The following is a 72089-nucleotide window of genomic DNA, read 5'->3' on the forward strand; positions in this document are numbered from 1 at the left end:
GGGGGGTTGGACCAGATGACCTTTAAAGATCCCTTCCAACCCAAACTATCCTATGATTCTATGTATTTCATTACTAAGATTCTCCAGCTTTTTAGAGTTGGTTCAACTGGAGGTGTATCTCCACAATATCCAGAACTGAAATAAACTTGTCCATAATAAGCAATGTAATGCATCTATACCATGCCTCAGTCTGATTAGACTTTATGGACCAGAAAGTTTCTGAAGCCTGATAATTCAGCTTTTCCCAAATTCCATAGTTAGGGGAAGCCCAGGATTGAGGTCCCTGCTTCGCAGATGATTGCTGGGTTTGGTCAGTGGTAACTGAATGTAAAACCACAAAAACAGTCCTGGAGGCAGGCACAAGAAGATACATTTTCCACTGCAGTAGGGAACTAGACTTCAGCACTTTGACCCTGACAGTCTCTGGCTGTACATTGGCACAGCTTCAACAGAAGGAGAGAGCATCGCTACCAGAAAGCAAGCTACCATTTATTGCTTTTATGAAGAAGTAGACAGAGTATGTTTTAATCTCTTTAGTTTGAGGGAGGAGTATGATGCCTGGTGTGCAAGAGGCCCTCCACTTTTTTGAAGATAGTCTGCGAGAGATGGCTTAGCTGCCAGCTTCACAGGAGGATTACTGTCTGAAATGGGTACCTAAGTCACCCCTCACCTGTACACACTCCACTCTGAAACATCCAGCTCTCACAGGGACAGGGATTGCATTCACTTTTGCTATCATACACCTAAACCTCTTCTAGATCCAGCTAATATACTTGAACGCTTTTGTCTGTGAGTTAACTTGAAGCAAATAGTCGCTGCAGTTAATTGCTGGGCTGTACTGGACACCTTGGGAAGTATCCTCACCAAGAATGTTCTTATGGAGTGTCACCTCCCTTACTTATTACAACTGATACTAACTGTAAGATCAATTTATACTTACTTTCAAAGCATAGATTGTACTCTATGGGCCTCTATTTAAATTTCTTCTTGTCCAAAGCATTAAGAGTAGGAGTCTGTATATCTGTAAGATATTATTTCATATCTGATTATCATTAGGAAAAAAAAAAAGACCCTGCAGTGTAGTGGAAGGAATTATGGTTTTCTAAATCCTCATTTTTTTAAATGAGGCATGTAATAAACCTGTCAATAACTTAAATCCTTCCGCTGAGCATAGCAGCATGTTCCTCACTACAGCAATATCTCAAGAAGAAAAAATGCAATGAAAAATCCATTAGACATAAGTGTAAAATATGAGTTAAATTCACCTTGCTGGTTTAAAAAGACGGGATTTTTCTTCATGGTAAGAACAGGCACGTTTCTGAAAACTTGTAGGAGACAATGCATTCTTGCTGCACTAGCTCAGGTTAATTTCTGGATTATCATAATCAATATCTGAAGTAGCATCATGAATTCTTTTTGGTTAGTGAATTAAGCTGACAACACAAAATCCGAAATATCATTTTACACATCATAATTTGTATAACACTGTTGCCAAATAAATCACTTCCAAAGCAAAAAACCATACAGTACATCTTTTTCATGACTGATATTTGCTTGAATTTACTGTTCCTAGGCCTGCAAAATTTACAAAATTGCAGTACTGTATTACTAAGGCTACAGGACTGGAATGGTACATATTTACTGTATATAAAATTTAATTATTAAACAATCATATTTTTAATGAAATGCTGCTCTATGATTATTACCTTTTGTGAATTTTGCTTGTACTAATGGATCCACTAGTCTGCCATTAGCAAGATCATGCTTGAAATAAAATGGTATAAATGTATTTTAATTCACTCTTGGGAAAAACAGCTGTAAGAAAGGTTACTCTTTGACTACTTATGTGAATCAGTTCCTTATGTCAAATCATTATGCAGAAATAAAAGCTGTGGTCAGCCCACTTAAAATTCCATCTGATTCCTTCTGGGAATGGAAAACCTTTGCATTATTTTTCATGCTCTGAACATTCTTCTGAACATTTACTAGAAAACTGAAAAGCAACAGTAATTTTGAAAGATGGGAGCAGTATTATCGGACTCAAGAAAATAAGTAAAACTATGGTTGTTTGGTGATCATGACTTCTATTGTTTCACAGCATTATTCTGACTGCAATTTAGGGGATTTTAAGAAAAAATGGATGATGGATTTACTAATGTTTATGGATGTTTCAGTGATAACTCTATTTCCAGGTAATGATTCTTGCAGAAAATAGCATTTATTTTCTGTATACAATATCTAGACTGTTATTTGTTGAGTTTAATTTCTCATAAAGAGGACCATGGGCAACAGAAAAGTCAAGGCCGGACAGGGAATTCAAAGGGACCTCACCATGGGAAGGTGAAGAAACTCACCAACTGGGGCTGCTCCTAATGGAAGGACCAGGAAAAGGGTTTAGAAATACAGAGGCCTCCTCCAGTGACTTAATCCCAAATCACATAATTAGAATCTCTGCAGGCACTAATGGCTAGCTTTCTTGAGTATAGCTTTCTTGTTACAGCATAAATGACCCTGTTTCTTTTGGTCACAATTAATGATGACATAACAATAAAAATGTACCTTAATGCACTGCTGTTGAACGTATGCAATACCTATGGCTACCTATGGCAGAATGTGGGCTGAAGAAACTCTTTTTGTTCCATTTTTTAATGTTGCCTGATAATTAATAGAATCAAAGCTCTACACCACAAGCACTTAAAACCACCCAGTTAGTCTTAGGGCTATTTAGTCTTATGATCTTAAGACTATTTAGTTAAGGTTGTGTAACTTATGCAACTTGCTATAAACGATTCTGGAGTTACAGCGTTTGTAGAGAGAAGTCTGGTGTTACACATGCCAGTGAAACTCTCTGAAGGAATCAGCAAGCATAGAGGTACAAATGATGCCAGTGATAAGTGGATTTGGGAAAGTTCTTCAACAAGGTCCCTCCTCATAGCCTCTTAATGAAACTAAACTGTCATAGGACAGGCAGGAAGGATTTCCTGAATCTGGTTAGGGTGTATAAAATATGTAGTAGGAATACATCTTCACAAAGCAGGGAGGTTCCTTAGGACCCCTTAAAGTCAGTGTTGGGATCAATGGTGCAAAGCTACTCCGCTGATCTGGAAGGCGCTACTGAATTTTTCAGAATGACCAAAAATGCAGATGATTGTGGGAGATCCCACAAGATTTCGTGATACAGTAATGAAATGTCACATGAAATTCAATGTTGGTAAATGCTAGGTGGGTACACAGAGGAAACAACCCTAACTGCCCTCATATGAGTGAGTATGGCATGTGAGTGCTATTTATTTATACTATCACCACTCAGAAAAGGAATTGTGGTGGAGCAGCGAAAATTCTCAGGAAATTAGCTCAGTGGCATTCAAAAAAGCAAATACCTTTGTGAACATTTAGGAGAGGAATGAAGAACATAAGCCTTGCCATCCCATTTCAAAAGGAACATGGAAAAGATGCAGAGCAGCAGGATGAGGATGTGCAGAGATACAAAATGGCACCCCTAAGAAGGAAAATCACATGAACCAAGCTCCATCAGTAAGCAAAGAGCTGGAAGAACTTTGCGAAATTATGAGAACTAACAGGGATTAAAAAATGGGGAACACCTCTCCATTTCTGAAAATAAAAACACTAGGGAGCACTAAGTGAAGTTAGTGGTAAAAGAAAGCATTTTTCATAAACACATAATGAAATTATGGCACTTAGTGCCACAGGATGTTGTGGCACGGACAGTATAAAAAGGGTTCAGAAAGAGCATGAGCGAAGTAATGGAGAATTGCCAGTTGATGGCTATTAAACAGGCTGGACTGGATGCAACACCTGGTTCTGGCAGTCCTTAAGCTGCCGATGGCCATAAACCCCGAACATAGAGGCAAAAAGTCATCCCGTATGCCTCCTATTGCTCTTCCTAAGCCTCTGCCCCAGCCGCTACCTGACCTTTGCTAGGACTGTTCTTATCACCTTAAGTAAACTGCTAGTTCTCCGAGTTACAAATCTTTCCGTTAAAGACTCAGCAAGAATGACTCAGTTAACGTCGCATTAGTAATTAACCCTTTGTCAGACACTGAGCTGCTGCTTTCTATACTCTTCCTATAGCTTTCCTATGCTGCTCCAAATTGCTGGTAAAAGAAATTCTACAAGAAAATGTTGTGACTGCAATGTAAATGCGGAGAAGTTAATGGCAGAAAACTCAACTATTCTAAAGTTGCGAGGCCGGTGCAGACCAGCCCCCCCACCACCGCAGCTCAGCGCTGCCCGGCCGCACCCTCGGGCAGGACAGCTTCTCTCCTCACAGGCTGCACCGCGGCTGGTACGAAGAGTCCGACTTCGCTGCTCCTGTTTCGCATTGCGTTTATTTATTTTAATTTTTGCACATCTCGCTCTCCGCGCTGCAGTTCGTTCACGTACAGATGCGCACGTCTCCCGGGACTTCTTCCACTGTCAGATACTCAACCATGGAACGAAAAAAAACCTCCCAAAACCCAGCTGGGATCGCTTAGCCCTCTCCCGCAATTAACGCTGTCAGCGGCGCCTCTGGCCGCCGCAGCTCCCCATTCGGCTGCGGGGACAGCCGCCGACCCGCCAAGGGCCCACCCAGCACTGGTTTAGGCGGTGGCCCCTGAGGGGACCGGGGTTTCGCGCCCCCGCGGACCGCCCGGGCCCTGCCTTTCGGCGGCGCGAACCGCCCGGCCGGCTGCCCGCCCCGGCGGGGAGCGGCTCGCCCTCCCGGGGACAGCGGCGGGAGCGCCCCCGCCCGCTTTCTCCGCCTCCTGCCGCCGCCGCTTCGGCGGGGTGGCCGGGCGCAGCTTCGGCACCGGTCGTCACTCGGTCTTTCGCCTCGCAGGTCTCCGGTGCGGGCGAGGCGGGCGCTGCTCGGAGCCGGGCGGGCCGGCGCCATGAAGCGCTCTCTGCTGCGGCTCTGCCAGTCGCGGGAGAAGGCAGCCGCCTCCAGCTCCTACCAGGGCGTCGTCTGCGAGGCGGATGCCGCCTCTGTCGCCTCGCAGGATGTCTTCAAGGTGCGTGCGAGGGGCGCGGAGGAGGTGGGGGTCCCGAGGGCTGGGTGGTGGGCGTGAGGGGACAGCCTCGGGCAGCCGAGCTGCCTGAGGCACCGAAGCTGGCGTGGGACAAGATGGTGCCAAGACTGGGACTCGTGTGAGGGTGTTGGGACAGGGAGGGGTGAAGGTGGAGGATATGGTGGGTGAGGATGAGGTGGGGGCTCTGGAGGCAGCTGTGCGGGCTTGGCCTTGGTTATGTCCCAGATGCCCTTTCCTCCAGGAGGCCCTTTCCCCAAGCTCATCAGTGGAGCCTTGAGGGAAGAGCTGTGAGGGGTGGGAGACAGGCTGGGAGCCGCCTTGTCCGTGTAGCGTGAAGACACAGGAGACTGTGGCATTGTGTGGCCAAGTCTGGACCGGGAGCAGCAGGAAGGTGGGGGGGGAGCAGGCGAAGGAGGATGCGGGTTGGCAGGGGCAGGTGGTGGGTGGCAGGCGGCTGCTGTGGGGCTCGCATTCCCCCTGGGCACGGCTCCCCAAAAAGAGTCCCCCTCTTAGAGGGAGGTCTAGAGGTCATGATGGGAATGAGTAGACCATCTAGCAAAAGTGGCCCAAAAGTTTAGAAGCACTGGAACCCTTACAAAGGGAAAGGGAACCAGCAGCACAACCTGCAAATGCAAAATTGCTGCCAGGAAGGATATAACCTCTTCCCTATTCTATAGAGAGTAGGACAAGAAGTGATGTGTTTATATTCTGCTAGGCAGACCTAGACCAAACGTTAGGGAAGCCTTTTTTAGCAGTAAGAATAATTCAACAGAGGAAGAGGTTGCTTATGGGACGAATGACTTGAGTAACTTTGGAGATTTTGAAGAGCAGGCTGAAGAAATTTGACAAAGTATGTGGCTGGGTTTAAAGACCTCTTGAGATCATTTCCGGACTTATTTTCTGTGTGCTAGCTGTAGTCCTGAGCAACACCTCTTCAGCATAACACGGTTTATCACTCTGGTGGGTGGTTTGCCACTACAGAGCTGTTCAGGCAAAGTGCAAAGGAGCTGCTGTTATTTGAAGTAGCTTGCTTTGCTGTTTTGAAGCAAGCAAAGTACTGAGAACACCTAACTGAATTCTTCCTTTCCTATGTTGTTAATGAAACGCTGCAGTATTGGCTGAAAAATTTTATTTTTGTTGATAGAAATTATCGTCATGCCACAGTTTGACCACATTTTGTCTTACATGGACAAAAAATTCCAATGTTAAGAGTGGCAAAATGTGGCCTAAATCAATAGAAATATTTAAAATTCATCACAATTAAAATTAAGGTAGAATATTAGAAGGAATAGAAGCTGGGCTCTATAATAAGGTTTTCTTAAACATCTTTTTGATGTGTATAAAATGTACAGATATTTGTAATTGACCTCTTATTTTTATGGAAGATGAATCACTTTAAATACCCTTTCCACAATTGTATCATCTGTTTTCTATTAGTTTTTTCTAATTGCATGTTTGAAGCAGATGCTACCCCTGTATTTGGCCCCAGTCTTCTAAATCTTTAAACGCATTTGTAACATCCACGAGTAACCTCACTGAGGCCAATGGGACTATTAAGCTGAAGGAAGTTAAACACTTGCTTAAGTGTATGAATGTGCGGCTCCGTAATGTGTATTTGCTTAATGACAGCAAAAGTTGTTGAGTCTTTGTGGCTCAGGGGATCCTGGAGAGCAAAATTTTCCTTTTCTTTTGCAGCTGAGGAGGGAACAGTGATTTTAGGGGATTTACTTTTTTTACCCTTTGCTTGCTTACATGCCTTTGGGAAGGTTTGCATTACTTTTGATATGCATTTTTCTCTTTTTTTACCTCCCAATTTTGTTGTTTTTCTTTTTTATTCCCTTTTAATTTTTTAATAACTTGTTTTTAAATTCCTGCCCATTCTACTGCAATCTTTTTTTCCTCCACTTTTCTTTATATGCAGGTGTGGGTTTTGCAACACTCTAACAAAAATATTTGGAGAACATCATAAAGTAAGAATCAGCAGGGTTTCTATAGTAGGCTTTGGTTGCAAAGCACAGCACTAGAGAGGTGTCAAGGTGTCAGAGGGCTGAGCTGTCAGAGGGGGTTTTATTGTATTATGCTGTGAAGATGCTGGGTTGTTTCAGGCTGAGATAATAGCCCATGGGATGCTCTTAGGATACTGCTGAAATTAAAGAATTTATTGGTTGCTCTGGCATAAAGTACGTCACGGAAACCCAATGGCTGAACTTGAAAACCCAGGATGTAATATCAGTCTCTGTAGAAAGATAGAGAAAAGGAATTTATCAAGATTATTAATTTTTCCTCTCTGTTGAATTCATTTGACATGGTCACAGCTGGAGAGAGTATGAAACAGTAAGTGATGAATTTGCTTGTTTGAGATTTTCCATGGTGGAGGGAGGATCTTGAGCTCACTACAGAAGACAAAATAATGTATTCAAGATAATTTCCATTTTTGGTAATTTTGCACTGTTTCTCATCTGGGTCTGATTTTGCAATCAGTCAAATCAATCTGAGTTTCACTGTTGACTCAATCTGATCAGTATTTGTGTACTTCTGTATGAAACTAAACAGTTCAGAGGGAATTCTTGAGTGGTAACATGCCCACAGTAACACATTATAGAATTGCTAACACCTTGCCTATTAGGAGAATGAGAAAATTTGTGTCCAAAATAGGTGATTTCAGATGGAAGTGCCTGTAGGCTAAGGAGCTTCATTAAGAAGAATCGTTCTGGGCTTACCAAGGTGGATGAATTAAATGCCACCCCACTGCATCATGCCGCAGAAGGAGGTCAAATAGAATTAATGCAGTTGATCATAGACGATTCTTCCTGTGAAGGTAACACACATTTTATGAACTATTTTATTTAACAGAATAAAAAAATTCAATAATCGAAGTGCTTGTTACCCAACTGAAGCAGAACTGGTATGTGTTATCTACATTTATAGATTTAAATATAGTTCAAACTGTCTGCCACAGTTTGCAATGTCTCGGGTGTGGTTTGGGTCACCCTTGTTATGTTAGGACTATTTTCTCTCTAATGCAGTGAATCGATACATCTTATTTTGTTTGGGACTCAGAATTACAGTCTTCAGGTATGAAAAAGAGAACTGCAGTGAAGTACAGTAGGCCTGACTTTTTGTCTTCCTTATTTATGTTATGTGTCTTTTAAATTTCCAGTATTATAAATGTAGCAAAAAAGAGTTAATTTGGTTTCCTATACTTGTCATTCAAGTTGTCGTTACAACTTGTTTACTTAATAGTGGGGAAGAATAAACATTTGATGAGATAGGCCATCTGAAGAAAGTTAGGGAAGAAGTGGTAAGTAGGAGAACATGGGGCCTTGAATGATGGAAAACCACTCTGTGTATAAGGTGTTGTTTAGTAGTTTTTTAATAAGCATTGTGAACTACATAGGACTCCACTGATAGACTGTGGGCTACTGGGAAAACATACTATGGCCCTGAAAAGCTGATTTTTTCACCTAATAATGGCCAATCTAATTTTAGATTATTCTGGCTGAAATAGATTCTTTTTCTTTGCAGTATATAATTTTTGTCTTAATTTTTTAGAGTATTTGTTGAAGTTTATTTGCAATTTTGAAGCTCAAAATATATGTGTAGAACAGACCGGTTTTATAACTGGTGTGAATTGATTTGCTTCTGTGTTATTAAGTGAAGCAGAATAGATGTGGTCTTTAATCTTCTTACAATTTGCAAGCACTTACTTATTTATTATCTCTTATTTTAGTTATTCACACTCACTTGTTCTCTGCAGCCTCTAAAGCAATAGCTGCAAAGTCAGATAGGATAGGAAAGAGAAGAGACAAGGAAAGAGGGGAAATTGAGTAACTCTTGGGGGGAGATAAAAGGTATATAATAATGGTCAAACCCCTCGCATCTCTCTAACCAATACCATGCATCCAGCACAATATTTAATCAATTTAACACAATGCACTGTGTGACATGCAATCTTTCCTTTTTTCTCTTCAAAGAAATGCTGTAGCACAGACCTAAACCTCTGTTGGAGACACTTTTTTTTTTTTTCAGTGTGATCAGAACATTTGATGGTTTTGCTTTGGTTTTGGTTTTGTTTTGTTTTCTCTCCTTTGACCTAGTATTAAATGTGATGGATTCTTCTGGAAATACCCCACTGCACTGGGCCACGAAGAAAAACCAAGTTGAAAGTGTTAGTTTGCTTCTCAGCAGAGGAGCCAATCCAAACATTCTCAACTCCAATATGATGGCACCTTTGCATATGGCCGTGCAGTCCCTGCATAATGAAATTGTTAAGGTAAGTCTAAAGTCCACATAAATATACAGACTTGATAAGTAGTTCAACAGCAGCTGCGTGCAGAACACCAAGACCTTTTTTATATATGCTGTGTCTCATCGTATGCTTTGTTTAGCGAGCAGGATGTGTAACATATGATGCGTATAGAAATGTTTGTGTCTTGTTAGCACAGCAAGTAAAAAGTAACTTCCTGATTTATATAAATACTGATATTTCTGCTATAATAGCAGTCATTATGTTTCATGGAGAATTCTTTTACATTTTCCAAACACAAGGAATATTCTTTAAAACAGCTCTTTTTAACACTAAAATTTCATGTAGGCATGTGTTATTTCAAATGTTTATGTTCTGACTTTTTTTTTTATAGTTATATAGGGAGTCATAGAAGTAGCAAAATTTTCTTGAAACTAGTGTTCTATTTTTTTATGAAAACCAGATTACAATTAGTCAGAAAGCACAGTTCTTAAAACCAACATTGTAATAATCATTTGTATAATAGCAGAACTAAAGCTGCAATTAAAAATTGCAAAAATATATTGTGAAGAAATTACTAAGGTGTCAACTTTGAACCTTGTAAAATAGCAACAGCATTGAGATTTTAAGCAGCATAATATTTTCATCATTTGTCCAAGTGCAATGAGAATGTTTTCACTCCATATGCGGCATTTGGATAGAATTTTAGAATTTGTAAAGTTCTTCAGTTTATTAGATGAATACAGTCTTAACACCGCATCACTTGCATTTCCCCTTACAGTTATCTCTTTTTCTAGTTCATCCAGATGAAAGGAAAACATATTCCTGTATCCAAGACTTAAAATCCTTTAGAGATTTTCAGTGCTAAAATATTTCACTGTCCTCACATCTTTTACAAAATCTGTATTTATTATGAATTGAGAAAAATAAAATATGAAATACAATGAAATTTTTAAAATGGGTTTTGTATCAAGTTCTGGGTTTGGGTTATTCTACAGCTCTGCTCTTGACTAAATGTGTGTTCTCATTTTTTCCCCACTCTGTTGTTTATTCAAGCTCATTCTCCTTTGTTTTCTAATGTCAAATTGCCTAAGAGTGATTAAAATGTACCACTTCCTCCAGTACAGAAAAATTCATTGGAATTACTAAAAAAAAAAAATAAATATGTAGATAGAGGAATAAATATGTGGTGCAGTGTGGTCATTATAATTTCCAGATCCTTTGCTTCTCAAAAAATGCTGGAAGCAGGCATAGAGGTACTTGGTGATACTGGTAGCTCAGTGCTAGCTGTTAACATAGGCGCTGAAGCAGGGATTCAGGACTGGAAGGGTCCCTGTTTTCATCAAGTCCCATCTCCCTTCATCTTACATAACTGTACAGTGATGCCTAATCGAGCAGCATCTACAACATTGCAGCTTTCCAGGGAATACAGAATATTACAAGACATTATAACAAACTTCAGTTGAAAATCCCCATCTGCAATTTGCTACAAAAAATATTTTCTCTCAGTATTGGGGGAATTGTTAAATAAAACTTTAAGATACACTGCAGCTATGTGCAATGTTTATCCTAGTTAGCCAGCTGCCTGCTGTAAAGAATTTTTCTTTTCTTTGTCCATTCTCACCTGCATTTTTCACCTGCGTATTTTTACATTCTCCCTCATTTTGTTTGTCCTCTGCCTATGCAGTGTGGGCTGTTGGCATGCAAAAAGAGTAAGTCACAAGAGTGCTATGGGTGATAAACAACAAAAGTGATGGAACAAGCCTTTATTGTTGTATTTGGCATATTGTTGACTGAATGTTTTCTTAAACATTTAGATTTTAGTCCAGCATAGCAGTACAGATGTTAATTTGGAAGGTGAAGCAGGGAACACACCTATAATTGTAGCATGTTACAAGGATAATCCTGAAGCGCTGACACTCCTGGTAGGTATAATTCTCTCTCATCTTTTGATGTGGTTCTGTTCACCTTGATGCAGTGTTATTCTGTTTCTGTCTTTGTTCAATGGAGGAAGGTTAATCATGGACCTATTATTCAAGTTACTTTGCATAGGTTACTAACAAACTTTAATCTTTTAAGAGCATAAATATGTCTGAGTGGCAAACGGAAAAAACTTAAACTAATTTTGAATGTCATCAGAACACAAAATGAAGCACATGTACGTATAGATGCTTGGCTATAATAACATGCAAAAGATGTTTGTATATAAACTTCACAATGCATATGCAACATAAAAAAAGGAGACAGCTGCCCAGGAGACTGTACCTGTAATAGTATGTTCGTTAGTCAGAATTTTCTGTATGTCATTAAGCTATATCCAGGCTTTATTTTTCAGATTGAAAATGGAGGGAAAATATGTAAACCAAACAAAACAGGATGTATGCCTATCCATGCAGCCGCATTTTCAGGTGCAAAAACATGTATGGAAATTCTTTTAAAAAAAGGTAAATGCGTTGTTCCCAAGCAGTCAGTAAGATTTATTATTTATAGTAGCGTTACCAATTTACTGCTTTAATTCTCAAAGAACTGTGCAAACAAGCACTTATAACTGTGATTGAATTTACAAGAAGTTAATACAATTATTCCTATGGGCAATTCATGCTAGTAACTTTTGTAGGATTGCAGCAGCAGCTTAACTGCTTTCCTAAGTATGTGCCCATCCATTGTTTAATTATAGATGTAAAAGGTTCATATTTTGAGGGGGGAGAATATTATTCCACAGTTAAGATACTTGTTTTGAAAGCCTTGATAGCTTCTGTTAATCTTTCTCGCTTAAAAAATTTCCATTTATTTTAATTTCTCAGGTGAAGAATTGGGTCACTCTGCTAAAACCCACATCAATTTTACCAATAATGGAAAGTGCAGTCCACTTCATTTGGCAGTTCAAAGTGGGGACCTTGAAATGATTAAAATGTGCATTGAATTTGGAGCCCAAATTGATCTAAAACAGGTAAAACTTCAAATGGAGCAAAATATAATTTTGATAAAACCTAGATATCTCTAAGTGGTATGAAAAAAAGATGAGCAGGTCATCATTGCTCATTGTCCTGTCCAATGCAAAACCTGGGGAGCAGCAAATGAAAACAAGTCTCTAGTTCAAATCAGGCAAAACGGCAGATTTCTTTACACAAGTTACATAGGATGTTGTGGCTATGAAAATTTTGCATGGATTCAAAATGCATTTGGGCAGATCCATAGAAGAAAAATCAGTCCTCAACTACTGAATATAATGACATCCCCTCTGGCTCAGAAAGTCCTTGAGTCATAAACAGATGGAGTCTGGGAGAGCACTCTGGAGAGTGGTATGGCCTTCTTCACAATCTCTGTACTATACATCTGCTATCATCCGTTCTCAGAAATGGGATTTTTGATCTGACCCTTTCTCATCATTCTTGTTTAACCTCAGCCTTGCGCTGGCCTTTACAGTATCTTCTTCGTAAGCAAGCACAAATTTGTGATACTACTGCTGCTACCATGATACAATTGGTGTAAGGGCCTGTGCTCAGCTTCATGATGAATAAACATTTCTGTAGATACCTGTCATTAATCAAATTGTTTGCAAGGCTCAAATCAACTCATGAGAGCAAAGATAAACATGGTTTAGCCTTATATTACTGGTTTAATTCTTTGAACACACGACTTTTCAATGAGATGATTTATGCTGCTGATTTTGTGATGGGTAAGACTGTTCTGAGAATGCTTATGGCGTTGTGGAAAAGTCCATTCCAATGCATTCACTGAAATGTTCGTGTTCTAAAAAGGAGAAAGTCAAAACCCTCAGGCATACATCAAAGCTGGTTTGTCCCATCTAGCTAAAAGAAATCACGTTTTGGCAAATCTTGTTATAATTATTTATTTATTCCTTAATAATTTTATGACTGTCTAACTTACAATTGTTTAATAACATATTAGACCAAGTTACTTTTAACCTGCAGAAAATTATATTTAAGAATGACATCTGAGGAAGATTCCATTTGAGGAAGTCAAAAACATTTAAAAATAATGAATTTTCTGTATTATATAGGCACACTTGTTTTGCTTATTCATTTGTACTGGTCTACCTATGGTTTTCCATAATTTTCCTTTGCTTCATCTCTTGTATTAAAGGGTGCCCTGTGTGTCTGTTTATTAATTCAACTACAAAAGATCATTAAGAATGCAATTATCTCATATCTTAGGGACTTGGCATAGAATATTAAGCAGCTTTCTAGTGATCCTTTAAAACTATCTTTTTAGTCCCTTCTGGTCTTTAAGATCTCTTTAGTGTTCCACTACTTTATTCATTACTTGCATAGAAATTTAGGCATTTAGGTATTATGAATCCTGGGCTAGATCACTAGTGTGTTTAATAGGTTGGAGGTTAGGTTGTTTGGGTTTAAATATTTAAATGTTGATTTATTTTCCCATTTACAGAATGAAAAATGCACAGCACTTCATTTTGCTGCCACTCAAGGAGCAACTGAGATTGTAAAGTTAATGATGTCATCCTATGCTGGTGAGGAATCCATTATTGATGCTGTAGATGGGAATAAGGAAACATTGCTTCACAGGTAGGAGGCTGCTCTGCCAGACTTAACTATAAATTGTGAGCCATGATATTCTTAGTTCTTCTCAGCATCCAATTATACTTTGGAATAGGGAACACCCTTCCACATGGGTTGGAACTTCTCCATGGGATGGAGAATGGTTTTAGTACAATATGAAAGAGTCAGTAATTCGGTGGCAATGTTAAAAGATTTTGGTGCTGATATCAAAATCGAAATGGTTCCAGTTCCCTTGGAACCATGTCAAGAAATGGTCACTAACAGTTTGTATTAAAAGTTTACTCCAGTAAAGTAGGAGGTGAACAAGTTTATGGAATTGTTAACAGCTTCTGAGGTTGTGGAACAAATGCCCTCATCTAATGGGGTTATGTTCTCCAGGAAATGAATGAAAAATAATATAAACAGTTTAAAAAAAAAATTTCTCTTTTTTCCCTAAAAAATTATCTTATACCTGAACAGCTACAAGTGGATGTTGGTACACTTCCCTATGACTACAAAGTTGCAGATGGCATTTGTGTATGTAATAATCCTCTAGACTTCTAGTCTTTCACAGTCCATTTGAAACCAGAGCACTAGACTGTGGAGAAGTTTCCTCAGTCTTCTGTAGCAGAAAGACGCTTAGTTAAATGTGCTGGCTACCAACTCTATGGAATATAGTATAATTCCCCATCTATACATTTTTGCAAGAAAGATACGTCTCACTGCATTTAAGTGTAATAATTTTACATTGTTATTCTTCAAGGAGTTTTACAATATGAAATAATTGGTAGAAGGTCAGAGACAGCAGAGATGATTGTTCTTTGGACACAGTATAAAGTGAAATGATTCAAAGATAATTGAAGAAATTAAAAGGGGAGTGTGTTGTAAAGTTAAGATAAGGCTTGGGTACACTTGAAATTCTACCACAGTAGAACTCTATTGAAGACAAAATGATGACAGAATGCCAAAGAAAATTGTGTGGACACAACATACTACTTAATAGATAACTGACTGTCATATCCATGAAAATTATTGTCTTTGGTAAAAGCTTGGATAAAGAATGACACACTCTTACTCCCTGTGTCTGTGAAACAGGAAAAAAATATTATCAAGAATCATCAGAAAGGTAGAAAATCACCCAAGTCTCTCAGGATATAAATAAACAGAATAAGGATGTTAACTTGTTGAGAAATGAAGTAACAGAGAAGCATAGGCAGGACTTGATCCATTTGCATTCCTACTGTCATGTTTCCATCTAAATGTTTTATAAAATGACTTCACTCTTCAGGCCGCTTGGAATTTATTTTGAGTGTGTGTAAAGCATCCAGTATTTATGTCTGGCTGGAGGGGTCTGCTATAGATAATGGAGGCACCTTTACCTATTTGGAACCATGATATGATATTTAAAATACGTGTTTTGAGTAATCGGTTCTAACTATAGTACACCCTGTGTTATTACCTCTTATAATGCTAAGGGAACTGTTATCTTTGAGATACAGACAACCTTGGAACTGTCCTTCTGTGTTGCTCATTGAGTCAAAATATTTAATAGGGGTCTGACTTCTGAAAACATTTAGAGTGTGTATTAACTGTGCTATACTTCCTGCTTAGACCATTTTTTTCCCATAATATATAATTCAATGTCTTATTGTACAATAAAACCTGAGCATTTTTCATGTGTATAGACAGCTTTAAAATATTTTTAGTAAATTATATCAGTATATTAGATTTTTTCAAGTAGACTTGCCTGCCACAGTCAGAATACATGTTTAGCTAAGTCATTGCCATTTTAACCCCACTCTAACATTATTACACAAAATATATAGCAAGTTATTTTTGATCATTAGCTCAATGAAATGGATTTGAGGGTCTAGGTCTGCCTGGAACAAACTGAGTCTGAAGTTTATGGAATTCTATATTGACCTTTGTGGTACACTGAAAGATTTAACATATGAAAAGACTGGTTCTGTTAAAAATGAGTGGTAAAATGCCTGTTGACCTATCAATGAGGTCTCTGTTTCCCGCAGTGAGTTTTCAATGTATTAATTGAACTGAACTTAGTTTAAAAACAAAACTCCATGACAAAAATGGAAACAATTTATTAAAATTAATTAGGTAATAAGGGTATCTCTTTGTCTCTTTATTTTAAAATGTATTTATTTGAAAATATTGGAAAATGCAGCAAATGGAGAAAAATGCTACCCTTTGGCTTGAAACTTCATTGTCCTTTCTAATGTTACTGTATTTTTGCATTTTTTCCCCACAGGACAGCATTGTTTGATCATTATGAACTGGCAGAGTATTTGATTTCAATGGTAAATATTTCATCAAGCAACATGTTTATAGAGATTATTGCTATCTATTACTACAGGGCTGCATAGAGAAATTCATAAAGGAGGATGTGTTCTCAGGTATAGGTTATTAAGAGAGGTAGGTATACTTCATCATGCATAATTGACAGTTACAGCACAGCAGTAGTTACGGCTCCATAATAGCATCCCATAGTTACAGAGGATGAAAACTTGCATTTTTATTTCCATTTTAGTTACTCCAAAAGGTATCATAAACATCTTTTACCAGATATGACAAACTGGTTCAGTCATCCTCACTTTTAGGATATGAAATAAATGCTAAACATGCATTGAATTTAATCTGATTTTTCCAGAAAGAAATCCTTTCTTTGAAGTATGTCCATATGATTGTTCTGGGATCCCATAGCCATATATTGAATTTCGTGCATGATCAAGAAGTATTTTTTACTTTGTGTAGTTTGGTTATATTTCTTTACTGAATAATTATGAGGGAGAAAGGGAAGAAACATAACCAGGGATGCTACTGGCTATGCTCCAACTGTCCATTTATACCAATTAAACTAAGGCTCATATAACCATTCTATGCCCCACTCTGATGAGGAAATTTTCAGAAATCAGCAGACTCCTATTTTATGTATGTTTAGGTTTTTTACTTAATTTCATGGCAATTACATTAAGAAAAATTCTCTTCTACATTCAGTTTTGCTTTTCTCAGAAACTCTGTTATAGGGATTTGATTTAGGCTGAACTAGATGTTGTGCTTATTTTTAATTCAAATGTGAAATGGTGAGGTTTGGCTGCTTAAACTTGTCTGACAACAAACCGATCTATAGAAGTTATTACCTGATAAATACAGGCACAAGTTTTTGCATGTGGAGGCTTATGTGCAGAAAGTATTAGAGGGAATATCTTTAACACTGCATTTGCTAAGAACAAACTTTTATTCCTTCAGTGTCATTTTGGCTATTTTGGCCTCTTTCATAGAATCTATTTGCCCTGTGTGGGAACGGATCAAAATATGCCAGCTGGGGTTAGTGGGATATGGCACGTACAACCTGTGCTGCCTGCTCTCTTAGACTCCTGGCAAGATCACTAGGTATAGTGTATGCTGTGGTATACACAAGGGTGAAAAAGAAAAGGTGGAGCAATGTTACTGCTCAAAAGAAATAGCAAATTCCAGTTCAGAATAACTTTCTGGTTTTAATAAAAAAAAAATATTTATTTTTTACATGAAATATCCACATTTCATGCACATTAACTTACAATGTTTACTTCCTTTATCTTATTTTTGGTACTTTTTGTGTCTGAAAATAAAAGCCATTGTCAGTGTTGCAACTAGCTTTTCTAGGTAGAAAATGTAAGAATAGCTACACTAAACAGAATTGTCCAGGCACACAATGTATGCTATTTACATTTAAATTACAGCAACTTTTTTGTAAGTAAGTTGTAGGTCAATATGCTACACAAAAATCAGAGGATCAAACTCTACAGATATTTCTTGCAGAGCTTTTCATTATTTTGCATTTGGCCTCAACATAACATGCAATGAGTACATGTTCTTGTTTTGGTGAGATGTACAGCTACAGTTTGCTATAACTGAAGGCTAACTGAAGCCTTAAAAAAAAGGCAAAAGACAGAAACCTAGATCATTATTCCTAACTTCTAAACATTACAAAACTTTGTAGCTTTAAAGAAGTGCTACTTACAAATTGGTTTGCAAATTAAGACTTTTAAGCACAGTGACTTTAACAATAATGTCAAAGTGGCCATTGTCACATTTGACAATTAGGTGCACAGTATCTGGTTTGTGCGTGCAAATGGCTTGATTGCATTTACAACTTATGTACACAACGATAAAGAAGAATAAAGATATGAAATTCAGAAAGTTTGCGTGATTTAGCTAGTATCTTAGCAATTTCCCTGCATCTTTTAGTGTTTTTCTTGTGTACTGGACAATTTAGCATTGAGGTGTCTGGTGCTTCCTGAGTTTACTTCATTAATTTTATTGAAATATGCTTATTCAAAGTAAATAAGCAGTAATTTTACTCATTTTCTTGCTTCTTTTTTTGAACTTCCTTTTTCCCCTTTTGCTTCTTTTGTCTTCACTAAAAGAAAAATGAAAGATTAAATTGGTATAAATACTAATTGCTATATTAAAAATTTGCATAATATTTGTTTTTATATTAATGTGTATTTAATTCATATGTATTAATGTATAAATACAAAAGTAAAAGGAGTTCAGAAACTAAATTTACAAACTCTTAATTCAGCTGTGTTGTAAATGTGGTAAATATATGTGGCAATATGTAAGTTACTCCTTATTGTGATAGATAAAGATGAATGCTGCTGAATTCATTTTGCTGAAGGCTGAACAATGATGTTAGCTGAAGGGAAGGTGATTAAAGATTGCATTATTAACTGGAAATTGCTGCCCTCTATTCACTGAAATGAATGAGCCACTTGGATAAAAAAGGTCTGTTTCTTTGATGAATAAGAACATTTATAAGAAGTTCTCTGACCTTGTAGAAAGGTAACTGAGGAAAGGGTTCTGCATGTGTTACTCTCAAACATTTCATCAACATGCATTGGAAGCTTTCTGTTCTCTGTGGTACAGTAATCATTGTACATTTAATAAATGTTTCTTATTACTACATTACAGGTTTTACCATCCTAGAAAGTAAATATTGCTCATGATTATGATTAATTCTCTCGAATTAGGACTGGACCAAAAGATGATTCAAGTTAATGGAAAAACTCCCATTGATTTTTTTTTTTTTTAATGGTCTTTGGGTATTATCTGAAATAAAATAGATTTTTTTTGTGTACTTTGTTCAACTAGTGCAATTTGACTTGCAACTCAATATCTAGAAAAATGATATCTAAAAGATCATAAAATATACATACATCTCATTGGTTCATTTACTTGTATCTTCATACTCCCTTGTTGGCGGGATTTTTTAGATAGATATGTTTATGCTCATAGTATTTTGCTGATATGATCATGGTGATACTGTGACCATAGTGACCATACTGTCCTGGCAATATGCATCTTGTGCAAAAATAGACAAAACAGCAAAACCAGGCTTTTGCCAGAATATCTCATTCCAGTCTTTGTGCATCCCCTAAGGAGAAAGGTCGTATAAAAAAACCTTGAGTTTGGAGAATAAAAATGTGTCCCCTGTTCATACAGCTACTTTGGAGTCAAAATTAACTTGGCTCATATAGCTTATGACGAAGAATAGAAAAGGAAGATAGATCGGGCTATACAGATAGAACTATACTAATCTCTGGATGCATTCCTTCTTGAACAGTATTCGTATAGCATAGAGGTTCAGAAGGGTCTTGTTCTGGTAGTTGTTTAATAGGTAAGACCACATCATTCAAAAGGGCTGCAATTTTTTTTTTTTTTCCCAGAGCTTCAATCCCAGTTTTTTCAAGTTAGAATTATATATTTTGAGTATGTAAATGCATGGAAACGTACCCTAACAAAAGATCATGAGCTGCGAGTTCAGTATACCTAGAAGCAGGCCACTATTATTTAGGCATCTAAATTTATATATATAGATGACTGGGCTGTGGCTGATAGTTTGAAAACATAGTTGTTTTATATAGAGATGTAGTGTGTTTATTGAATTTACTTATCTGGAGCATCTGGAGTTACTAAGAATGCCTGTAATTCTGCTATGTTTAAAAAGGGCAACGCCATTTTAAAATTTCATTTATTCATTATTTATGATAAACTTGAAATTCTTTATTGCAGGGGGCTGATATTGATAGTGTTGACATAGAAGGTCGATCCCCACTTCTGTTGGCCACTTCCTGTGCATCATGGAAAATTGTGAATTTACTGCTCTCAAAAGGTAAAAAGGAATATGCACATGTGATGTACTTCCTTTGAGCAGGGTTCATACAAAACTGCGTCCAACTTTTCCTCTCAATTTCAGTTCAATACTTCAGGATACAGTCCAGGAGCAGCTGTGCTAAGCAGCTGCACAGTGCTGGTATCCCCTGAGATAAAGGAAGAACTAGTGTGATGATTTCCCCCTTTTTAATACAGAGCAAACACGCTGTAGAAAAATGTGTATGCCATGTGTCATGCATCTCATGGTAGAGGTGGCATTGGCACTCCATCCCTACATTCCTTAGCAGTTCACAAAGTAAGCAGAATTGTGGAATAAATGCACCACTTGCAGAGTCATGTTTCATACCAACAATCGATCTTTAAATGTTACAGCCCATATTTCAAGCGTTACCTGTGATTTTATATAATTACAGTCACCTTGAAAATGTTTGAGCTATATCTTTCAATTGCTACACTTTTGGTGCAAGCTAATTATTGTTTCTATATTTCCTCTTGTTAATAGTGATATAACTGATTTTGTTAGTAAGTTCTGAAGCTGTAACAAGAGTACAAGTTTAAAAGATTAGAAGAGATGATCATCTGCATCTTTAAATTACTTCTTGATTTGTGGGTGCTCAGTATCTCTGAATATAAGGGCCCTACATAAATCTCAGTGCTGCAGTGAAATACAAAATGCATACATACATGAGATAATGACAAAATCTGAGTGTCAGTAGAGGGGGTTTTGTAAGCAAAATTATATATTATAATGTTGACTTGAAATAATGTTTGTTATTTTATAGATTTACAAATACATTTGTTCCTTTGTCTTAAACATCATCAATTAGTGCCAGGGGCCAGCAGTTTTGAAGTTGCTGGTATTTATTTCCATATTTATCTAGGAGCAAATGTATCATTAAAAGATCATCTCGGTCGGAATTTCTTGCATTTGACGGTATTGCAGCCTGGAGGATTACAGCATCTGAATGAGAAATTTCTGCAGGTACAGTAAGCATCAATGTATGTCTTTCTGTTACCCTTACTAGAAAACGTAAAGAAAAAAGCAACTAGCATTTTATTTCAGAATGTTTGTAAAAGTTTGTGGTACTTGTTAAGTTGCCCAGTGTCACAGAAAATAGTTTGAAGAGGTACATATCTCTCATGAAAATATTTCAAAGCCAATAATACAGTTTTCTTATTGCCAGGCAAAGGAATAACATAATCCCATAAATTATTTTGCTGTTGGGGGATTGAATAGCTCAAGAGGTAGGCAATAAAATATAGAACTTTTCACTTCTATTTTCCCAGCTTGCATGCAGTAAAGCTAGGGAACGTGCTCATATTCAGTCAAGCTCTAGGACTTAAATAGCTTACAGCATATTCTGCAGGAGCTTTCTATGGACTGGACTGTAATGACGTCTTGGATTTAGTTTTAAAAAGGATTTCAAACATGGATTTGTATTTGGCTATGCTGAGGTGAAGCACTCGTATTGCTAGAGGCCAAGCTCGCTTGAAAGAGTTAAATTCGCTATCCTCCAGAGCTCCAGAAACAACCTTTTAAATGTGAATCAGGTATAACTGATCTTACAACATCTGCTGAGATCCGTAAACAACTTTGATTAGTAATGCAGAATGGATTCAACCTCCCTTTTCAGCAGATGTAGAGAATCAGTTTTAAACCAGAGTGATAACTCTCAGTTGCCTGCATTGACTTTCTAATTACTGATCATACTAATAATTCAGACAAAGGAGTGGAGCAGACCAGGGAAGGAGATTTTTAGTTGCTTTAAGAAAGGCTATACATAGGGTAGTGTTAGACAAGACATGGAGGAAAAACAGGGAAATGAAGATGAGAAAGAGAAATGGGGGAAATAAAATTACACTGTAAACCAGTGAACGGATGGTTCTTGACAGCCAGAAGTTTGCTACTGAATATAGGCTATAGATTACCCTTATGTTCCGTACAAGCCTTCTGCTGACAGCAATGAGTATTATGGTTGAACGGCAGTAAAGAAGAATCTCCTGTATTATACTTATACTATGGATGGATTGCAGTAAGGGTGCAGAGTGGCAAACTGCTGTGTTCTTCGAAGAGTAGTTGTTAGAAAAAATGGTGACCCACAAATCAGCAGACATTAAATGCTCATTGGTGCTAAATTTACTTTTCCTAAAGTTTGTTTGTTATTTTTAGATACTGCTTTAAAGTATTAATGATATTGTTACAAGCTATTACAAGCTGTGGAGCAATAGTGACATAAATGTAATTCTGTGCTTTCGGGGTTTCTTTGGGGGGTAACAGATGGAACATATTAAAAATCTTGTAGTGGATGAAGATAATGAAGGATGTACTCCATTGCATTATGCATGCAGACAAGGTGTCGCCCTCTCTGTAAATAATTTACTCAGCCTCAACGTTTCCATCTACTCTAAGAGCAGGGACAAGAAGTCACCATTACACTTTGCTGCCAGGTTAGTAGTGCAGTCTAGGCAATGGAATCAATACAATTTTTTCCACCGGTATTTTTTTGACATTAATTTCTATGTTTATCTTTCAAAGCTACGGGCGCATCAATACATGTCAACGACTTATAAGAGATATGAAAGACACAAGACTTTTGAATGAAGGTGATAAGAAGGGAATGACTCCCCTTCATTTGGCAGCCCAGAATGGTCATGAGAAGGTAGTTCAGTTTCTTCTGAAAAGAGGGGCACTTTTTCTCTGGTAAGTATACAGATTGCCATTCATTAAGGCTAAAAAGAACTATCACGCTACATTTTATGTCCATCTACTGGGAAGTTAATACAATAGAAATATAAACACAATACATGAGAATATTTAATATATTAATATATACAAGTATAAATATACAATATAAGGGCATATTTATCACGTATTTGTAAAACTAAGCTGATTGTGCCTTGCTTCAGCCTGACACATAGAATCATGGCAAGGCTTCTAATGCTGGGGAAGCTGAGGTTTCTCTAAATACAACTGAGAGAAGAATATTGAACCTTTTGATGGAAAAAATATTGTTGTGGAAATATTATAATCATGTCAGCTTCACTTACATGCTTGAGTTCTTAGGATTGGTGGTTCACAGGCAACTTGTCTTGCATTCTAAGTCCTGATTTCAGGTCAAAGATCCTCAGATCATTGGCAGCTCCACAAAAGCTTCCAGGCTCACACCTGTAAAACTAGGAGCCACAGGTACCAAAAATTTAGAGTCCTGTTTCCAAGGTATAGTCTGGAGCTTTAACTTTCAAGTCCTTTGCTTCCAAGTCCACTGCAGCTACACCTTGGAGCTAGGGGCCTAAGCATTCTGAGGAGATCCTTTAGAAAAAAAACGTGTCATACGTTCATTATTTGTGACTGTGCAGGACCCGCTGAATGGACTACTGTCAAAACCTTTATTTCCAGTGTCCTTAGCTGGACTAGTAAACCTACCAAGGATAGAGATGATAGCATGCATATATAAAAAAGCATATATATGTATGTATGTATATCTATGGGTACACATGTATGTGTGCATGTATTTAGGCTTAATTTAGATTTAAACCTGGCATTTTTTAAAGAAACGTCCTGGTAGGTTGTATGTGATAAAAGGCTTAATGAGTTTCATTATACTAAGATGAAGTAATATTAATAGGAATAGATTTATGTGCTTCTAATGTTTTGTATATTCACTACCTTTAAATACAAAATTCTGTAATATGGCCATGATCTATGCTACGTCTGTTGCCAACTATTAGTAACAGAATATTGCAAGCAGTTGGGTCATTTTCAAGGGACATAGAAGAAAATGGGTGCAATCCAGATACATACAGAAATAGATAGAAGAAAAGAGAGAGGGAGACCAAAATACTATTACTGAGTTGAACTTTTTACTTCTGAGTGATGCATTGATAATCATAGAATAGTTGACAGAAGGCATGGACATCTCTGCAGTAATCATGCCAAAGAAAAGAGGTTTGAGTCAAAGGAGGAGGCATTTACTTTAAATTTATTAAAAGTTTTTAATTTATAGTTACTAATTTTATACCACTACATGTAAGTGATTATAAAGGCTGGACAGCCTTGCACCATGCTGCCTTTGGAGGATACACTCGCACAATGCAGATCATTTTGGATACTAATGTGAAGTGTACCGACAGAGTGGATGAAGAAGGGGTATGTGTTCACATAGCATTATTTGTTTCTTGTCTGCTGTTACTTCTAGACCAAATGTCAATGGTATGCTATTAGTAGTTTCCCACTGTGCATTACATGTGTACTATTTCATTTCCAGTGGCAGATGTAAAGTCTTTATATTTCACCACCGTTGAAGTTTGTTGCTTAGATTACTATATGATTTCTGAAATTGTGATCCAATTGTTAAAGTGGGAGATAAAAAAATGCAAATAGCCTAATAGAAGACTAAAATATTGACTATGTTAGTCATGTCCCTCTTGCCCCCTTTACAATGCAAAAGTGTTTTAACAATGTAGTACAAACATTGGTAATTTAAATTTAAAGAGCTTATACAGATTTTTAAAAATCCAGTATCAACTATAGCTCATTAACATATTGTTTGAAATCCATCTATTCTGCACAGTGATGTCCAACAGATACAGCTTCTACCTTGCTCTGAAGTTTGGACGAACGCAGTATCTGTTGGGTCAAGACAGAATCCATTTCCTGAATTGGAGACCTCTTGTATGAACCTGCCTAACACTTCCCCATCAGAAAACATAGGGTGGTCATTTTAAAGACCTATTCAGTTTCCAACACAGAAGGTGTTGCTAATTTCTCTGAGAACTGGTGTTGCAAAACGTTTAGAATTATTAGATTAGGAACAAATCTTGCCTAGAAATTAGTAAGAAGCCAATGCTTAGTTCTTAATTTCCCTCAGAGAAATGTGGGTGAGTTGGGAAGGCTTTCAAAAGTCCGTTTCAGTGTGGCTTGATTCCTAAACCGCTCATTGCCTTACTTTTATGAAAATACCAAAGAAATGTTCCTCTTCTAAAACTGTACCTGCAGATTTTCTTGCAGATTTGTTTGTATGAGCACATCTGGATATAATTGGATGCTTCTCTTCCTGATTATCAAATGCAGGTGTTCTGTAACCATAGATACCATCATTTTTACCTATTTGTGACCTGCAGTTTTAGTTACAAAACTAAAAGGTACTAATGAATTGGCCTTTCTAACCTACAGCTGAGTTTCCTCTTCAGATTTAGCACTACTGTAACTGTAGACATAGAATAAAGAACTTGTCACAAAGATTCTGATAGAGATTACAGACAATATTCTACTTTTTAGTGTTGCTAGTAAAAGTGTTCCAGACTTGCAACTGAGAAGAGCATGTGGGTTTTCAGTGTGGGAAAGGACTGAAATATGTACTTTTTTTATTTTTAAATTATTCTTGTGGATACATTTCTGTACTACTTTTCTGCACAGAACACAGCTTTGCACCTGGCTGCAAGAGAAGGACATGCAAAAGCAGTAAGGTTACTTCTTGACTATGGCGCGAAAATTCTGTTCAACAAAGCAGTAGCTTCTTTTTTCCATGAAGCAATACACAATAGGAGAAAAGACGTAGTGTCTGCTGTCATTTTGCACAAAAGGTAAGGTACACAGAAAATGCTTTTTTAATTTATTTTCATATTTTCAGTTGTGTTTTTTTAACTGAGGTTAAGTTCTGAACGCCTGTAGTTTAATAAGTAAGACTGAATACATATTTTAAAATTCCAGAGATTATGTCATGCTCTAGTGAGACCAAATAAAAAATGGCATAATTGTAATGGACATCAGATATGTGGTATGTTGTTTTCCATATTAGATTGAGTATTCAGATTCTGTTTAAAAAAAAAAAAAACAAACCATGCAGAACCCATTAGAAATAAGTAATCCTTCCCATGTCTTCCCTCTTCTTACATGCTTCGTTTTGGCCTTTCACATAATGCTTCAATACCTACAGATTTTTAATCAAAATGTGAATACAACTGATATCATTCAAGAGATTTAATTTAAAAATATTGTTTTAAATGTTGCAAATAATTAAAAATGTGGCAGTTCAACTGCAGTTTAGAATATTTTATATTACAATATAGTGAAGCCCCACTTCAGGAATAAAAGTGTTGCACCATTGCCTAATGATCACATCTCTTGATAAGAGCTGCAGGAACACTGCCAGTATTTTACTGTATTTATTATTACTCACCTAATCTTGTAACCCAAGATTCCAGCTTTAGTTCAAGTTTCATATTTTTTAGAAGGTCTTAGCATAGTTGAAACATTTCTGTTTAACTGATAAAAGAATTAAACATGAATCATTCTTAGAGAAGCATCCAGAATGCTACTCAATTACTCCCCAAACAGCTGATTTTCCAATTGATGGTATGTAAACTTGTTACATATTGTGATTTGCAAGACAATATCTTAAATACAACTCAAATAATCTAAAGTAGTTAATTTAAAAGAGAAGCAACTAATTCATTTTCCATTATCTGAACTCATTTTTGCAGATGGGAAGAAGCTGTTGTGACATTCTCTCACTATTCTAGTGCCAATAAGTGTCCTTTGCTGGAAATGGTTGAGTATCTTCCTGATTCATTTAAAGTAAGTTTTCTGCACATATTAAAGAAATGACTGCATAAAAAAACCTTAGTCATATTGCATCATTTGCTATTGTTTTTCTAATGTTGTCCTCACTAGTAAGTATTATCATAAAATAGAAGCAATATAAATTCACAAATTGATTTAATTGTATTTTAGTGATAGTTTCAGTTTGGCCAGTTTAATTTAATATTAGAAAAAGTTCTTAGCTTCCTGAGGTCAATGGAGTTAAAATCATAGAATCATAGAATCGTTTAGGTTGGAGAAGACATTTAAGATCATCAAGTCCAACGGTAAACCTAACACTGCCAAATCCACCACTAAACCATGTCCCTAAGCGCCTCATCCACACATCTTTTAAATACCTCCAGGGATGGTGACTCCACCACCTCCCTGGGCAGCCTGTTCCAGTGTCTGACAAACCTTTCAGTGAAGAAGTTTTTCCTAATATCCAATCTAAACTTCCCCTGGCGCAACTTGAGGCCATTTCCTCTTGTCCTATCACTTGTCACTTGGGAGAAGAGACCAGCACCCACCTCGCAACAACCTCCTTTCAGGTAGTTGTAGAGAGCAATAAGGTCTCGCCTGAGCCTCCTCTTCTCCAGGCTAAACAACCCCAGCTCTCTCAAACGCTCCTCATAAGACTTGTGCTCCAGACCCCTCACCAGCTTCGTTGCCCTTCTCTGGACACGCTCCAGCAGCTCAATGTCTTTCTTGTAGTGAGGGGCCCAAAATGGAACACAGTATTCCAGGTGCAGCCTTACCAGTGCCGAGTACAGGGGGACAATCACTTCCCTACTCCTGCTGGCCACACTGTTTCTGATACAGGCCAGGATGCTGTTAGCCTCCTTGGCCACCTGGGCACACTGCTGGCTCATCTTCAGCCAGCTGTCAATCAGCCCCCCCAGGTCTTTTTCCACTGAGCAGTTTTCCAGCCACTCTTCCCCAAGCCTGTAGCGTTGCATGGGGTTGTTGTGGCCCAAGTGTAGGACTCAGCACTTGGCCTTGATGAACCTCATATGATTGGCCTCAGCCCACTGATCCAGCCTGTTCAAATCCCTCTGAAAAGCCTTTCTGCCCTCAAGCAGATCAACACTCCCACACAACTTGGTGTCATCTGCAGACTTACTGAGGGTGCACTTGATGCCCTCGTCCAGATCATTGGTAAATATATTAAAGACCACCAGCCTTGGTACCGAGCCCTGGGCAACACTGCTTGTGACTGGCTGCCAACTCCATTCGCTGCAACCCTTTGGGCCCAGGCATCCAGCCAGTTTTTTACCCAGTGAAGAGTACGCCTGTCCAAGCCATGAGCAGTCAGTTTCTCTGGGAGAATGCTATGGGAAACTGTGTCAAAGACTTTACTAAAGTGTAGGTAGACTATATCCACAGCCTTTCCCTCGTCCATTAAGCAGGTCACTTTGTCCTAGAAGGAGATCAGGTTAGTCAGGCAGGACCTGCCTTTCGTAAACCCATGTTGACTGGGCCTGATCACCTGATTGTCCTGTACGTGCCGCATTATGGCACTCAAGATGATCTGCTCCATAATCTTCCCCAGCTCCGAGGTCAGGCTGACAGGCCTGTAGTTCCCCACATCCTCCTTCCAGCCCTTCTTGAAGACAAGCATCACATTTTGTAACCTCCAGTCTGCTGGGACCTCCCTGGTTAGCCAGGACCGCTGGTAGATGATGGAAAGTGGCTGGTGAGCACTTCCACCAGCTCCCTCAGTACCCTTGGGTGGATCCCATCCAGTCCCATAGACTTGTGGGTGTCTAAGTGGTGTAGCAGGTCACTAACCATTTCCCCTTGGATTGTGTGGGCTTCATACTGCTCCCTGTCCCTGTCTTCCAGCTCAGGGGGTGGGGTACCCAGACAACAACTGGTCTTACTATTGAAGCTCTAAGTTATAACTTCATAACTTATAAAAGTATAAAAGTTATAAGTTAACTTTTAAGTAACAAATAAGTTAAAGTTATAAAAGTAGTATAAAAAAGGAGTATAAAAGTGATGACAGTCAGAAGAGAATTGGGTTCAAAATCATTTGAGATATTTTCACCTTCTGAGCTAACTGTTAAATGATGCTACAGAAATGCTTTTTATAAAAACAGCAAGTGGCTTGGTAACGTATATATTCATAAACACTTCACATTTTATACTTGTGAACTAGCATGTAGCCTTGTAAACTGCATAGTTTCATTATTTAACTCCTACATGTAAGCTCTGGAGTTTTATGTCTTCAAAACATACACCATAAAATTTGACTGAATCATCATTTCTATTAGATGGCTGCTGTATCTGAAGGTCACTTTCTTCAGGTACAAACATTATATTCTTTCTGATGAGCGTTATCTGTATCACCTTAATTCACTTTTCTGTTCATCTGCAAAGCTGGTTTTGGACAACTGCATAATTGAGTCTTCAGAGGAAAAGACAAGTCGAGACTTCTATGTAAGTGGATGAAAAAATTTATGAAGACAGTACATTTTATGGTCTTAGGATGGAATGTGTCACAATGTGACTGGCTATATGTTAGCGGTGGTACGTTATTTGGATAATTGTTAGAATATCATCAGCTTGGCTTTTAGCTACTAATACTGGACTAAATTCTAATACCTCTTACATATTTTCTATAGTTGGTAAATTGAAATCAGCCAATATTTTAACTTGATTTATGAATAATTCAGTAGTTATTCTCCAATAACTGTATTTGAATCTGTGCTTTTAGTATGTATTTGGCAAAAAACTCCTCAGTATTAGGATGACTTTTTAAAACTCACTTCATCAGATACTAGCAATCTTCAACTATTAGTCTTTTTTTTTTTTTTCCTCAGCAAAGCCACTGATTTAATTACCTTTATTGCCTCTGTGACACTGAAATGAACACATTTTTGCCTTGAAAGTTTGGGAAGAACACAATATGTATACTTTAATTTATATGTCAAGTTCATATGGATAGGATACACTTGTAAATGAATATCAGATCTTAACAGAAAACACAGGTGTCTGATCTTATTTCATCCTTTGGGCTGTAAACAGCTTTGAAGTTCAGTTTCTGTAATCTTCATGCTTATGCATTTTAACAAGGATAACATTAAACTTGAGCAATCTATAGACGTTACCTTTGCTGTGTTAATTCTTGCAATCAAGCTGGGAAGTTATGGATATTTCAAAATAACAGTGATAGAAAACATAATATCTATTTATGCATATCAAAAGCATATCTATCATAAGTAGTATAACTGTCATCATAATTCAGAGTCCAACGTGTTTCATTTTTTCTAAATTCTTGTCCAAAATCTTAAGCAGTAGATTGCTTTCACAATGCTAAGGAGGCATGAATGTTCTACAGTTATGTTACCTTTGAAACCATATTGAAAACAATCTTATCAATTGTTACATTGGGTTGTGTCTACATTGTTAACAGAAAACTTGCAAATTTTCTGCTACTGTGCGTTTTCTTTATATTGTGTTATCAAAGCCATATAACTTTTAAATACAAGCTTCTCTTCAAAGTCAATATTAAAACAAATTACAGTTATGAGAATGACCTTTTTAAATTGTAGTAAGAAGAAATGAGTACTTTTTATTTTACAATTCAAAATGGCTGTTTGTTTAATCATCTTACAGTCACAGATGCGTATCCTGATGGCATGTGTTCACTGGCAGAGTAACTAACATCATCATACCTTAGTTTTCTAATTACTTTGACACAATATGCCTTTTTTTTTCTGTAAAGGATAATGTGTTTAATGTAAAAAAGGTTATCTTAGATTATCAGTTTCATCACATTTAAATGCTGATGTATGTTTATTATTCAGATTGAATATAACTTCCGATATCTTCAGTGTCCCCTGACACTTAACAAGAAACTAAAGGATGGTGAAGACATTTTCTATGAACCACTTACCACTTTAAATGTAAGTTCGTTCTTTATTTTGCTCTGACATCATTCCATGCTGTCTTACTTTAGATAAAATCAAGAGGTTTGTATTTTTCATCATAGTATTTCTTCTCCAAAGCCCATAACTCTGTATATTTAAAATATATTGGAATGAAGTATGGGCCAAAGTTCTTACAGTCTATTTCTTTTAGGTTTAGATAAAAATTCTTAGTTTATTTAAACAACTTTGAATGTCTCAAGAGAACATGCTGTATGTGCAGGTAATACATCAAAGAAAACCATGCTCCAGTCATTGTAGTGACCATGCACTGGAATGTAAGGCATTGGAAAACCTGACAAAACTGATTTTTTCATATGTGAATTGCAAAATACTTTCTGTGCCTAAAACAAATTTTGCTGTTCTTTCACATTGCCAGTCTGTTCTTTCATTCTTTGTCAAAAAATGTTCACCGAACAAACTTTGTGGCTTAATTTGATTACTTTTTGGGCTTCCTGTTGGCGATTAGACTTGGTATACTGTCTAATAACAAAAAAATAAGTATTTTCTCGTGAAATGTAACTAGAAAAGCTTCGTCACCTCACAGGTATAGTTGGCAATAGTCTGTACAATTTTTTAAAGCTTGAAATAGACTAACAGAGCAGCAGGAGAGAAGCTGCTCTCAGTAGGCAGAGAAGGCAAGATAGCGATAGCTTTGTGCCAGAGTGCATAAACAAAAGAACTTTGCAATATAGAGACATTTTACTTTTCATTAGACTAATATTCAAGTAAAGAAGGTGGCCTAGCCAGTTTTGTAAGCGCTTTACTTAGTTAGATGAGATAAGTTTGATCCTTCTGCTTTCTTGTTTTGTAGGCCATGGTACGCCACAACCGCATGGAGCTACTCAGTCATCCCGTGTGTAAAGAATACTTGCTTATGAAATGGTAGGTGTATTTTAATACACATAAAATATAATATTGCACATCAGGATGAAGGCTGTTGTGCCTGAGTTTTGTTTACTAAGATGTACGTATTTATAGTGTTGACTGAAGCAAATGTCTTTTCCATATAACCTCTCGTCAGCATATTTAGCATATGCTGATCATTACCATATAAAATGTAGCTTAGCATTCAGTAGTGATTCTTTGATATTTACAGCAAAGACAACCACTATCTTTGTTTCCACTTTATTACAAAAATATGTAGTAGGATTGCCAAGTTAAAAAGAAAAGGAACAGTATTTCAGAATGGCCAATACACTTTTGTCCACATAAAGCTCGATGAACACATTCATCACAAAAGGATGCTTTAAGAAATGTTTATTTCCTCATCTTGAAAACATTGTTGGCTGTTACATTTGAATGCATGCTCTTCTAAATTTGTGAAGTGTTGTAACTTCAACATTCTTACTTTCAAGGATGGCCTATGGCTTTCGAGCACATCTGATGAATTTAGGCATATATTCTCTCGGTCTCATCCCACTGACTCTTCTGGTGACTCACATACAGCCAGGAAGACCTTTGAATGGAACAGAGATCTATGAAGCAAGACCATTAGAATATGAGGTACTGAGTTTTCTTACTAATTACAATATGTTTAGGATTTTTATAGCAAAAAGGTGTGATTATTTAAATAATTTCTAGAATTATGTATGATTTAGCAACTCTAAGGAATAGAATTGAAGTGTGTATTTTTAAAAATTCAGTAGCAACTTCTGTAGATAACTTTCAGTTCTCATTTCTTATTTTTAAGCTTTTCTGAAAATTTTACATCGGGTACATGGTTACTTCAGTTTCTTCCCTGAAGTGAATATTTCTTTAATGTTGAAGAAAAAAGATTAATGTGTATTTAATTATGAAAAGACAGAAAACAGTGGATTCTTTAGCTTTCTATGTCCTTTTAATTTTCAACCAAAATAACTGGATATTGCGCATTTAAAGAGTAGTCAATAATAAAATGCTTTTGGGTATTCAAATACAACTTTCTTTGTATTACTTTCCCTTGCAGGCCCAGTATTTCTTCACTAGGCTCATAGACTATGAGGCTAAGACAGAACAATTTTTGCCAGTCTGTATATAGGTACCTCATGTACAACAGTGATGAAAAACGTAACAGCAGAATTCAGTCATATATGGATGGAAAACTCTGAAAGTTTTTTAAGTGTATTGGATGTTTCCTATAATCCCTGTTAATAAACTTAAAAGAAAAAAGTAGATAAAATTGTGTTGTGCTAAAATGTGCATGATACACCCCCATTTTGGAATTGTATCTCAAAATGAAAAACTTGATTAGGTAGCAAAGTACATATGCATCATAGTGACTTTTGAATATTTGTGTCTCAGTCACAGCTGTGATAGGTGTGGGGCTACTCTAGTAATTTATGAATATTGATCTTGTTCATGATAGGCATTGGATGGAAATGTGCTTTAGCTGGGGCCATAAGGAAAGCAAGCGAGGATGAGGATCCTGTCTCAGGATAAGCCTGTCCTCCATAGATACTTTGGTGCTGTTAAGAGACAAAGCTCAAACTTTTTTTCAGAAACTGGAACTGGAATAATTAGGACACCATAGTGAACTGAAGAAGTTAGACTTGCCAGGTCCACTGCTACAGGAGAATGAGGCTTTAGAAAAGACAGACATTGATGCAACTGGTTGATGTCCTTTTTGTAAGTGTTTCCTTCCTGCAGTTAAAACTAAGCAGTATTCTGTCTTTTAAGAAGGCTGTGTTGTCCCTAAACTGAACATTGTACTAGACTTCCAGAGAAGGAACTGCAAGTTCTGCTGTTTATTGAACCTGTGAGTACAACTCATACATAGTGTTACATCCTGTGTCCATGTGAAGGGCAGGAAGCTCACAGAGCTCTGTCTCCACAACATGAAGTCATGTATTCTGAGAAGAGACACTTGTGTCATTAGCCCTGAAATGGTAACATGCTGGTATTAATGGAGACAAGTTTTTGTTGTGTGGCGAACTTTTCAAATGATCCATTTTAAATAAGTGATTTTTATCATTAAAATCAAGAATTTTGGCAAGAAAAAAAAGAGGCAAGAGAGTATTTTACAGTTCTTTTGGGAGAGAAAAGACATAAAACCGAAATAGGAGCTCAAAAAAGAATATGCTAGTAGAAATATGAGATAAAATAAACTCAAGGGATATAAAAGGTTTATGAGAATATCCTGATTATATGAAAATGTCTGGAGAATCGCATACCCAGGCCAGTCCAGTATGTGCGGGATTCTCAGAGATTCAGAAGCCAGAAGAACTAACAAAACTGGAAGAATTCATGCTCCACTAAGTAACTCATCTTCCTGGTGGAAGACAGGAGAACGGCAGGAGCTGAACACTGCAGGAAGAGGAATGACTAAGACTGACCCAGGTCCTTGAATCATCAGAGACTGGGTGGAAGAAGCATAGCTGGGAGAGGGAGTCCTGTCCTTCAATCAGGAATGATGCCAGCTGGTGGAGAAGCAGTGCGCTGAACAGGAGCCGTGAAGGTGCTGCCTGAGAGACTAGAGCAACATCAGTATATATGAAATGTCATGCACTGGAGGAAACAGTGTCCTAATGACCCAGTAATGGGAATGGAGTGGGGAATGCCAGCTCTGTAGGAAGCACAGTGTTACAGACCATGGTGCTACCCAGGTTAAAGAGAGACATCACAATGGGGCAGATGCTGATGTGTATTGCAGCACCACTGAAAAGTGAGTGCCATGAATTTGTGGTCTGCCTATGAGTTAATGAACCCCTCAGGTGAGGAATTAGCTCTACAAGTTGAAAGATGAAATTTGCTATTCCTATCTATGCCAATAGAAGGCTTTTCACAACAAAGTTGTCTTTGCCTACACTGGTTGTAAAGGGAGACATCAAAGGGAGTGGTCACCTAAGGATGCCAGGACTTCCAATTTGTCCAAAGACTTCTATTGCCATTCCAGATACTGCAATATGATAGTGAAGTTATGGACAAGAGCATTTGTCTTTGTGTTCATCCAGTGGCAAAGCATACTGAAAATTTAGCATAAATACTGCAGTTTCAGTTCCCAGACTTGAACATCAGTAATAAGGAAGCTGCACAGCAACTATTTATCATGGGGATGCTGAAACTTACATATTTGGTTTGAATTACTTAAACACAATATACATGACATGGATCTCACAATAAATATTAGTAAAACAGAATTTAGATAGGAATAAGCAAGCTAACAGAGTTTCTTAACTTGGCAATATAATGTACATGTAAGTAGAGCTGAAATAAACATTCATTTAATAATTTCTAATTTGTTTTCTGCTCTGATTTTTGTTTCAGAACTCATACTTCACAAGGGTGTGTATGTGTTTAGTTTTAATTATGAGTTTACTGGGAATCTGCAAAGAAATATTTCAGCTCATTCAGCAGGTAAATACATAGAGAAAAAACATTAATCAGACAGTGTGCTTGCATAGCAGTTTGTGTGATATTGAAATAAATCTGATTTTTCCCTAATTAAAAGGGAAATACATATATAAGAAATATAAGATTAAAAGTGAGACGAGGATTTAAATAGTGTATTGTATTCAGTTCTTTAATGATGCATGACTTGTAAATATGTATCTGTCTCTCTTAAATCCTAGAAATTGAAATATTTGTTGGATTACTCCAATCTACTGGACTGGACAATTTATACTACAAGCATAATTTTTGTGTCTTCTTTATTTATTAATACACCAGCTCATTTGCAGTGGGAATGTGGAGCAATTGCTGTATACTTGTCTTGGATGAACTTCTTGCTTTACCTTCAACGGTAAAAGTTATTTACATGCTTTACAATAAAATACTTCTAATATTTTCAGATATTTTATATATCCTAAACTGTGACTGATCAAGTGTGATAGCCCTATTTTTTATTTTTATTTTTTTCAAGCTATACAAGTTTCCAGATTAGGACCATAGGAATTTTTTAACCTAATGAACTGTAAAGTGGTTTTCAGTGTTTTTCATGTAGAGAATCACAGCATGTGTTATGGCAACTAAAGAAATAACAAGATTTTTTTTAACGTTAAGTAAGCAAAGCCACCACATATGTCTTTATACAGTATAATGAAACATGATTTTAAAGACTTTCACTTAAAAAAAAAAAAAAAGGATATGAACTACAAGAGGCAAAAGGAAGTCTGTTTTTATAAGTAATACCTGGGAGAAGGTAAATTCTTTTATCATTTTACAGTTTAAATGGCACTCCCTACTTTTCTACACCATAGTGTCTTGTAAAAGAATTGTAACAGATGAAATTATTTCTTTAGTTGACATTAGGTCTATTTATTGCCGTTAATGGTCTTAATGCTGTCACTGGTACAGTAGTATCAAAGAGTTACGGACTGCAGGAAAGCTGTGTGGAGGGAGAAATAGTGAGGGTGTAGCGTTTAAAACTAATAAACTGAACATGTTTGTGCCTGAGCAGGACTGCCTTGCACAAAAATGAGGTGTGGCTGATCAGCAAAAAAGTGGTGTTTTGGAGCTGTTCAGAAAAAAAAATGATGACAGTATGTGATTAACACTGCATATATGCTCTTCTGATACTTAGTGTATATATGCAGTAATCACCCCCATGAGGTCTGGCAGGCAGACAAAAAAGGCATTTGCTGATTAATTTCAGGATCATTTTACTGTAGTTGGGACATTTTAAGGACAAGGTCTGTAAACAGTGTTAATGCCATAAAGAGAGAGTATCTTTATGGTACTGCCTCTGTTGGCAAACTGTCCTACATGCGTCTGAGCTTGGATGACTAATTAATGGGCATGTCCTCTCTGCTGTGTGCTGTGAGCAAAATGGAGTTGAACCTAAACAGTAAAAAGTAAATTCATGACTGCCCAACCTTCCTCCTTCTGCTAGATGAAATGCTTCCCTGGCCTGAATATTTTTCATTTGTATAGCAGTACAACTCTACACATCATTTTTCTAACTCATTCAGGCCATCTCTTCTCAAAGGAATCTGTTGCTCCATTGACTTCAATGGAGTTTTGCCTAATAAATGCCTAATAAATAGGAGAACAGGTTTGCTTTGCTTCCAGCTTGATCTTTTCAGCCTTGCCCATAATATTCCAGGGAGAAAATCCTGTGGAGGGATTTTCTCAGTTGCTACTGTTGTAGCATAAAACAGTCATCTAGTCCCTGAATCTGGCAGAGGACTAAATTCCCAAGTTCAGGTTTGGGGAAAAAAGTAGCTTAATCTGCTTTATGAAAACTCATGTTCTGAGATCTAGTTTTTGTTTAAGCCAAGAACGGGAGAGGCTTGCCAGATGACAGACTGTTGTTGGAAACACAGGTGTCTTAAAATTGTGTTATTCCCCTTCTCTTCCTGAGCGATGTGTTTCTTTTTGTTTGCTTGTTTTCCATACTTGATAGCGTCATAAAAAGCAAAATCTTTTTAAATCAGGCATGTGGCTGCTAGATGGATCATGGTGCCAGTTGTCCTTTGTTCTAGCTGCTAATTTGCTTAGAAAAGCAGCAAAAAAAATAAGCTAATTTCCTAATGTTATTATTCCGAGTGCAACAGTTGTACAATATTGTACCCTCTGTGGCTGTGGAGAGAGTAAAAGTTGTCCATGAAAAATAATATCTTGAAGAAGTACTGCTCTAGTGCATTAAAATATAATCTTATGTAGTTTAGGCTTGCTGTAAGTAGGACCACTTGCATTCTTTTGGATGTGAAAGTACAACTTTTTCATACCATCTCAGAATGTCTCAGAGAGGCAAAATGTCTCTTATCACACATGAAAATCAGGATTACTTATTGCCTTACATAAATAACTCTAAGGGACTCTAACTTCAGTATTTAATGTTGCATATCTTTTCTGTTTACTTATTGCCTAGATTTGAAAACTATGGCATCTATGTTGTGATGTTCTGGGAAATTTTGAGGACTTTGATTCGGATTGCTGTCGTTTTCTTTTTCCTGATATTGGCCTTTGGACTGAGTTTCTTTGTCCTTTTGGGTTCACAGGTTAGTTGAATGGCATAGTTAATTTTTATCATTATTTATAATATTTTTGACTAAAGAATCTCTAGAGGTTATTTATAAATTTCATCAGTTTGGGTTTTTTCTTGATTTTAGTATTTCTTCTTTTTGCAGCAAACATATAGCACACCTCTGCTTTCTGTAATGAAGACATTTGCAATGATGCTGGGAGACATTAATTACCATGATGCATTCCTTGATCCACTACTAAGCAGTGAATTACCATATCCATTCCTGAGTTACACAGTTCTCATTATATTTACCTTGCTTATTCCAATCCTTCTTATGAACTTGCTAGTAAGTAAGCGACTTACTAAAATACAAAAGTGGTTAAGCACAGGTTTATACACAGTTTTAGCATACAGAATTACTTTAGTGCTGACTCATGACATTCATTCATTATTTAACAAATTGATATTTTCAGTAACGTATTAAAAAATTGCCTTTCCCTGGACTTGTTTTCCCTCCAGTTTACCATTCTGAGTATTTTCCATTCTTGCAGGCTTATCTTGTATATCTTTAGGTAGTAAGTGTGATGGAATTTGAATTGGAACTGCAATGTATTATTATGAGTCTTGATAAAGAAAATTGGGGAACAATGATTTTAAGTACTTTGATAAATGCGTACCCCCAAGACTAGACATAGTCTTCGGTTCAAGCTGTGTCATAACCTAGCACTAACAGTATTTTTTTTTTTTAAAAAAGCCAAACCCCAGATCTTCACTGTACACAAAACAGCAGTCAACAGTAGTGTTAAAACTAACTTATGAGCCTGACCTGAACAAAAAGAATCAGAAAACCTGGTAATGGTGAGAAAGGGGGAAAATATGTAATACATCTTCAGCCATGTTCCATTGAACATTTTTTTTTTTTTGAAATCACGTTTTTATGAGCTGAGCAATAAAAATCAAACAGTTCCGGTTTTTTAAGTTATTTATTGCTGCCATGATCCTAGTCAGTCAAGAGGTCAACAAGTTTTTTAAAATAACAGCAGTAGAAGATTTTAAAATAGAAGAAGATTTTAAAATAACAGTAGAAGAATCAAAAAGCAGGGATGTTATTCTTGATAAATCTTTGAAGTAGCTCTTTATGCCTTACTGGTAGACAGATAGTTGGCATTAAAAAAGATTACTACATTTCTTGATATGGATTTTCCAAATATGCACAAAAGTGGTATGTTTCCAAATTCAAGTGAAACAAAATAAATTTATCTTTAGAGTAATTTTGCATATAAATGTGAATAAGAAATACAATTAAAATCACACACTATGAAAAAGTAGATGATGAACTATTTCTTGGTGGTTTTAGATTGGTTTGGCTGTTGGGGACATAGCTGAAGTACAAAAATATGCTGCACTGAAAAGGATTGCAATGCAGGTAAGTAGCATACCATAGAAAGACCAACTATAGGAAGTAGATATCATTGTTAGAACAGCATTCGGATAATTAGCTGATTTCTCATCAACATCCCTAACTAACGTCTTAGCATCTCTGTAAAGCATCTTGGTGAACATGGACATCCTGTTCTGAATCTCATTTTCAGTCATGTGAGTCATTGTCAAGGAAATGTATAAGCAAATGCATTTTTACAGAACTTTTGAACAGTCAGTTCAATGAATTCTGAGTTATTCCAACAACAGAATCTCAAAATGATTAAATGCAATGTTTGAAATTGGTGAGTTGCCTTTTTGAGGAGAGAATTGATACAGTGGAAAGAAGGTTAAGGTACACAGAAATCAAAAGGACACCAAATTCATTGCAGTATACTGAAGATTCATGCTGGTCTGCGTACTGAGGTGATACTATGCAATACCAGGTATAACTAAGGAGCTTAACGTCACATTTCTAAATGTGTTTAGTTACCTTAAGATGTATAAAGACACCTAACAGAATTTCTGTTGAAATCAGAAGAGATTAGTACGCTATATGCTTTTGAAAACTATATGCATCTTAGGTATTTTCAAAGTAGCTTTTACAAATGTAGTTCTACGGCTTACATACTGGGGCTAGGGCAATAGTACAACTTCATAAAATTTTCATTTTAAGGAATTATAAATTTGGCATACAGATTTCAAAAGCTTTTTTCCTTGTGAACTATATATCAAATTTGACTTTCACAAGTGGAAATGCACACAGTATACACCTGTCAAATAAGGAATAAAGATTACTTCTCACTAACACGTTCTTAGAAACTGTCTGTCCACATGCTTCTTTGAAGTTCTGCTCAAAGTCTGTATTGTCAGAAGAACTGAACATTCATAAAATTGATGCAGGGAGTAGCTTTGCCTATGTTCCCTGCTGGCTCTGCTTCTTCTAAAAAGTTTCAGAGCCTACCTAGTGGCAGAGCACAAAGAAGAAGAGGTGGGCAGAGACAGAATACCCAACAACAAGAACAGCTTAGAAATAACTTCTGGTAGTCATGTAACTTTAAATTGTGTGCTGTACTTGCTTACTTCAAGTGTATTTGAAGAATTCTCTTTTAAAGTAACATTTCCTCCCAAGAGATGTTTCTTTTGCTAAAGATACAAATGATTAAAGCAGAGGTGTAAGGGCAGTTCTTGTAGCAGTTAATGCTTTTCACCTGTTTAAGTATTTCTTTGCCAACAGAATGCTCAGGAAGGATGTTGTCTTGCAACTTCAGACAGTACTACAAAATGTTTATTAAGCATGTAACCTTCTGTATGTTTGACAGGATTATGGTTGTCTGCAATAGGCTTATACTGCACATCCTGTTCTTTTAGATACATATGCTCAGTATTTCTGTAGCCATTTGAGAACAACTGGAAAAGTAGCATCCCCTAAAAAGGCACTCATGTATAACATCCTTGTTTCTACCCAAGGGAAAACTCCTTTTCTCACAGGCATTCCACTAGGATCTTAATCTATACTGACTCTGTCATAATCTAGTAAAAGGATACAACACAATTCAAGAGAGAAAGATCACTCTCTTTTCCATTATTATTTGTTCTTAAAACCCATGACTTTGACAGGTATTCTGTCTTTTAAACATTTCTGCCCTGTAATTCTATACTGCAGTCCACAGTGTACTAAGGAGCTATTCAAGCCATTACACAAGAGCTAACTCAGTTTTGAAACCATTTTAGTTATAACAGTGCACATGTATGTGGAATACTTAATTCTGCTAAGATACTCCAATACTGCTATGACTAGATGGTTTTAGTGTCTGGGCTAGACTGTTCAAATATTATACCATTGTTTGCAGCATAGATATCCCTTGAGACTTGACATCTCGTAATAGTGATTTGGATATAATGACGTGATGGTGATTTTCACATGATAATGTGTCTTTATGTTAAGAGACTGTATCTTACTCTAAATGCAAAACTATGTTTAGGTTAATCTTCACACCAACTTAGAGAAGAAGCTACCATTTTGGTTCTTAAGTCGGGTAGACCAGGAATCGATCACTGTATATCCCAACAGGCCGAGATACTGTGGATTTATGGTAAGATGGTGAATCTTAGACTAAAGAATTCTTACTAAAATGTGATATGGTCGACTTACTTTGTACACAAATTGCTAGGAACATTGCATTAATACGACTTAATCATTAACTGACATCAATGGAATCATGATTAGACCTTTACTACCTTCAGTGAAAATGATAAATCAGTTTGAGAGCTGCCTAACTTATTCAGATATTAGTGTTTGAATTCTCAGTGACCTGTGACTTTACTAAGTGAGACAAGCTACAAAAGTTACTCAGACAGAAAATAGAATTACTCCCTTTTGGCATTTCTTCTTTTACTTGTTTACTTTTCATTTCAGTTGTTGTTCGTAGACTGAATTTTCTGATTAAACAGATTTTGCAAACCAAACGCTTAATATACAAAAAATAACTTCATAACAGAATCTCTTTTCAATTTGAACACTGTGTGGAGACTTTTACAATTCACTTATTTGGGATTTTTAATCTCCTGTCAGACTATAATATCTGATTTCAGTTTGGTTCCATATTTTGTTTAGAGTGTGTTCCAGTATTGCTTTGGGTGTGAGGACTCTACCACAGATGCACAGAGCACTGACACAACATTAGAACTGGAAGTTCTGAAGCAGAAATACAGGTATTCGTTGTGTTATTTTACTGATGTAAAAATAAGTAGAACCAATATTACAAATATACTCCTATTTTAAAAAGTGTTCTAAAGCTCCATACTGTACCTAAAAAGTAAAATTCAATGTATCTAGTGTCCTTAAGTAAGCTCCCTCACTGTGGTAACTTAGTATTTTATATTCTGTAATGTATTTACCTTCAAAATACTTGTGTGGTAGAGAATTTTTTTTTATCCTGTGACAGAGAAAGAGGACAGGCTTGTTTGGTCATTAAAGTAAACTGAAGTAATGGGGAAAATACATTTTCATTTCAGAATTAGAGGTTTGTGTATGGAGGTTTTCAAGGGTTATTTTAAACTCAGAATTGAGGTAATTCCAATTGGTTTGCAAATATACACAATCTGTAACTGACTTTCTACTGGTGTGATGGTAAATCTGCTTCAGATTGTTTCCCCAAAAATGGATTGGTGTCCTGGTTCTCCTTCGAACAAATCATCTGTTTCCCAAAGCCTTGGAAGGAATTCTCTGTACATACTTTTCTTACTCGTCTTACCAATATATCCGTAAGAATGGTTTCAGAAAAGCCTTCTGTGAACGTACAGCTAGGAAAATCTATTCTTTCTCACTCTGTCTCACTCTCCCCTGCTCTTTTTTTTCTCTCTTTTTTTCCTTTCTCCTTTTTTTTAATCTACTAATGTTTTGTCTCCCTGCACAGATTCTGATTAAGTAGTTTTTTGCATGAAGGACTCAGCAAGAGTTGAAGGGGTGAGAATACACCCTACAGATGTAGGCAAACCATGGAATTTAACAAGTCTTTCTTCAAAACTATACTACATCAATATATTAGGAACCAGCATAGAGCACAGTCTCTTTTTTTCTCCCTACAAAGAGGGAGGAAAACTATCATTTTATAAAATTATAAAATTATTTGGAATAGAATAACTTGTGGCCATTTCACTGTGGAAATTCATATTTACTGCTCTGAAAATATTGGCTGAAAACTTTGTTTTATGAAGTTGCCAGTATGTTTTTATTGTCAGAGTTCAAAACAGAGTTCAGTTCCTATGGAAGCTAGTGGCAATCAGTGCTGAGTGCATACGGTTTTGTTTTCTGATTTGGGGTGGGATTTTTTTTTTTGCTATGTGTTAATATCAGATAATTGCTGCACTATTTCAATTCTTGTGGGGAAAAAAAAGACAACTACATCTAAGGAAGACCCAAACTGTTCTTCACAGAGAACCTTTTCAGTCACAACATATATCTTGTGCTGTAAGTTTGTGAGTCTAGACATTCCAAAAAGTAGATTTTCAAAAAGCCTGTTTGGTAGTTTTATGAAGACAGTTTCTAAACACATTTCCCATTTCTTTTATTGTTTCTTAAAAGATAACAGATACTGTGTTCTGTATGCATGATGCGAACTGATGTTAACTCTTTATTTGTATCAATTGCACTTTGGATAGCAGTTTAAATGAGATCAGTAAGTGCCTCCTCATTATCTTTCATACGCTGTTAAAGTAGTTGTGAAGTTCACTAAATGTTTGTGGACACTTAATTGCCATTGCAAATCTGGCCCTTTTTTCTTGCCAGACTACTTCAGTCCATAGGAAAAACTGTCAATAGAACTATTCAGAATTTTATTTTGAGAGTGAAGTTGCTCTTAACATTAAGTATATATTAAGTTACTTTTCTCAAGAACCAGGATTTTGTGCTTTAATCCTATTACCTGAAACCTGGAGAAGTACCACAGCTTGAAAAATTAAATGTATTCCAGATAATATTCTTTGTTAGCAGAAGGGTGAAGTTGAGGACTGTCAGGTCTTTTGCATCTGTAATTTTTATGCCTAAAATGTCCTTTGAAACCAAATGACAAAGCTTCCTGTATGCATTTCTTTTTCTTTTTTGGTTTTTTTTAGGCTCAAAGATATATCAACACTGTTGGAAAAGCAACATGACCTCATTAAATTGATTATCCAAAAAATGGAGATAGTGTCAGAGGCTGAGGATGAAGACAGCAATGATTTATTTCAGCACAAGTTTAGGAAAAGGCAGTTAGAGCACAAGAATAGTAAATGGGATACAGTGTTAAAAGCTGTTAAAACAAATGTGCCTAACCCAAGCACAGAAAAGAACAATAGCTTCTTCTAGACATGACTATGATATCATGTTGTATTATCATTTTGTTTTACTTCAGGGTCACTTCTCTTATTGTCTGTGCATAATGTTAATGTGATACATCATGTATTCAAGTATAAAAAAAAAGGCCAGATCCGAAAAAAGGATGCAGGTGCTCAAAACAGTATTTAAGGAGACTGAAGATGTCTACATCCAAAACTGTGATCCTAAAAGTGGCTGGCTAATCAGGAAAGTGCCTAACTCACCAGATGCCAACTTTGCTGTCCTGACAGTTCCCAAGGCTTCTGTCTAGATCTGTTCCTGGATTTGGCCCTAATACTCTTAGGTCTGTACTTAATTACATTATTTTCTGTTAAGAATATTTTTAGAATTTCTGAATTTTTAGAAATTCAAACTCTAATAATTTAGTATTCAGATGTTTTGTGAGAGCCAATGGGCTTTATGTAACTCAAAGAATAAGTAAGAAACTAACCTGACAGATTGCATTGGAAGTTTCGCTGAGTAAGGACTGCAGGATCAGGCCTGAAAGGTAAGAAATAAGAGGGTCACGAAGATGTAGTGTATGAGAAGGACTGTTTTCTTTTGTAGATAACTATATGCAATTCTCAGAGGGATCATTTGTACTAGCATGCATATAGCAACGATAGAATGACGTGTTAAATACTAGTCATTTACAACTTGCTGCCCTTATACTGCTAATGTGATTTTGGCCTTCCTTATAACCTAAAAACTGACCTTGCTACTTTAATCTGCACTTCGGTTTTATTATTTATTTACTGGATATTCAGTGCATTATGTAATATACAGTAATATATCAAATGTGGGAATAAATATGAATTAAACTGTGTTTAAGTACCTGAGTATATTTGTTTCAAAACCAGTGCTAATAAACTAATTATGACTATATGTGGTTGTAACGCTCTGTGGTCTGCTTTTGAATTCAGACATTTTCTTTAAGAACTTAATATATGTTAATCCTTCCTGTAAAGAACAATTATAATTCCTGTTTATTTAAAAGGTAGCCACCAGAAGGTAATTCACACTGTACAGAACTTGTCCAATCTTCAGAAAACACAGGAAGATGCACTGTAAATTAGTGAGACTTGTGCCTTAAAATTGCCATGGATGACACGCTGTTCAGTAGGGAAAATGCTTTCTCACCCAACTGCTTTATCCCAGCTTTGAGACTTTAAATCCTTGCCTGGTGAAATACAGAACGAGAAGGTTATCACTGGTTTTGCCTATTCTACTACACTTAATAAGGTGGACAGTTGCTTAATATCAAATGGTGGATGGCATCTGTAGAGATTCAGGAAGAGTTTGTTTCTCTTCACTAGTCAGATTCATTGACACCTTTGAATCCTGTGGCATAAATCCACATCAGTTGTAACTGAAGATGTTTGCTGTTAAGACTGAAGTTTTCTTCTGGGTTTGCCTCCCAGAATCTGCATAGGCATTTTGCATTTAAGTGTGACTAAATAGTTTAGTTAAGTAATAGTTTGAGGCAGAAAATAAGCACTTGGCTACTCCATTCAAACAGCAAATTGGAGGCACAGACATACGCGTTGCTGTGTGACTGCGTCCACAGATGTACTCCTGGGTGCCCCGGAGGCCCCATCCTTAAGTCTGCCTCTGGATTACGTTCGAGCTGTTGAGATCTGGTGTGCACCATCACTCTCACATACCCAGGTGGAAAGAAATGCGGTGCATAGATAGTGGAGTGTAACAGCGTGTCCAGTTTTCTCTTGACAAGTAGAGGATGAGGAACGTGTGCTGCAAAGCACGCAGCATCTGCCCTGCAGGCTGCAGGAGGAGCAGCTGTGGGTTCTGCTTCAGGACCAAGTCTGGTGTGACACAGTGAAAGAGGGAGAGAACCAGTAAGCAGGGTCAGAATCAAGAAAGTAAAATTGAAGGTAACTGTAGTCATTGAAGTTGCGTTGTGGCCTCTAAACTCAAATCTATTCCCATGAATAAGCTGTTTGGATTTTCTGAGCTACTGTGCATCTGCAGCTCCCTCTGGCAGTGGAAATGGGAATTTCCAGGTTCTCAGGATAAGGCCAAACTTGAAAAATATACATTTTTAATTCTTAAAGCCAGAAAAGTAATTTTAAGTTCCTGACAATCTGTACCATTAACACTAGATGGCAGTGAGTGATAACATTTTTGAATAAGTAAATCGGGCCTAAATGCATAGTTTTAAGTGAAGAGGAACAGCAGTGTATTTACAGCAGAAGCAAAGTAGTCAGCATTTAAAGTTTAAACCTTTCAAGCCCTTTTAAACAGAACTCTGAGACATTTATACACAGTAGCGTCTCAGGACAAGGTTTTAATATTTTCTGAGCTTTTAACTTACAATTTGAGAAATGTTTTCCTTTTTTTCCTCAGACTTTGCTTCTTTCACTCATTTAGCAGCTGTCACTATGGTGAAAAATATGGATAACCATATCCACCCTTCCCACATATACATCCAAAGCTGACCCTAATGCCATTACATAGTTTGCCTGCATGGAGGACCATCTGATGGTGGGTGTTAAGAAATTTCTGGATCACTGAGTGGTTTTGTTTTATCTTATTTTCTGTGACTTAACTGTAGCAGTGTCACAGCCTGTTAAAATTCTTACCAACAGCTCTTCCACAAATCAGAGTGACTAGACAGCTCGGGCATTCAGTGTGGATCTAAATCCAGTATTGGCATATTATGAGGAAGCCAATGCACGTCGAGGCATACAGAAGTGATTTGCAAATGCTTCTGAAAAAACTCCATGGTGTGTCATAATACCATTTATAAAGGTAAATGCATCCATACGATTAACTAAATTATTCACACATTTATAATGTAAAATCCATTATTAAAGTTGATCTGTAATATTTTCAACTCTCTGTATTTAGGGAAAAATTACCAAATATACATTGTTTACTGGGTAGTTTGCACACAAATAGGTAGTTGAGTAGATACTAGGACCTATGATACATTGTTTGAGGTAGTTGCTCCTGGGTTTGGTATGCATTCTCAGGCTACCAAGGCCATCGGGATACAGTGGCAGAGAAATGGTCATTTCCATTGTGGTGACAGTAGGACTGCACAAACCAAGGGTGGTAGGAAAGTTTATGGTGGTTGGGATGTGGAGAGTGCCTGCAGAGCAGGACTTTCTTGGTCCTACACAGAATTAAAAATGGTCAATTCCTGGAAGAAAACACAGAAATTTAAAAAAGATGTTTCCTGCAGTTTAAGATAAAGAGGCAGGGTTAGAGCCTGGCTTTTAAGCTTCATGAAGGAGCAGTTCTCAGCAGATATAGAAGTAACAGCAGATAGAAAACAGTTAAGCCACCTGTATGCTAATTAATAGGCAAACAAAACCCAATTTTGGTTAACAGTTTTTATATGGAAAGACAGAGTGAAAGTATTTTATATTAGCTAATACCACAGCATAGAATTAGTTATTTAACTTTCTGTGGAAATCATCAGACTGATGATTTAATTGCCATGTGATAGAAATATATAATAGAGTCTAAGTTCAAAAAGTGTAGAGCTTAAGAAACTTAACAGATGTAGTATCAATTGGAATACAAATCACAGTTATGTTTGAAAAGAATTTTGTAGACTGAGGTGAAGATACTGGGCCATTTTGGCAATCTCTAGAAGCAATCTGGTTAGATACGTCCATATATGTTAACTGGAAGTGTCATCGTGAATTTTTAAATTCACACATAGGAATTAACATGGGTAAATTAAACTGAAATTGATTCTTTGGCTGTGAATATAGCATCTGCAAACTGTGGTGGGTGTATATCTGTGTCCAATCTTCATCACCCACTTCCCTTTAATCTGTATGGAAATACCACCAGCTTTTCATTCAGGGTAGAGACAGTTCTGCAGGCATATGTGGGCATCATTTCTGTCTCTCAGGACTGTGTATCAAATATTGCTGATAGTGAGGGCAAATATTCCAGCTCGTTTCTATATTCCAACGTTTTCTCCTCAAAGTGAACAGCAGCATGGGTCAGGCAATGGCACCATCTCCTTCCACCAAAACCAGGGCGTCCCCAAGAGTTCTTGCCAGGAGGGTTCATTTGTGCCTCACGTGTGTGACACAAAGGAAGGTCACAATTTGTCACAAGAAATGCTTGCCATTACTGTGTGATTTGGCAGTCTGAAACAAGTTGGCAATCCTTTGCAAAAACCAAACATCCAGAGGCCTGGCTTTCTAGTGAATGCATTGGATTCTTGCTGAGAAGGGCAGACGAGCAATATACTTTGTCCAAGTGAATTAAAATCAACCAGAGCAATAAAATGCTTCCTTATGAGAAAACCTGAAGTGCCCGAATTTGAAGTGGACTAGAGTGAGACTATTTTAGAGCTGGAAAACCCAGAAGGTAGGAGATAACCTGCTTCAAGCTTTCCAGTGTGCATATTTGTTTCCTTTATATGATCTTACGCTGCTGGAACAAAGACAGAGCCAATCTATAAGTAAACCTCCAGCATTTTTTGACTCTCATTTTGTCTCCAAAGAAATAGTCAGCCTTGCATTCTCCTTACTCTGCTGTGTAATACCATTTTCTTACCTGAAACATACTGAAGATGGGGCTTTGTCAAGCATTTCACACCGAAATGTCATCCCTTCAGATCTCCAGACAGTACCTGCTTTGTGAAAAATTGGATTATAGAGGATGGGTAGAAGAGAACCTCCCCGCTGAAATCAGCCAGTAATGATTTAAAAACCTTGGGGGCTACATGTATTGAGGAAGAATAGAAATATGTATGAACGAAATGGTGGTCCTCCTAACTGCTTAGGGTTTTGGTTTGTAAGATGAAATGCCCTTAAGCAGAGCATGTAGTGAGAGGAAGGAAAGGAGGAGAGAGAACATCCTTAATCCATACTGGAGGACCCAAGAGAAGAAACCAGAGCCAGATTTTCCTTCAGGTTAATGTCCTTTTAACCCACTCTGTCAGTCTAAGGAATCATTTAGGCTGCAACATAGTACATATCAGTTATAAGATATCTTTATATCGATTATCTGACAGAAGGGGTCTCACCGTGGGCAGGAATTAGGCCCACCTTATCAGTAATGAATGGAGAAAGTACAGGAGTGTAGCAAACCTTGCCCTGGAGTTACAGGCAGCAGGAGAGTTTTTTGAGCTTTCCTTTTCAAATGAATGAGGCACTATAAAGGATGGCACAGGATATGAGAAAATCTTTGATTCCAAAAATAGAAGTACTGCTTAAAGGCAGCATTTTCCAAGCAGTACAAAGATACTGGATGGTGCCCAGGTGTAAATCGGCACTTGCACGTGAGAGCTCTGTGTGAGCCTGTACATCTCTGTGCCCTGTTTCTAGTTCTAGGGTTGGTTTGTGCACAGGCCACTCAAGCATGCCTGAAACTGTTAGGTAAAGACGTTGGCATCCTTACAGAAATGCAGCAAAGACAATGTCACAATAATCACATGAGAAGGTGCTTCAGACACTTGAACAAGTAGATCAGGCAGGGAGAAAGCTCAGCAATGGGAAGGCTTGGTTTAGAAGTCAAGATGGGAAGTAATGCAAGTGATGAGAAGCAATGCAATTTATGTTGTTTCATGATTGGGAATCACAGCTTAGAAAGCAGAGCAAAGTTTAAAGCTACTCATTTCAGAAATGAGTAATAGTATTGTTAATTTTTATTTATCCAGAGAGTCTGACTGCAGTCTCAAATCAATCAGCAGCAGGAAGCTGGGGACTGAGAAAAATGGAAAATTCAAACAGGCCAGTAACTTGGAGAATAATGAAGGGTGAGAAACTGGGAGTAACATTGATGTTAGTGTGATCATGCTAAAAAGGACCGAAAGCCCCAAAATGCCACCAGCCCAGACCAAGTACAACAGTGATGCTCACAGGAGTGTCAAATTCAGCTGCATTCAGCCATCTGAGATTGAGGACAGGGAGAGTTAAGGTCATTTAAACTTTTAAAACCAGAAAACATGCTTCTCAACTCAGTCCTGATGATAATCCCTGGAGCTGGCAATGTCCATGGGAATGATTCAGCAAGGCAACGTGGAAGCCATGCTGTGATAGATAGATAGTCATAATGGACTTCAGAGTAGTTTCTCATCACTTGAGCTGACTCACTTCCTGCGAATTCAAATTTTAACATTTATTGGCGTATTTTCGTAGTCTGTGGGATAATTACAGTTGCATGAAACGGCTGAAAGTAATCATGGTTAAAAGTTACCACTGGCACTGTTACTGTGCCAAGAGGAAAGGAGCATGTGTATTTCAAAGGATTTGGTCTGCCGCATTTCAGCTTGAAGGTTGTGTCCACATCTGTGCATGAAGAATTGAAGTATGGTGGCTTCACCCTAACAAGGAGAAGGGATTCTCAAGGCAAAGGACAGCTGTGCTTTCCTAGGCTGAAACAGTTTGTGTTAAAATTGCATGGGGCATTTGAGGATGTAAAGAAACCAGTTTCCATTAGCACCGACCAGCCTCCAAACAGAGCTTTGACACTACGGCAGTGCTCCCTCGGAAGCGCTCATTGCTCTGGGCCCTGAACCACGTGTTGAGCCTCTTCCCCCACCACATCTGCTGCCACTTCCAGCTGTCTTCAGTGCCCACCAGGCCTCTGCAAAGCTACAAGAACAAAAATGCTAAACACAGCTGGGTAAGTCCTTCATGCACCCAAACTGAAAAGAAGCAGGCAAGGATTACGGACAACATTCCAACAAGTCATCAAAAATGAAGAAATTCAAAGTTAGAGGGAAAAGGCAGAGTTGGATTCATATGTTCAGCTTGGGTAGAGTACTCAGCGAAGGCACCACCACCTTTATTTTTTGTCCTCAGAGCAAAGTATCTGTAGGTAACAGTTTGGGGTTTTTTTATATATATATATATTTATATTTATATTGTATTTTAGATAACAGATGGGAAACAGAGTTCTTATCATCTAGAACCCCAGTTTTCTCCAATTGGATATTGCTCTCACATATCCATGGTGATGACAGGAATATAATATTTCAGATCCTTAGTATGACCACTCCACTGTAGTAACAGGAGCAGGAAGGCAACAGCTTTGCTTCTGGGAAACGTCAGCATCTCCTCTGGTCTATGTCACTGCTGAAATACGGCATCCAGGGTGTTACAGGTAGAAGCTACTTCCACAATTTCTTCTGTAAAAATAACTAGAAGATAAATTGTGTGTTTGCATGTTCAAGGCAGATCTTGCGGGGAGTGTGATGAAGAGGAACCAAAGAAGTATTTGTTGTAGTCAAAACCCAGCATTGTTATCGTTCAGCACAGAGTCATTTCTTATATTTACTAAGACACGTGAGACGTGTATCACTTAGAGAAGAAAAAGATAAAATGTGAGAATGCTGCTTTTTCATCCTGCTATTGGCCTAAAGCTGTTTTGGTTACCATCGTGGTCAGCCTTTACCAAAAGCAGAGCAGTAATAAACTGCATCCATTGCTCTCCAGCACAGGAGCTTGTGATACAGTTGCTAATTGTTGATAAAAAATTTAACTTTTAGTGTAGAGAGAGAAATGTACTGAGGTTTGCCTGTGGCCTTGGCAGTCTGCAAGGGCATTTTATGTCCTGTGAGGCCTCACTTTGTTTATTGTTAAGGACTATGCTAGTGGTTTTGTCTGGTGTCTGGCCAGGAGGTGGCTTTGCCTGGCCTTGCCAACAGGACATCAGCATTTCTAAAATGCTCTTGGAGAAAATGGATACCTAAAAGCAAATTTGTCCTCGGAGCAATACTGCTCTATTCAGCAAAGGCAACACCTTGGCTTGACAGAGTTGCCTAAGGGTTGTATCCTTGGTCTGACACTCCACAAGCATACAGCTTTTAAGATGTTGCCTCTCTGTTTCATGTAGACAGGAAGCAAACTACCTTGCTATCTGGAGGAAACAGAGGCAACTTCTTCAAGCTAAACAAAAATGCAGGTTACTATACACGTGTTTATATCTGACCATCTGACTGTAATAATATACCACACACTTATAATGAAACAGTCTTTATTTTTACCCACATATATACATACTACATATATTATCTATTTTATTTAGTGTGTGTATCATATATACAATACGTGATTATAAATATATGTAAAAAAGAGATAGCAGGTATTTCCTACTTATGAGAGTGGCAATCAGTACACAGGGTCATGGTGTGCCCCCCATCCCCAGGCAGAGGTAGTCAGTGGGCAAAGGGGCACCTCTCCCCTGAGCTGTGTAGGACAGGCTGGAGTTTGGCACTCAAAGCACCCTCCTGGGAGAGACGCCTCCTCTTGCCGGATTTTAGCCGGCTTGTTGTCAATATGCAGCAAAAGAAAAGGCAACAGCTTGAATCTCAGATGTCTCTAGTTAATTTTGAAGGATGCTCTGAGCATGCTTACCTCATTTGGTTTTGAGAAGACCTAGGGTTAATGTTTCAAATCCATATCTGGTATAAGTTTGGGCACTGATTATTTCTCCCTTAAGAAAACTAGCTGATAGTCCTGTAAAATGTGTACTGCTTTGTGAACAACTTTCACATACAAAAGAAAAGCTAGGGAGTTCTGCATTACTTCAGCCTTTAACTTCAACCCAACAAACTTTAATAATTAATAGAGCTGGACTGATTTAATTTCATTACAATTTGTTCTCTTGCCAGTTACAGTAAGTCTTTCTTTCTAAGCATGTAAAAAAAATCTCAGTTATTGCATGTTTCTTCACTAATATATAAAACTAGCCAAAAGATTTCACTACTCTCTTCATTCCTTCCTCTGACTCAAATAACTGATATTTTGCTTTGAAAAAGTCTCAGTTATTCTGTAACATAAGCAAATGGGGGGGGGGGGGCGGTAAAAATACATGCTACAATTACTTCAGATGAAACAGCGAGAGCTGACCACAATGAGAAGCCTGCACCTTCAGCCTCCTGCCCACCAGGCAGGGTTCTTGGGGAAGGGCTGAGGGCGATCCAAAAGTCAGGCTGCTACAACCAAGGAAAAGCAGTTGGAGAAGCGAAAGTGTTTCCCACAAAAGCTTGTTACAGGAAGGTAAAGCAGAAATATGCATTGTTAAACACTATAAAAGGATCTTCAAAAGTGAAGGTGACTGCTGGAATACACCTCTAATGCCTCCAAGCCACAGCATCAGCTGTGGCCTGAAGTTGGGAAGCCTCCCATGACCTGGTGGCTCCTGATGTCTATTCCTCCATTATATCAAACCCAGCTGTCGCTTTCCCAGCTGCATTCACAGCAGCTGATGTCTTCTCTGCCTGAGATCGGTTGTATGGTGGATGTCACCACAGGGAGAGGTCAGGCATAGGGTGGCAGAGAGGGTGCCATCTCAGTACCCCTTTCTGGCCAGGGCACAGCTGAGGCTTCCCCTGAGGTGCACAAGCTGGATTTCTCCGGAAAGCACGAGCAAGTGAACATGCACTTTTAAAATAACTGTTTTCTTTAATGTATAACCTATAGGCATGGACAAAGAGGCTAAGAAAGATCAGTGGGGAGTAGTGAACACAAGATGAAGAGGAGGAGGTGCAAATATAAACCATATCTGACCCAACCTGGGGGCTGTAGGCAATTACGGCAGAACTTAAAAGGAGGGGAGACAACATGAAAGGTGCTGTAGAGAGGCTAGCTTACAGGGCGCTTGTGGTGTTTGCGTTTGGGACAGCAAAGTTTTCAATGCTATAAAGCTTCTTAAGTTTGACTGGTGAAAGAAAAGGCAAGGGGTGCTGGGGGAATTAAGGATGGAGCCAATAGTCCACAGCAAGGACTGTGAGTCACCAAGGAGCTTTGTTTGTTTTCCAGCAGAGTCATAAAAGCATGGTCCACTTATCTGAATAAACACAACAATGCACAAATTATTCCTGAGGAACTCATAAAACATCTATTAATGACTCTAGAGATAAACAACAGAATCCTAGCTCCATCACACATATTTTCTGAATGTAAAAGTCTGATCTTTAATGCCTAGAATCCTACTTTACAAAACAGCCTTTAAATAAAAACCAAATGATTGGTAAAGAGCTTACTCTTGAATTATGAAATCAAGCAATAATACATTTCTTGGCCTGTGGATTTCTTTCCTCTAAAGCTTTAGAAATAGTTAAAACATTTAGCTACAGGAAAATAAGAGGGGCTGAAGAAAATAAAAATAAACATCACTTAAGCTTGGATATTTAATTTATTTTATAGTGTATCTAAATAGTTAGGGTCATGAAAGGAGAAATGCTTCAGTGACCCTAAAGCAAAATTACAGCAGGGTTGTTCGTTCTTAGATTCACTACCTGCAATCCTTTTGTGTCATCCCAACTCCTGGTATACCCTAATATATGCATTTAAACAGTGCTGTATTAGACAATAGCAGATAAAAAGGGGGAGTGAATGCTCCTGGTTATTTTGGCCCCAGTGATAAATCCACTATTGATTTCCATGAGATTTTCCATCACTTTCTCTCAGGTGATCGTTCCCTTGGGAATCTCACCTGCAGGTGCTAATTCTTGTTCAGTCACACTGAATGCCACACCGCTGTGATAGGATTTGAACCCTGGCCCAGGCGAGGCAACCTGCTCCGAGCCCTCTCCCATGCTCTCCAGGTCCAGCTGTTCACCTGCATCTCCACAGAGTGGGATATATTGCTGCTCTGCTGTTTTACTCAAGTGGGACGAGATAGCCTTAGGGTAGTTTATTTCCGACACTTCATTTTTTAGTTATCGGGGTGTTTTTTGCACTGAGTCTTCCTTGCTTTCCTGCCACATTCACCCTTCACATTGCCTAGGAGTTTAGAAAACTCTTGAAGTGCCTACTGACTGCAGGTGAGAATCCTGGTTCCTTGCCTGGGGACACACACAGGTGGTTGCACCTCAGTCCAGGTATGGCATTCCCAGCCTGATAAAACTTTGGAAATGCCTGAAAGATTCATGTAAACCTTCCAGCAAATTATGCCAGTTGTCAGAGCATGTGTGGGATGTCTGAAGACCCCACTGTTACACAATCCCCCACTGAACACATTCCTAGATGAAGGAGCAGCAAACCTGTACTTCTCTCAAGTGTATGGTCCCTTTGCTGTTCAAAATACGGACCCCTTTCTGTTTACTGGATGTTGGCCAGTGCCAGGACCTCCGTGCTAGCACAGCATTTGTTTCTTGGTTTCTATCAGCAAGATCATTTTCCCAGGGAAGCAAGGTAAAGGGATCCTAGTTGTGGCAGCATTACTGTTGTCATTAGTGGCATCCATCTTACATTAACACCCTGTTATCCATAATTTAAGTTGGTTGGGCTCCTTCTGGGGGCGACTGGGAAATTTGCTCAGTTTTTGTCAGCAGTGACATGGCACAAGCTATTCCCAGGGCACCTGTGGTGGCACCTGGGCACTGCCCCTCTCCCTGGGCACTTCCCTGGCACGCACCAGCAGCGAACAGGTCGTCCAGCCTGAGCAGAAGACACCGGGCTGTGAAGGACAGCTGGTGCCTAAGAGGGAACCCCTGGACTTCCCTGCCTCTGCTCGGCAGAGCAGCAGCCAGGAAAACCAAAGAGCTGGTGCTGCAGCATGAGTTATATATTCCAGGAAAAAAATAACCTCCAAAAGCAGTGTTGGCCCAAGCGGTTGCCCTAATCTGCTGGGAAACTTCTAACCTGCTGCAGAAACTGAACTTCTACCAACTGTTTGGCTTTCACCGGTTCAGTGGCCTGTGCTCTTCCTGCAATATACCCTCAGGATGTTTGTAAGGAGAACATGTATTACTGTGGTATTGTTATCAAAATAGGAAGATTTTTCAAGATCATCTTCTACACCAGAACCAGCAAAGCAAGCAAAGCAGTGACTGGCAAGAAACGCGTAGCAGGTGGCACAAGTACTGTAATGTGTGTGGTCTTTCCCAAATTGAAACCATATGACAGTTTCTGAGAGGCTTTCAGAGTGGCAGAGCCTTTTGGATGCGCTTTCTGCAATGTCTCATGTTGGCACCTGGCAGCATTTGTAGCACAGCTCGCAGCCACGGGAGTGGAGGGATGGTGTATCTGCCCTCAAACCTACCAGTGACGCTTCATCCTCCCCTTGCATTTTGTTATTAGGCTCATTAATAACTGCATAGAAGCGACATCATTATAATGACCATGACAGCAAGTCCCGCAGATCATTGAAAGCAAAGTAAAAATTAATTATTACTTCAGAGAGCTTGAAGTCATCTTCCAGGGGTGGCTCAATGTAGGCAGCAACTTGAAGATGATTCAGGCATAGTCGATTACAATGGATAGACTGAAGGAAAGCAAGTCCCGATCAAGAAGGACAGAAGGAGAGAAAACAGTAGCCTGTTCTTCATAACTCCTAAATTAATTCAGCTGTCAGCGCAGACTAAGATTTGCCTTAATTTCTTTCTCTGCTATTCTGACCCTGGCCAAGGCTCCAAGCTGCTAAAAGGTCCCCGGTCTCTGCACAGAGCAGTGACACCCAACAGAGAGCCTCACTGTGCTCGCAGAGAGCTTCAGACGTTAATGTTCACCTGCAGAAGGTTAAAGCAGGCTCCAGGGAAGCCAGTTTATCCTTCCTGTGGGCGCAGCAGGGTCGGGTAGGCAGCCAGATGATCGTGGACGCCGAGTTACTCTGTGAGTGCGTTGGCTGGACTGCCAGCCTTCCTCCACCCCTGCTGCGCCAGCCCGTAACACGCTGGAGGGACTTCGCTAACTGTAGAAACTGACCCTCTTTTGTCCTCTCTTTTGTAAATTTATCCTAACCACAGAGGTGGTGCCTGATGGGGCAAAACCTAAGCTGTCCATACCCAGCTCCCCCACCCATGCCGTTTAGGTGTGGCAATCTCCAGGGGCAGTTAAAACCACTTTGAATATTTCTCTGTCTCTGTCGCTCACAACCATGGCTATTTTTGATTTCCTAGCGGTGACAGTCTTTTTGGTTATTATTTTTCTCCTTTTCCCATTAAAAAAAAGGAAACATTTGCGCTCTTTATATAAGGATTTCACCAAATACAATAAAAGACTCCCCTACTAAAACCCATGTAAGACAATACCACTGACCCTGGGATGCTCTTCTCCCCATCTCAATATTCAGTAGAAACATAAATTGGATATCTGCTGGAGAAGACAGCAGGAATAGGCTCTTCCTTCTTAGTGCAAAAAATAAAAATCTGAGTTTCAATTAATCAGGATACATATATTGTATACTTAATTATAACAAGTCACAGTTTAGCAGTCTGAAAGATATTTTTAGATAGCAATCACCATTCTTATGCTTTTTTTTCTTAAAAAAAAAAAAAATCTTGCTTAAAGAAATACGGCTTTCCATTTCTATAGCACCCAGGAAGCTGAGAGAGTTTTATAGACAGTACTTCATGGCACCTTCACGAGGCCCCTGCTTTTAACTGCTTCGTACAAGCAAGGAAACATCAGCACATAGTCATGGGATTGTTTTGAAGCATTTTTTGCAGAAAGAAGTTTTTTCGTTAGAAAACCCTGACTCATCAAAATGTAACTAACTCACAAGAAAATCAGCGTTTCAAAAAACAGATAAATTGTTAAAACACCCTTTTTTATATGTTGACGTCAGAAGTTGCTAACCATTAGGTTTACTTGATTTTCATTCTGAAATTTGAGTTTGATCTGGCCGGCGAAATAATTTTTTTATACCTGCAACATGCCATAGGGAGGGATATTGTGCCCACCCGGCTCCAAGCTGCAGGCTTGTCCGGGTGCTCCTGAGTTGTCCATGGGTGTGGGTGGCCGAGTCTCGGACCCCTGGAGCTGAAAACCCAAACATCACTATTCAGCTCCGCAGGGCAGAGCTGTGCTCGCCTCTCTGGCCGGCCTGGGGGAGGTGGAGTCGCTCAGTTTGTACTCTCCTGCTCAAACGAAGGAGTGAAGATCTGAAGATAGGGCACAAGCCCAGCTCTCCAGAGCACTGTCTTAAGCCTTTGCTCCTCCAGCCAGCGTTTTAGCATGATTGTATCGGGGAAACCAGATAGAGAAAACTCTGTTTTGTTCTTCCTGCCAGCCCCCCGTTAACCTCTGAGCCCTTTGGATTAGCAATATAGTGAAGATGTGAGTCTTGTACATTGTTTGCTCACTTCCAAGTTGCTCTGTAATGCTCCTTTCTGGGAAAGCGAGCAGTGAGGACTGACTTTAGGGGAATCACAGTTTGATGGATGTGGGAGGTTTTCGTGTTTGGAAAGAAGTGTTCCAATTTTCTTCTGATTACTTTTTTGTACACATGCCCAGAGATATGGCTACGGGCCCACTTAGAGCTAATTAATAAATACATTCGAGGCTTTGGGTGTTTTTAAGGCAAATTTAACCCACTCAATCATCCGCTACAGAGGCTGTAGTACCAAGAGGCCGGCTAGTCACACACCTTTTTGTAGCAAAGGCGACATGGAGGAGATGGAGCTCTCCCTCTTAGTTACCAGCTCCAAGCCCTAACTCTGACACTAATTTTAGATTTAGAGGAGAGTGCCAGCGTTAGCAAATCCGCTGTCAGGAGCCCATTGGTGGCTTTACCTCGTGTGCCTTCCTCGCTTCCCGCCAGGGCTTCTCCGGCCGCCCTCTGAGCGATGCTCACTCGTGGCTGGATGTTGGCCGCGCTCCCCCCCCCGCCCCGCCGGCAACCGACCCGAGGTGTGACACCCTGCCCTCTCCTGCCTTCGTCAGAGAGCCCGGGGAGCTATTAAAATGCTGTTATAAATCATAGTTATTAGCCAAGTGACTCATCTTACAGCACCGAGAAGGAATCTCCGATCTCCCGAGTGCTTGGTGTCTCGCACAGAGAGCGCTGGGGTGTTGATGAGCCTTTATGGTATCCTTATCTTGCATTTCCAACAGCAAAACCCGACCTGTGTTTCACTCGTGCTGTTTATATATCTAATCAAAGTGAGTCAGGAAACGCGGAAGACAGCACCAGGGCTGCCTGAGAAACATAATATTTGTCAGAGAGCATTAACTCAGCCTCTCTCTTTCAGGGAATGATAGATGAAGTGTGCCTGAAACTCTGTTTAGATTATGTGAAGTAATGCACTGGTGGTTACATTCGTCCTAAGCAAATCATTTTCACTCACTCGAGCTGCCTTACAAAATTTTCCAATAACACTTTAGGCAGCCTAAAACAAAATGAAGTCTTCACGGGTCGCTCACGTGGGAGTTCCCCTCGGAGCCTGCTTGCACACAGATGGACGGTTTCAGAGGGCTCTGTACCTAAAATAGAGGTGGGCCCCAGGCCAAAGCCTGCATCCATCGGGACCAAAGTTTGGGAGGTGCCAGGGCTGGTGCCCATGCCCACTGTGCAGTATTTAAGCTGGTTCGAGCAACAGAGAGCCTGACAGCATAGAAACCACAGCAGCCCTTTATGAAACGGTAGGGCCACCTTCACGGAGGCTCTGAGAAGCTTCTGCATCCCCGCGGTCACCCAGGCAAGGGCAGCTGCCCGCTCCCCGCTGGGGGCAACAGAGGAGGACACCTCAGATCCCGCTGGGAGCTGCTCCCTCGCCCGGCTAGCATCGTCCCCAGGCAGTGGTCAGCGTGGGGGACATCTTCTGGGCCCCTTGATTTGGGGACCACGAGGGCTGGGGGCCTGCCAGTCCCCCAGCTCCGCAAGCTGTTGGGAAAGAGGAAGGAGCCGACATGCTGAGCCTTTTCTTCCCCAGGCGAGCGCAGCACAGTAATGGCACAGGGAGCCCGCACCAGGCCACGCACCAGCAAAATGGGGTCTGGGCCACCTGAACCAGCCTTGAGACCCATTCCTGCTGGAATGAAAGGGTTGCTCTAACAGGGAAGACTTCAGCATCTCTCTACTGAAGCCCAGGGAATCTTACTAGAGATAATTATGGCTTGCTCAATTTAATAATTACACAGGGATACAGTTCATCTGTACTCAGTGCCAACTCCAAGTTTAAGTGAACTCATTTTCTTAAGTTTAATATTTTTTAGGGAGGAGTGCTATAATTTTCAGGGGAGGAATGCCATTACATGAAGCCTAGCAATGTTTCTGCTAGACAGCATATTTTTAAAGTGTTTTGCCTTTATCTTTTTTTAAAAGGAGCCTTTGTTGACATCAGGTTCTGCTTTCACACGTGGTGTGGCCCCAGCAATTAGAGTTCTGGGGATTAAGTAAAAAGTCCAGTTTAAAACTTCTCAGAAAATACTTTGAACAAGAGGGGGAAACCACTTAAGTCAGCTGCTTCTGTGCACGTCTTTTTGTGCTATGAAATATGACTTCAAAGAAAACCCTTCTGTTTCTGTTTCAAGGTCTTTTTGTAAGGCAAGGAAGATAGGCAACCGGCACTGGAATGCTGCCGCTGGGAGATTTATTGGAAGTCTTGAAGGGCTCAGTAGACTGGGAAGGTAATTTTTGTATCCTACTGCACTCAAGACTGATTTAATTTTGTGTCAGTTCTGGAACTGCAACCAGAATATGAGCTGCGAGTTTATAAATTGCTCCTCCGAGTGCCTGACCTTGAAGGGGAGGGGAAACGAGAAGGAGTTAGAAGATAAAGAGATCTTGCGCAGCCGATCAGATGCATTTCACTGGGTTAGTGGACCTCTCGCTTGTTCCTCATTTCACCCTCAAGCAAGCTCACTTTGAGAGGATGCCAACCTCCTTGCCAGCCTTTATGCCGCAAGGGTGCCACTGTCCATCAGGGTATGTCTGAAATTTGGATCGGATATTTTTGAACGGAGGACACAGCTACTGTAATAACCTATGTGTATAACAATTATTGTTAGGGATATTTTTTTATTTTGTTAGTATAATACATATAAATATTGAACTGAAGTAGAAGTTCAAAGAAAATATTTAAGGGCAGCAAATTTCATTCAAATAGCAGAAAAAATATATTGCTCGGTTGATTAGATTTGGGAATATTCTCTGAAGGGGAATGCCAGAAGTCCCATCATATGAGTCACTTAAAAATAGATTAAGCAAAGCTCTTGGGAATGCATTTCAAAAAGCAGTTTTATTTTGGCAAAAATTAAAGAGAAAATGAGCTAATAACACTGTAGGATTTTTCATTGTTCAGTTCCAGTTCAGAAATCTATGATTCAAGTCCTAAAATGTGTATAATCTATGAAGTCCCATTAGAATCTAAGTTTCATTTCCAAAGAAAATTTGATTAGAATAAATTGCACTTTCTTGACATTAAATCATTGTTATACATAAGATGTGAAGTATAGGGTGACTGCCCTTAAAAATAATTTCAATCACCTGAGATTAATATAAATTTAAGCACTGTAGTTGCAACAAGTTTCAATTTTTCTACAATCGGTCTTCTCTGCAACAAGCACAGAGCAATTTAAATAAAACCACACATATCAAAATAACATTGTCTAACTGTAAAGGCGATTATCACCACCATGCAGCAGATCGTCCATGTGGTGGATGTATAAGACAGGAGAGGGACTGTCAGATGGCAGCCCCCGAGCTGTGGCGGGCTACCTGGTCACATGCTGCTGAATCCTATCCTGGTTTCCTTCTTATATTTTTGCTAAAAGAAAGCTAAATTATACGACAAACATTGCCCATATATCGACTTACCATATAAGCACTCATTGCTGTACCAGGAGTGGTATGCAATCAGCAGTGGAAAGTGAAGTGATCCATGAACTATGCCGGTGAGATAGAAAAACTGAAATCCCCCTGTTACATATCAAACCAACAAAGCCTTACTGTATTATATACAGTTCATTAATAAATGTCATGTGTGATTAGCGCTGGTGGAGCTTTTAGGGGAAATATATTTTGTGCCTTTATACTTGCTGCATTGTCCATTTCAGCGGTAACTTCACAGTTTTATCTTTTGGAGGAGTTATCTCAAAGCCAGGTGGGAGAGATACCATGTATTGCCTCCTGAGTCCCCCGTCTCTTGTTCATTCATCACTGCAAGCCAGAGGCATGGAAGGACTGGCACAGAGTTTTCCAGGGAGAAATGTCTCCAACATTGAGATATTTCACTGAAATGGGAAATTACCTTAGAGAAGCAACAGGAAATACAATAAAACCCATATATTCCACATCGTTATGGGATCACCAGACACTGTACATTTATGACTATAGAAACATGTCAGTCTGCCATCCTCTCCTTCCTTTTTTCGTTTTCTATTTTGTTTGATTTTTGTCATTGCTTATTGTTCCCTCATCTTGGGGCTTTTTGGGTGCAGGGAGTGAGGGTTATTCTTTGTGACTGATCTATTACAGCACTACTGCAACAGTCTGTTGTTGTCCAGGGCACTGTGTGCAAATCCCAGGTGAGATAGCCTATCAGATATCATCTTGGAATCCTTTGAATTTTTTTACTTTATTCCCACTGGCACTGGGCAGTCCACGTGTCATGACGCGTGGTGTAAAATATCTCTGAAACAGTGGTTGGTTGAATTCAGCTGTAACTAGGAGTGGAAGTCTCAAATGGAAATTACACATTGTTTTACCTCAAATGGGGCTGGGTGCCATGCTTGCTCACATTAGTGCTATGATCATACTCTCTGCACTTGACTCTGGTGACATTTTCTATTTCATATTCAGTAGACTAAGGCAGACAGTAGAAATCAAGAGGCCAGCATTTATTCCCTTTTAAATGAGAGATTGAACTTTCAAGTGCTCAGTAGAACTAATTGAACCCCTAATTGAAAAAAAAAATATCAAATAATGCTAGCAAGAAACCATAAGGAAAGTTTTCATTATGTGCGTGCCTGTGTTTGGTAAACATCCATACCCTAACCAGGAACTGCAAAGATAGAAGCTACTGAAAACTCTGAAAGGACTAGTCTAAAGGAGATGACATAAAGACTGAAGCTGTATTGTTACAGCTGAATTATCAACACCGTTTAGCTTGGCTGGAGACAAGTTTACTTCCTGACACGCAAGCTAAACAGAGCTAGTCATCTCTCCATAGAGGACTAAGACCCAGTCCCATCTGGGATCCAGGCTTCTGTTTTCATGACAAGTATTTAATTCCAGGTGCTGACTTTGCAGGTGTCTTCTCATTTGAGAGGGTTGAGCTGTCCGGCTCGAGAAAACACAATTCCAGAAGGAATATCAGAGAAAGAAACAAGCCATCACCCAGTGCACATCTAGCATTTCCCCTCATACTCCATCCCATTTTGCACCATTCAAAAGGGATCAAGAGATCAAAAGCAGCTCCGAAAGTCCATGTCTGTCCAGGCAGAGGGGATACCTCTGCTAGGGCACTTCTGAAGACAGTTGTAAGTCACCTTCAGAGGACACCATGGGGCTGGGCTGGACTGGGAGCACACATGATTCTGGTGGGATGGAACCATGTCTCCAGGGCTTCAGGTGTTGATAGGGCTCAGTGAGAAACCCCCCAAAACCACAGCCTTGTGCCTTTGCAAGAAAGCTGAGGGGCAGAAAGGGAAGACAAATAGGCACTGTCAAGTTCACCTTCCTGCCCAACAGGTTCTATCAAGAGATGAGAAAATCGCCAGCTGGTTTTTGAAGTTGTTGCATTGCAACAGCTGCTTTAAGGACCTTTCTGCTGGGTGTTGGGATACTTCCTTTTGGCCAGATTATTAATGATATGCCCTAAATGAAAGCGTCAGGCATAACTTTAGCTTGGGAAAGTGGTGTCTTTGCTAGATATGCAGAACCCTGAAGTATTGCAGGGAAGTCTCTGCAGTCAGCAGCCAAATACAGTCTCCAGGTTGTCTCTGCAGTGGCTGTCAGTGCATTACATTAACGGCTCCTTTCTGCCTGCCCATACACAGAATTATTCCACAGAAGTGAGATATTTTTCCACTGTCTACCTACAGTGTCTGCAACTGGCACATTGTCAAAGCAGTAGCTGCTGCATACCCAGCTCTGAAAATACGTGTCGCTAGTGAAAAAGTCTATTGCATCTCCAGTATTAGTGGGATTATCCACGTGAAAGCTGAAAATACAAGAGCTTTGGACATGTCCATTCGAACCAGCATTGTGTGATGGCATTATAGAGTTGTCATTTTTGGTTTTGTTACTCTGGAATACCTTCCATGCTTGAAGACTCAGCAGCTGAAGTCTTATTTCTAATAATTCTATTGTTGCTGTCTTAACATCTGAATTAATACTTCCATTAGTATTTAAACCTGTCATGCTCTAGAGAACATGGTGAGCTAACATGCTTTTATGTATAGCAAGATTAAAAATCACGGTGCTTAAACTGAGATATGGCTTGATGCTAACTAAGCGTCATCTGCTATCACATTTTTTTGGCTGAATGGAAGCTCAGCAAACAGAAGACCTTTAGTAGAAGTGGCTCTGACTGATATATATCATTAGGCATTGACTGGCACTGATTTTACTCATCTTGCATATGGGCTCTTTATTTTCAGATACGTTTACAGGACATGTATGCTTCTTAGGGTATTGTGTGTTTATAATCGGTAGCTGCTTTGAGGACTGATACATGCACTGAAAGCTCACTGAGGCTTATGCGGAGATAAACAAAATAAAAACACTTGGGGGCCCACAGATTGGAACATCTTTTTCATTTTTATTCTTTACTTTTCCCAGTGTGATTCATGTGTTGTGTCTCCTGCATGAGCAATTTGCCACGTGAAGTTCTGCACACAAAGAAAAAGAAACCTGTTTTACTGCATTTTACGGAAGAATCACCCAACTTGTCCTGTTTTTACAGGTTTCCCAACTCACCAGGTACTTAGTGTTTCCCTCTGCCCCCCAGTCTAATTTCTCAGGTGTAACCTGGGGTGTTTGACAACAAAAGTTTTTTCTGGAAAAAAACCCAACATGCTATTAAGTCATTGAAAAATCATTCATTTGGCTCTGTGGTATTAGTATTTCAGTATTCGTATACACATTTTTCTTCCCAAAATGAGCAAAAACGCTACGTGACATTCTGGTCTTTTTTCCCTCTTGGCAGTGCTGCTTGTTACAAGGAGCTTTCCCAAGTGGTTCTGATAAGTATTAAGTATTTTTGTTAAAATGAATCATGTCAGCTACCTAAAGCACAAAAAAGCAAATTAAATAAATATTTTGGGTGAAGGAGGGGAAAAATTCTGAAAATCCTCTGTGTATTTTCCTGGGATCTGATCTTTTATGATTTGTCTGTGAACAAGCTGAAAGACTTTTAGCTGTTCCTAACTGGATCCTATTTTGTTTTACTGCTCTTCCTTGCTGTTTATTCAAACCTATAAGGGATCCTTGGATATTTTGCTATACTATTATTCAGTCGGAGGATGAAAAGTCTGTGGAATGCTAAGGGATTATTATAACAGTGTAATTAGCTTGCAGACAGCTCTCTTCTCAACAGCTTTCAAAAGCTCTTCTATCCATCTCAGTTACCCAAGTAATTAATTAAACACAGCTGCAGACTGGAACAACTGTTGAAAAAAAGTGTGTTTGCCGTTTGCTTTTTCTGCTCACTTCTAGGCAGCAGAAAAAGAGGAAGTCACATAGGAGCAGTTATGGCAGCTAAGGACCCTCTGCTTCACCCCATGGCCCGAAATCCTGTTAGTTAAGTAGGAGAGAGGGGCAACAGCATCTGTGAAGCACAGTACTTGCTGCAGCCAATTCATGCCCGCAGCAGGGGCGAATCTTTTAAAATCGTTGCTAGTCTCATGTGACTATGTCCTGGAAATGACCTAAGGAGGAAAAGCCCTGAGGATCCTTGCCAAAACTCCTGTGCCATGTCTTTTTTACACAGTGTCAGAAATAAAGTACATAAGTGGGAAAAATGGAATAATTGAAGCAGTCTGAGTTTGGAAGGGAACTGGCAGAAAACTGGAGCAGGTGACTTTCAAATGTTCCTGGAAGAAAACGGTGCTAAAAAAAAGTAATACTGGAAATGCTGCAGTCTTCTCAACTGCTAGATGTGGCAGACTCGAAGGTGCTGGGGACTTACAATAAATTTCTTTGGGAGAATTAAAGGGAAAGCAAACTGCTCAGCAAAATCACTCAAAACATTCAAGAATATCATGATCCATGGAAGAAAGTGACTTTGGAAAGGTATATTTTCTGCCCAAGAAGCCAGCTACCAGGCCATATGATTGAACATTATATGGCAGTTATACAATAAAGCTATCATTAAATATGAACAGTTAACGCACGGACAAGCTGAGCAATACTGGGCAGCCATGTTATTCTTTCCTTTTAATGGCCTTTACCAGCCAAACATAGCAAAGACCGCAAAGAGAAAGTAACCGCACCGCTAACCATAGCCAGTATTACTTGGGGCCTTAGGAGCATGAAGTAGCTATGGAGGTGAAGACTTGAAGAGTCAATCACATTGCGTCTTTGTTGTCTTTTCACATATCAGATGCTTTCCCAGCAGCAAATGTAGAGAAGCACAAGAAGCAATGGTTAGTCTTTTCTAAGGGTGCCTGGAGATGCACATGTGCTGTCACAGCCTTCCCTGTTTCACCGTTACAAATGGCCTGCTACAGCACAAAATATTTTATGACCTGTGAGATTGCTTTTCCACAAAATGCCAACACTGTCAAGGAGTAAGGAAGCCCTGTACCCAGGGTTTGGGTTTTGGGTTTTCTTTTGCAGTGTGTTCAATGGCAGCAATTCTGGTTCAAAATGAAAAACGGATTTGTCCTGGAAGGGGAAACCGTTTATCCTCGCAAGGCACAGGTTGTGCAATGTGTTGAATGTCATCGTCCATGTCCCATCCAGCTTTCTTCACCCTCTACGTGATGATGTAGGTCCTGCCTGCTTGCCCTGAATGAGTCAGGGACCATAATGAGGTTTCCAGAGGCATAGCTGGAGCCTTTAGCTCTTTCCAGACACTTCCAAAGATATTTTAAGGGCAATCTAGACACATATACTTGTCATGAGCTCCTATGCAAACTTGAGGCTGAAAGATACAATTTTAAAGGTCAATACTCGAAAGCAGATGTATAGACTGTAAATAAGTACTTGAAAGGTCTTTGCAAATTTTTTTTTGTGTACATGAGGTGATAGTCATTGAAGACTTGCCTCTTGTCTCCTAACTGGAAAACAGGATTATGAGAAAGCACAATGCTGTTCACTGATGAACAAAGGATACTGTAAATTAGATGTTTGGGAGGTAATGCTTGAACCAGAATGTAGGACTCTGGCTGCCCGTACATTGTGCCTATTATCTATATTATCTATTACTAATGGTGCTGAGCTGCATTGTCTTACAGGAGAGGCTCAGAGAACACAGAATTAACTAATAAAGAGGAGCATAAAAAGTCAGAAACAGGTCAAAAAACAAGTAACGTCCCTTAGCAAGATTCTTCAGAGAAGGAGGCGTTCTTCAAATAATGTAATCTCAATAGGTAGCTGGTATTCAAATTAGGCAGTTCTGGATTTTGCTAGGTATCACATGGGCAGCAGGAGGGAAGTGTGCCAGCTGCAGCAAACCATCACCTCACACCTTTTCTGGGATCCTGCAGCGGTGTAGCTAGCGGGAACACAATGCTCTGCTCTTTCCAGCCCTTGAGATGCTATGAGCTCTAGCAAAAATGGGGGTAGAGCAGTTTTCATACTCTTCAGAGTACATATCCTGCATTTTTTTCAAGCCTTTCTTTAGTCAATGTTGATCGTTCATGCTATTCCTCCTTGCTCTAAGTTAAAAAGCAGGCTATATCTGATTTTTGGCAATTTCCACTGTTACAATGTCATTTATGAGCTCTCCATAGATTTTAATGTGCACACCGACTTCCTTACAGGATGTGGTAATAGAGTCCCAGCTATCTTCTTACAGTGTTTCTCTTCAGGCTAGTTAATAAAGTCATATCCTGGAGGCTTAGGTGAGTAACACCACCTCTCTTTGTTCAGCATCCCTCACGTTCCTCCTTTATTTGTGTCTAACTGCATCATGTTCTAAATGAAGGACCCTACTAATTCTGCTTCTTTTCTCAGAGTCTGTAAGTTTGATCAGTAGCCAGTTTCCACAATTTATTTTCCAGCATCTCATACGTGCTGCTCGGTTGACAGTGCCTCTGCCAGATACTCTTACTGCATCTTCACGATGCACCAGCTGCTTGCTGACCGTAACCCTCATTATGAGTCTCACCACACGGCAGGGAGAGCTTGATTCCCACCGCAGGCCGAGCTGCCTTGGTCTCCTACCTCCATGTTTTGTCCTGGGTCAGGCTGAGTAGGACAATGGGCAAATATCAGTAATCACAATGCATAACTGTGGCACCCCTCCTGGGGAAAAACTGCTCCTGGGTCTGCTATGGAGGAAGATCGGAGTGAGCACACAGTGCTTTGTCATCTCTTACTACTTAAGTCTCTCTGCTGCCGGGCGGAGAGCAAATAGAAGGCAAAGTGTCTGTGCGCCACACATTTACAGCTACAATGGGCAATAAATGTGTCACTGCCAGTGTTTTTCCAGTTCCCACCACAGAAATCAGATAATTCGATTAGTTTAGGAGTTCAAAGATAATTTCCATATATAGCTTTAAAGGACACTTTCTTCTCTTATCTTCCCTTTTTTTCCCTTTTTTTTTCCCCCTGAGATTCTTGCTCTGTGGTCAGGAGACGGACTCTTTTCCGCCCCATTCAATAACTGAGGCTCACTAAGATGTTGTTCTTGACTGTCCCTGACTCAAGTATTATGGGAGGCTGGGTGGGATTTGGGTTTCTCTGTACAGTTCAATACTCCAGCTGATCTGAGATGTTCCAGGTCATATTCCACCAGGCCTGTCCACTGATCTGGAGTTTCATTAAAAGGCTTTGCGAAACAACAGTATATTATTTATATGTAAATGTAACGAAATCCTTTCTTGACTCCAAATATTTTGGAGTTTTAAACAAGTTTTAAGCAAACCTGATGGACATTTATGTTTTTATAATAAATTATGACTATAAGAAGATCTGCTATGGCAAAACCTGTAATGCTTACTGAAATGCTTCTCTGAAAGGCTTTGAAGAGAGAAACCCCAAGGACTGAAATCCAAATATTTACTTGGCTAACGGATATGCCAGCATCAGTGCAAGGTCCTGTTGGTACTGATTTAACTACTTCCCACGGTAGACCTTCAGAGATCTCACTGGTACTGCAGCGTACTGACAGTGGGCACATTCTGGATTTGAGCTGCCTGCTGAGGCTGGCAGCTAAACAGAGGTTACAGCAGGTTTTCTGAGCTGAAGCGTGTCTCAAATCATCCGCCTTGCCCATGTGGGTTACAAAGGGGCTCTAGCTACTAAGAGCTCTCAACTTGGATTGAACCAAAAGTCAAAGAAAGGAAAGAGCTTAAGCCTGGTACCATCATTGCAGGATGACTGCTTTCACTTCAAGCACATTCAGAAAATAGAATTTAGTGAATTCTAAAACATTATCCATGAATTAGCTGCAGGAGGTTCAGCTCAAATATGCTCGACTTTGTTTGACTTATTCCAAATCCCTTTTTTAACAAAAAAAAAAAAGAAAACCAAATATAAATCTATCATCACAACTGTTAGCTCTGTACTTACTGTTTGTGCCACTTTCCACTTGCAGTCAAGGTGAAGAAGGAAAATCTTGGAGTGGATCCTCATTGTCTTAGTCATCCCATTCTCAATGAAGCTCTGTGAGAATTGTCCCCTTTCCACTATGCACCTGCTTCGTTGCAAGTATTTCTTAGATTTCGACTTTTGCTCTCTACCAGACTGTGGAGAGGCATATTAAAAATAGGGAGAGCATGGTCTTGTTAGAAAGTTTTGATCCAAATTTGTCAGCCCAGGCTGCATTCTCTTAAACATCTACCTAACAGGTTTTTTTCTGTATCAGTATATTTAAGATTTTATTTGCTCGGCAGGAGGATCTTGAGGTCTCAACAGGTTGCATTAACTACAGGTTGCATTAACTATGATATAAACAACTGTTGGCAGACAGACCCTGGCACAAAAACTTTTTAAGTTAACAAGATAAGTTAGAAAAAAAAGGCAGGTAAGAAAGAAAAAAAGAAGATGCACTATTCAAAAATATAAAAACGTGGAACAGAAGCACAGGGAGATCAGACGCCTGCCCAAAATCACCCAGGAAGTGTGGCAGAGTTAGAAATTAAATCCAGGTCTTCCCCACTGAGATCCAGAAGCATGTGAGCAGGCTGACTACCACAGCATATACCATAGAATATAAGATTTTACTGGGATCACCTCTGCCAACACTGAATGTTGCATATGGCCCAGATAACACTTTCTGGAAGGTGTGCTCACTTGAAAGTGAAATTTTGGATCCTTTCTCCATATATTCTAAAAGAAATCAGTTAAGCAGGCTGTATTTCAGTCACGAGCTTGCTGCTGTTCACGAAACAGCTTAGGCTGTCCTCTCGTAGTTTACGATGTCAACAGGCCCCTTGATTGAAATACAGCCTTGAAATCCACCTCTTTCTTCCAGACTCCAGTATATATTATTCTTGTAGTTTTTAAAGACAGCTGTGTGAATTAATGAACTGATCTGAGAATCAGGGTTGGCCAAGAGCGCCATTTAAAAGTCATGTAGATGACCTCATAAAAACTGCAAAGAATGCTTACAGCTTGCTTGTAAAACAAATCTATTCCTTAATAACTCAAAATGCCCACATAATTCAGTACACATTTTAACCCAAGTGATTGCTTCATAAGAGAAGATGAAAATTTCCCATGAAAAAGACATTTAACCAGTACAGGCAACTATAAACTTTAATTGATATTTCACAGTATGTACAAGTTTGCTCTCCAGGGAGTGTAGAATATCATTTTTGCACCTGCACTCTAACTGCAGTCTTATAGTATTTCAGCCATTAAACATTTTTCATTAAAGCACTTCATATAGAATTAGTATAATCTGATTTTAACAAAAGCATTCTATATATAGGTTTTTCACACCATATTAATGCAGAACTGTTAGAACTGGAGAAGCAGTATTGTGCAGGCAAAGCCCATGTTTCAATTTGTGGGCAGTAATAGGGGTGGTCTGTACCCAGAGCAGCATATTTGTAAAACATATTTATGGTAATGTACTTGACTGTATCCGAGAAGAAAGGTATTTCTCATAAATCAGGTTTTTTCCACATAAATTGCTTTTTTGCGCTAGATTTCCCCAAAGAAATTGGGGAATCTAGTGAAATAGCAGTTTATGGTATAGCACAATGGTATCACATTCTTTACAACTTCCATCCTCGGCAGCCATAAAACCTAACAGTAGAAAGGGTGTTTGCATATTGGGCAGCAGAGGGAATATTTTTGGATGGCTATAACTTAGCAAATCTGCAGAAATATTTGTCTTATGGTTTGTATTTTATAGCTGTTATCTAGCTGGCAATCAGAGGTGAACAGCTGTGCCATTTTAAGATGTATGATTTTAAAACAATGAACTGGAGGCCTTGCTAAATGGTTCAAATTAGATGTGGGTAGTAGCAAACATCACAGGACTTTTCACCTTGTGTTTGAGGCAGAGATTGAAGTTGAAAGTGCTCTACAAATTCAGTAAAGGCAGCACCTCCTTAGTCATTTGTAAGAGACCCTCGAGAATATCTGCAGCACAGAGCTAAGGTTTCCTTGAAAATATTTTCTGGGATTCTCTGAATCTTTTACGTGCAGTATTTCCCTCAGATAGTCCTTGCAAGGCCCTCACCCCAAAAACACTTTCCTCTGCAGAAGAGCCAAACTTCATGGCCATTGCTCTCCATACATTTGACAATTATTTTACTGTTTGAGCAAGGGGGTTAGCTGAAAAATTGAGAAAATAAGATACGTAGAAACTTGAAAGGATACAGATCTCGGTTTCACAAAAGCCCATAAATGACAAAGTTTCCAGCATACACAATCTAGGATTTGTATAGGGCTGCAAGGAATGGTGCTTTGCCTATGCCTGTGATGAAAATATGAGACACGATTTGTGTTTATTGGAGGTACAGGGAGATATGGTTGTTTTGTATAAAAATAACTCTCTCCATACCTCACAGACTTATAGAGGAGGTGTATGAAGGTATGACTGATTGACTTTTTGATAACCAGCTTCAGACCACACACAGGAATGGCTTTAGGCAAAGGGTTTTTTGCCCCTAAGACAAACATAAAATATAGTTTAGGATTCAGAACAGTCCAGCAAACAGTATGCAAACACTACAGCAAAAAGATTTGGGAGGACGGTGTGGCACATTTTCCCATCTGAACATCTCTGCCATCACTTTCTTCAGAGAACACCACCTTGCTCATGATGGGGGAATTGGTCAGATCTGTGATTACAGCACGCAAGATAGACATATTGTTAAGGCATTCTTCCTTCCATTGCCCTGAAAAAGAAGGTCTTTACTTTCACAGCCATAAAGACCTTGAGTGAGCTCTTGTTTTGTTCTGGATTTAGCACCAGATAAACTGCTTATACTTAAAAACTTTCAGGTGATCTCCACAAAAACTTTGAGCCAAAGATATCTACTGCACAGAAAAATGTGCAGAAACAGTCCAAGGGGTTGCACGACTGAGTGTTAGTCGTGGTTTTGTCAATATTTTTTCCCTGGGCTTATCTTAGGTGAATACTGAGCAGCCCTCAGTCTCCTCCTTCGCTATAAGTCTCCACCTTCCACATGAGCCGAGGTCTTGGCGTGTT

The 72089-nt window shown here is 38.9% G+C and overlaps 1 protein-coding gene across 1 annotated transcript; it reads left to right on the plus strand.

The window, feature by feature from the left end:
- Positions 1-4823: 4823 nt before the first annotated feature.
- Positions 4824-43639, plus strand: TRPA1 (transient receptor potential cation channel subfamily A member 1). The gene is made up of 27 exons (XM_059815587.1): positions 4824-5012; positions 7686-7848; positions 9128-9303; positions 11094-11201; positions 11612-11720; positions 12081-12226; positions 13690-13826; positions 16066-16114; positions 19872-19971; positions 20855-20955; positions 22252-22421; positions 22510-22674; positions 24006-24120; positions 25390-25556; positions 26457-26550; positions 28936-28995; positions 30366-30464; positions 31300-31370; positions 31844-31991; positions 34731-34820; positions 35036-35205; positions 37276-37405; positions 37535-37717; positions 38729-38797; positions 40776-40886; positions 41408-41505; positions 43408-43639. Exons 1-27 carry the CDS (start codon positions 4893-4895, stop codon positions 43637-43639), a joined length of 3381 nt encoding a protein of 1126 aa, XP_059671570.1. The 5' UTR covers positions 4824-4892.
- The last annotated feature ends 28450 nt before the right edge of the window (positions 43640-72089 follow it).

This window comes from Gavia stellata, chromosome 3 (assembly GCF_030936135.1).
Source record: "Gavia stellata isolate bGavSte3 chromosome 3, bGavSte3.hap2, whole genome shotgun sequence".
NCBI classification, from domain to species: domain Eukaryota; kingdom Metazoa; phylum Chordata; class Aves; order Gaviiformes; family Gaviidae; genus Gavia; species Gavia stellata.

Excerpts from the sequence above, each read along its gene's own strand:
- TRPA1 (XM_059815587.1), top strand. The coding sequence starts at position 4,893 with ATGAAGCGCTCTCTGCTGCGGCTCTGCCAGTCGCGGGAGAAGGCAGCC. Across the intron at positions 22,422-22,509 it reads CCATTACACTTTGCTGCCAG|CTACGGGCGCATCAATACAT; the intron begins GTTAGTAGTGCA and ends TATCTTTCAAAG. Across the intron at positions 31,992-34,730 it reads CAAGACCATTAGAATATGAG|AACTCATACTTCACAAGGGT; the intron begins GTACTGAGTTTT and ends TTTTTGTTTCAG.